The sequence below is a fragment of the Glycine soja genome, chromosome 9 (genome assembly GCF_004193775.1).
Source record: "Glycine soja cultivar W05 chromosome 9, ASM419377v2, whole genome shotgun sequence".
Taxonomy (NCBI): domain Eukaryota; kingdom Viridiplantae; phylum Streptophyta; class Magnoliopsida; order Fabales; family Fabaceae; genus Glycine; species Glycine soja.
The window spans coordinates 17,811,530-17,883,618 of record NC_041010.1 but is presented as its reverse complement, the minus strand read 5'-3'; the positions used below and the strand labels follow the sequence as shown (position 1 = coordinate 17,883,618).

The following is a 72,089-nucleotide window of genomic DNA, read 5'->3' as shown; positions in this document are numbered from 1 at the left end:
CATGTAGCTCTAAATTACGAGGTAGCTTACTGCAGAAGACTTTATCCTTAAACTAGGCATAGAGACAAAACCTTAGTTCTTAGCAGATCGAGACAACAAGACAAGCTGCATTAATAATTTGTTGCAACAAAATATGCTCGATGATATATGATGTTAAAATTCCTAGATAGACAAGCTTTAAGAAACTGCAATTTGTAAGTTACTTCATGTAAAGCATAAATGCTATGAATTTATCTAACGAGTTACTACTGTCTAAGAAAACATAGTCCTTATTACGAGTTAGATTTTTATGTATTTCATATTTCGCTCATTTTTCTTTCATTGAAAACCATGACTTTTTATAACATAGTATTAATTGTTATCTTTTATCTTGAATATATATATATCTTTTTCTATTGTTCCAAAACTACTCTATGATTGAGAGCACACTTGTGAATGTGATTTACACGATTATTTTTATAATAGTATATTTTTTATTTTGTATATTATTTTTACTTTGTAATTAAATTTATTCAGTAATATTCTTATTTTGTGATTTTTATAACATTACTTTTATGATTTATTATTTCAATATTATTTTAAACTTTATTTTAATTATTTATATGATATTTATCTATTATTTTTTATATTACTTTTATTAAGGAATTTTGGGATTTGTTGAAGGTAGATGTCATCCAGTAATTTCATAGGTATGAAGTTCTCCCTAGAGATACTAATTCTTCTTTTATTGCTTTGGTTGCCAAGTGTGAAAACCCTTAAAATCTAGGGCAATTCAAACCTATATCTTTAATGGGTTGTGTTTATAAGATTTTGGCGAAGTTAATTGCAAATAGAATGAGAAAAATGAGAAAAGTGCTAGGGAAAATGATTGATTATTGTCTAAGTGTCTTTACTGGGGGAGGCAACTTCTACATAGCAAAATGGTGGCTAATGAGGATGTTGATGAAGCAAGGAGGAGTAAAAAGGCATGCTTTATATTTAAAGTTGATTTTGAGTAGGTGTATGATTTTGTCTCTTGGAAACTCCTCCTTTACATGTTAAATAGGTTGGGTTTTAATGTTTTATCAGTTAATTGGATCAAAGGATGCCTTGAATCCTCTTAATTGTTAGTGAATGAAAGCCTTACAAAATAGTTCAAATAAGGATTAAGGCAAGGAGATCCTTTCACACCATTTCTATTCCTAGTGGTTATCAAAGGTTTGAGTGGTTTAATACGAGAAGCGAAGAAAAATAACTTATTTAGGGGAAATAAGGCGGGGACATAAAGATTGTGTTATCAGCATATTACAATATGCTAATGATACTATCTTTTTGGTGGATGTTAATGCGAGGAATGCTTTCACTATCAAAATAATATTAAGGATATTTGAATTAGCTTTCAAGTTGAAAGTTAATTTCTTCAATAGTTGATTTGGGACTCTTGGTGTTGGTGGGGAGGTGGTGGAAAGATATGCAAGCATGTTGAATTATAAAGTATTATCTTTTTCTTTTGTGTGCCTTTCTTTACCTATGAGAGGCAATCCTAAGAGGGTGGAGATGTGCCAACTCATGATTAATAAATTTTCTAGGAAATTAGTTCTTTGGAAGCATAAGAATATCTTTTGGGGGTAGGATTTGCTTGGCAAATTTGGTGTTGGTATCTTCTCCTCTTTTATTCTTTTCCTTTTTTAATGTGCCTAAAGAAGTTTGTAACATATCTATGGGTTTCAAAGTAGATTCTTATGGGGAAGGGACGAGGCTAAACAAAAAATAGCTTGGGTGAGTTGAGAAGATGTATGCAAAAGCAAGAAGTTGGGTGGCTTGGGACTAAAGTATTTAAAAGTTTTTAATGAAGCTCTATTGGGGAAATAGAGGTGAAACCTTGTTCAATATCCAAAAGGGTTGTGGATGGAGGAGCTTATTTCAAAATATGAGTGTAGATTAGGTGTTATGAGGGATGTAGAAGCTCCAAGGGAGGTTTTTGTGGTGGAAAGATTAAAGAAAAGTTTGTGGGGGGAGGGAGTGATGATAAATGATGAGGGGATTGAATGGAAAATTGGAGTAGAATATTCCTTTAGGTTTTGGTTGTATGCATGGTCAACATAAAAAGTTTGATGAATTTATTCCCTAGACTATTCCTAAGTTTGGAACAAAAAAGGGAAGTTATATGAAGGATGGGTGCTTGGAGTGATGATAGTTGGAGTTGGGAATTCACATAGAGAAGAACTAATTTTGAGTAGGAAAATGTCCTTATACAAAAATTAATAGATGTTCTTGCCTCAGTATAGGTTAGAAGGGAAGATGATGATTCATGTATACGGAAACGTTGTTCTTCTGGAGTATATTCAACTTCTTCAACTTATAATTATTTAGTCCGAAGGGGGTGATGAAGAGGTGTCCAAAGCCATTTTCCAACTTATTTGGCAAATCAAGATTCCAAATAAGGTGGACTTTCTCTCATGGAGGGCACTAAAGGATTATTTTCCTACAAATGAGAATTTGCAAATGTTGAATATATTGGTGGAAATTCCACAATGTTGCTTTTGTCAGGAATACCATTCGCTATGATATTTTAATTCTTGCTAGTTGAATTACGATATTTAGCGCCAATTATAGTGCGAAGCAAGGAATCACTCAGTGTTTTGATCAAGAAAACAAAAAGATACCAATGAAGGGGCAAAATGGTCTTTTTTGGATTTTTCTAGACCTTAGCTCGCCCAGGCTAGCATCTAGCTTGTCTGGGCCATGAAATAGCTTCATGCTTAAGCAACCAGCTCACTTGAGCGAGCTCCAGCTCTCCTGGGCGAGCTTCCCTGCCCCAAAATGGCTTTTTCATATAAATAAACATGTTGGGGGAGGGGTTTAAGGGTTCAGAAGTTGGGAACAAGAAAGAGAAAGAAGAGGAAGAAGTAAGAAAAGCGAAGCCGATGCACTACCGAATCGCGATCGTGATCATTCCCTACATCGTTCTCTTGTTCTGTGTCCCTCGTACAACAGTCAATTAGTTTTTTCCAATAGTTAAATGTAATTTGTATCCTCAGGGGTTCCCTCTATTATTATATTCATCTTCTCCATTTATCATCGGTGATCTCGTTCTTATTTGTAAAGTTTAATCCTAACCGATCACTAGTGTCGTAAAATTATCTTTAAAAAGATTGAAAGTTAATAAACAAAACCAAAATAAAGAAACCAACTCATAACCAAACTTCTTTTTTTATCAAATATCACTTGAGATCGTTTCAAGGTCCAACGTCTTAACGACTCTTTGTTCGCAAATAAAATAAATCTTTCAAAAAAACAAAATAAATTTAACACACAAACATTCTAACTTAAAGAACTACGTAGGTCTGAATTCCTCATCGCACCTTAGGATACGTTGGAGCAAGGATAACTCCTTGCCGACCCCAATAAGTAAAAGAAATATAAAAGAGAAAATAAATAATTTTGAAGTCACGTTGTGCACACTCGATTAAAGGCTACTGTCCCTCATGACGGGCGCGTGTGGTGTTAATACCTTCTATATGCGTAAACAACTCCCGAACCCTTATTTTAAAAATTTGCAAACCTCTTTTGGTTTTTCTAGCGTTTTCCTTAAATAAACGTTGGTGACGACTCCCACGCATTTTCCTTTTTAGAAGACACACTTTGCTTTTTGCTCCCATGCCTGTCGTAGAGTAGGTTGCGACAATTGTTGATGGTTTATCGTGGCTGTTATGCAGTGGCTGAGGCCAATAAGGAAGATTAATTGTTCCTCTACAATGCTTCTTAGCGACTACCTTGGAAACATGTTCTTTTGCACCCACCACAAAACTATCGCAAACCACAACCACACTAGAGAGTGTTGAAGGGAGATGATATATTCGATGAGAGGGAGCAGGGCTAGAACAAGAGATGATGCAAAAGTGAATGCAAGCAAGACGACAAGGTGGAAAACAAGGGGATTGGACAATGAGAGAAATGATGAGGTGTTAGGGTTTCAAGATAAACTAATATAAATGAAATAAAAAATAAAAAAAATAGATATCAACCATCCATTTAAACAACGATATCTAATGATGAGAAAAATACTTTCTCATGATGAGACACATGTTACGGTCTCTCACCATAATCAAATCAAACTCACAAAAGATTAGTTTGATGTATCCTATCAAGGATATTCCCATGGTTGAAAAGGGAATGGAAGGTAAGGTACATCACCGACCCTATCAAATGGACAAAGCCCATTGGGCCAAAAGGGAGCAAGGTGTTTATTTAACCCAACCCGGCCCATTGCTCCTATGAAATCGTTGAAATTGCAACATCAGCAACGACTACTATACTACCAGAAAAAGAAGAACCCTTCTAAAAACCTGCGGCAAAAAGAAGCAACAATGTCGCCGAGCTTCGTCTTTGACCCTCCTAGCGTTGAAGAAATCGAACACGAAGAACACAAAGAAGAAGAAGAATCAGTAGGAGAACCACAGTCAGAATCAGAGTCAGAGGAACACACTCGCAGGAGCACAACCTCGGTCGACGAGAAAATCTCAAAAGCACTCAAACAACGTTCCACGCCTCTCGTTGCTGAGCTTGACCACAGCTTCGAGTCCGAACCTGATGAACAAGTAATTATTGGGTTTTTGTTTTTTTTTTTCGTGCATTCGTATACCCTTTTGGGTTTTTACTCATACACGATAGAATTTTTTTTATTTGTTGGGATTGTTGGGGAGCGTTATAGTAGAAGTTCTTCTCTTTATTTAGCATAGAGAAAGCGTTTATTTGATTCAAATGTTGTGTTTTTGTTAGTTCTATGTAGTTAGGTTTGTTTAGGGAGATCAGAGAAGGGCTCTTGGGTTTGTTCCAGAGATTTTTTTTTGAGTTAAATAGAAAGTGTTTTTTTTTATTATAAAAGTTTGCATATTTGTTTATTGGGTATGTTTAGGAAGATTATAAGGAGTGCTTATTTGTTTTAGAGGAGTGATAGTAACACACTTTATACATGCCCTTTTTGGTTATTAGATCATGAGTGGGGGGTCATTAAAGGAGTGAGGCGTATTTAATTTTGTGTTTTCCAATAAATTTGAGCTTATAATTGTGTGTTTAAAAGAGTGTGTTGCTAACATTTCGATGTTTCAGGATTTGCATTATGATTCATGATAGGAAATAGTGTTTATTTGTTTCAAAAATTGATTTTGTTCTCTTTTTTAATTGGAGGAAGAAGATGAAGAAGAGGGTAATGATGGTGACAGCAAATCCTTTTTTGCTTCTTCTAATGGAACCTCTTTCCATGTTGATTCCTTCTTGCAGTTCAATTTGTCTCGCCCTTTGCTCCGGGCTTGTGAGGCCTTCGGGTATTCTAAACCAACACCAATTCAGGTTTTTATTTTCATCTTTGTTTATTTTTTATTTTAATTTTAATTCTCAGCATTATTGGTTGTGTAGTTCAATGCTATTTAGGACACATTACCTTCAATAATTGACTTAGCTTTATCTTTTGAATCTTAGCATTACCGAAATTGCTTATGTTATATTATCCCGTGTAGGACACTTTGTCCTGACAATTTTACTTTTTTTTTGGGATTTTGAATTTTGATAACAGGCAGCTTGTATTCCATTGGCATTGAGTGGTCGTGATATATGTGGTAGTGCCATTACCGGGTCAGGGAAGGTAATCTCTTTGTTACTTTCTTTGGGTGTTTGTTAATGTTGAATATCTTTTGGGGTTTCTAAATTAGATTTGTATGCATCATTACTAAATATTTTTTCCTTGTTTTAGAAGTCAGCAGACATAGACTAGACTAGGTTGTCACATAGACTAGGCTAGGCTGTCTTTTCCCCCTTTCTCTCTCTTATGCTTTGTGCTCTATAAATTGTAAGCTGAAACATGAATATCAAGAGTCATGTGAGTGAAATTTCCTTACACTTAAATTCAAGTTGGCATCAGAGCGGGTTCCGGCCATCACCGTCGCCGCCGCCACCGTCCGTTGCCTCCGGCCACCGTCCGCCGCCTCCGGCCGCCGGAATCTCGCCGGATTTTTTTTTTTTGTCAAAATGGCTACTTCTGGTCCTGTTTTTTCATTTTCTGGAACCCCAACCATTGCAACTACCAAGCTCAACTGGAAAAATTATTTGTCGTGGTCTGCTTCAGTTGAGTTGTGGTTTCTTGGTCAAGGGTACCATGACCACCTAGAGAAAAACGTCAATGTTGTTCCAAACGACAAGAAACCTGAATGGGAGAAGGTAGATTATCAACTATGTGTTGTTCTTTGGCAATCGGTCGAGTCAGATGTTTTGGAAATTCTCAGATCTTTTAAAACATGTCATCTTTTTTGGAAGAAGGCCCAAGAGATCTTCGCCAACGATATTCAAAGCCTATTTGATGCGACAGTGAAAGTTACAGCTCTCAAGCAATCTAACCATGACATGATTGCACATACGGGTAAAGCTCGGGCAGCAGTAGAAGAGCTGAGAAGGTTTCTTGTGGCTGATTCGTTGGAAGAGGTGAATAGGAAACTGGACAAGTTCTACATGGTCCTTATCTTGAGGAGTCTACACTTAGATTTTGATCATGTACGTGATCAGGTCCTAGTTGGAGATCAAGTCCCATCGATGGATTCTCTCATTACTAGGCTTCTCCGTGTACCTCATGCGTTGAAGGATGAAAATCTCACTGATGCTGTGGAAACATCAGCCATGGTGGCACCTCGTGGGAGAGGGGGAGGCCGTAACAGTAGAGGATGCCGCAATGGAAGAAGTGGACGTCCGCAATGAACATATTGTAAGAGGATGGGCCACACTCAAGAAAATTGTTACTCTTTGCATGGCTTCCCTGACAAAGTGGCACAGGTATCCAAGTCATAAAAATCTGAGTCTAAGTTTTCTGATGAGGAATACCAAGAGTATTTGAAGCTCAAGTCCGAGAAATCCAGCAATCAAGCATCATCTTCATCAGTACCATGTTTCTCAACAGCATGTGTTTCTCAATCAATCGGAAGTCCTAGCCCTTGGATACTTGACTCAGGTGCCTCTGATCATATCTCTGGTAACAAGTCCTCATTTTCATCTATTTTCTTTCCAAAGATTCCTCACTTTGTTACTGTAGCCAATGGGTCCAAAGTTGCGTCTCAAGGAAGTGGTCAAGTATCATTATCTCCTTCATTGAAATTAAATTCTGTATTATTTGTTCCTCAGTGTCCATATAATCTAATCTCATTAAGTCAATTGACTCGCTCATTAAATTGTTCAGTAACCTTTACCGCTAATTCCTTTGTTATTCAGGAACATGGGACGGGTCGACTGATTGGAGAAGGACGTGAATCACGAGGACTGTATTATTTAGAATCCAACTCTCCGATATCCTGTTTTGCATCCTCAAAACCCAAACTTTTGCATGATCGTCTGGGTCACCCAAGTTTATCCAAGCTAAAAATAATGGTTCCTAGTCTTAAAAACCTTCAAGTCTTAGACTGTGAGTCTTGTCAACTAGGAAAACATGTTAGGTCATCATTTCCTCAAACTGTACAAAGATGTGATTCGGCTTTTTCTACCATTCATTCTGATATTTGGGGACCAAGTCGTGTTACATCTTTTGGTTTTCGATATTTTGTAACCTTCATTGATGAATTCTCCATATGTACTTGGGTTTATTTAATGAAAGATAGATCTGAACTTTTGCCCATATTTAAGTCATTTTGCAATGAGATTGAAAATCAATTTGGAAAAACAATCAAGATTTTCAGAAGTGATAATGCAAAAGAATATTTCTCTCATGATCTTTCCTCTTTTTTATCCTCAAAAGGTATCCTACACCAGTCCACATGTCCTCATACACCTCAACAAAATGGCATAGCTGAAAGGAAAAATCGTCACCTTCTTGAAACTGCTCGTTCCCTAATGTTAAATTCTAATGTTCCTACACATCACTGGGGAGACGCAGTGCTTACTGCGTGCTTCTTAATTAATAAGATGCCTTCTTCTTCTCTTGAAAACCAAATTCCTCACTCAATTATCTTTCCTCATGACCCATTGTTTCATGTCTCTCCTAGAGTGTTTGGTTGTACTTGTTTTGTCCATGATCTTTCCCCTGGTTTAGACAAACTTTCAGCTAAGTCAGTAAAATGTGTCTTTTTGGGTTATTCTTGTCTTCAAAAGGGTTACAAATGCTACTCTCCAATCACAAGACGATATTATATGTCTGCAGATGTAACCTTCTTTGAAGACACACCTTTCTTTTCATCCTCTATAGATCATTCTTCTTCTCTCCAGGAAGTACTGCCAATTCCTTGTCCTCTAGGTAACTCCGACCAAAATGTCAATGAAGTCTCATCTTCTCTACCAAATTCAATTGAAGTTGTCTCTCCACCATTGCTTACATATCATCACAGGACACAGCCAGCTGATTCTACAGTACCTGAAGCCTCCCCTCGTGATTCTCATCCTTCTCCAACTAGTCCTCCAACCATGGATCCTGCTTCCTCACCTGTCTCTCATCACTCTGAGTCAGCCTGGCCCATTGCCATCCGAAAAGGTACTCGATCCACTCGCAACCCTCATCCTATTTATAATTTTTTGAGTTACCATCGCTTGTCTCCTTCATATTCTTCCTTTGTTTTCTCTTTATCCTCACACCATGTTCCTTCTAATGTTCATGAGGCACTTAGTCATCCTGGATGGCGACAGGCTATGATTGATGAAATGCAGGCCCTTGAAAATAATGGTACTTGGGAACTTGTTCCTCTTCCACCTGGCAAGAAGACTGTGAGTTGTAGATGGGTCTATGCAGTTAAAGTTGGGCCTAATGGTGAGGTTGATCGGCTTAAGGCTCGATTGGTAGCTAAAGGCTATACTCAGATTTATGGCCTTGATTATTGTGACACCTTTTCTCCTATGGCTAAAATCACCACTGTTCGTTTGTTTCTTGCTATGGCAGTCATGCGTCATTGGCCTCTTCATCAGCTTGACATTAAGAATGCTTTCCTCCATGGTGATCTTGAGGAGGAGATTTATATGGAGCAACCTCCTGGGTTTGTTGCTCAGGGGGAGTATGGTCTTGTTTGTATGCTGCGTCGATCTCTCTATGGGTTGAAGCAATCCCCTCGGGCTTGGTTTGGTAAATTCAGTCATATTGTTCAACTTTTTGGGTTGAAACGAAGTGAGGCTGATCATTCTGTTTTTTATTGTCATTCATCCCCTGGGAAATGTGTTTATTTGATAGTATACGTTGATGATATAGTGATTACAGGGAATGATGCTACTAAGATTGTTCAGCTAAAGGAGCGCTTATTCAGTCATTTCCAAACCAAAGACCTGGGATATTTGAAGTACTTCCTTGGTATTGAGGTGGCTCAGTCAGGAGATGGTGTTGTGATCTCTCAGAGGAAGTATGCCCTTGACATTTTGGAGGAAACAGGCATGCAGAATTGTAGACCTGTTGATAGCCTTATGGATCCAAATCTGAAGCTCCTGGCAGATCAGAGTGAAATGTATCCTGATCCTGAGAGATATAGAAGACTTGTGGAAAAACTCATTTATCTCACCATTACAAGACCTGATATTTCCTTTGCTGTTGGAGTGGTAAGCCAATTTATGCAAAATCCTCGTGTTGATCATTGGAATGCTGTTATGCGTATTCTTAGATACATTAAGAGAGCTCCAGGACAAGGATTACTTTATGAAGACAAAGGTAATACACAAGTATCTGGGTATTGTGATGCAGATTGGGCTGGTTGTCCTATGGATAGGAGATCCACATCCGGATATTGTGTTTCCATTGGAGGGAATGCTATCTCTTAGAAGAGCAAGAAGCAAACTGTTGTTGCCCGATCCAGTGCAGAGGCTGAATATAGATCTATGGCCATGGCTACATGTGAACTTATGTGGATCAAACAACTACTTCAAGAATTGAGATTCTGTGAAGTTGGGCAGATGAAGTTATATTGTGATAACCAAGCCGCTCTCCATATTGCTTCAAATCCAGTCTTTCATGAGAGAACCAAACACATAGAAATTGATTGTCATTTCATTCGGGAGAAGCTATTGTCCAAAGAAATTATCACTGAGTTCATTAGCTCTAATGATCAGCCAGCAGATATTTTGACTAAGTCATTGCGAGGACCTAGGATTCAGTCTATTTGTTCCAAGCTTGGTGCATATGATCTATATGCTCCAGCTTGAGGGGGAGTGTTGAATATCTTTTGGGGTTTCTAAATTAGATTTGTATGCATCATTACTAAATATTTTTTTCTTGTTTTAGAAGTCAACAGACATAGACTAGACTAGGCTGTCACATAGACTAGGCTAGGCTGTCTTTTCCCCCTTTCTCTCTCTTATGCTTTGTACTCTATAAATTGTAAGCTGAAACATGAATATCAAGAGTCATGTGAGTGAAATTTCCTTACACTTAAATTCAAGTGTTAATTTGTGATGCCTTGCTTCTGTGGTTTGGTGCCTGAGTTTCTGTATGATGGTGTTTCTTTTAATCCCCTTTGTTCATATCCTGCTATTGTGTTTCCATGAAGACAGCTGCATTTGCACTACCTACTTTAGAGAGGTTGTTGTTCCGTCCAAAGCGCATGCGTGCAATAAGGGTCCTCATTCTTACTCCGACCAGAGAGTTGGCAGTCTAGTAAGTATTTTTATAATTGTTCTCATTTTTTCATCTGGATCATATTTATTATGTAAAAATATTGAAAATATTTAGTTGTGCTAGGAGGGCAAGTGGCCCATAGATACTGAAGTGCACTAAGAATGTTCTCTTCTTTTATTCAGCTGAGTATGTTGTGTGTGGTGTGCCTACTAGCATATATGGCTTTGCATCATGGCAATGATTGCATGCATGTTCTTCATTCCCACCTTTGCAAAGGCTTGAACTAATGTGCTTCATTGAGTATACATGGCTCAGTTCATGGTTGTGCATTGGATGCATCTAATTTTGCATTACTCAATACCTTAATTATTTATTTAAAATTATTGAAATAATTTTTTGTTGTAAATATAAGTACAAACTTGTCGATGCTCTAATTCAAATTATGCTTCATTTAAATCAATGCTATATGTATGTATATATAATTGTATTCATGTGAATACAAATTCTATCATACTTCCAGTGAAAGGTTGTAGATGTAAAATTTTGAAAGCACTCTTTCCATGATTCATGTAAATCGCTTTCCAAATACTTATTTCTAATTATTTTTGACAGAGTTCACAGTATGATAGAGAAGCTTGCTCAGTTTACTGATATAAGGTGTTGCCTGGTTGTTGGGGGTCTATCAACAAAGGTTTGATCACTGTTTCAATTTCATGATGACTTGTAATTATAAGATATGCTGATGGTTCAGAATAGAGTTATTTGCTTCTTGTGATGCTCTCAGTATGCAGTCAGCTGTTTGGGTTTTGTTTGTCCATTGGAAATATCCTCTTCCACCTTCCGTCTTTTATACATTTCCATCTACAATTCCAATAAATTTTGGGTCCTGTTACAATACATTTCCTGTCTGTTTGACACAATAATCAATCCTTCAGTTTCAAGAGATGCTTTTTCTTTCCTACTAGTATTAACTTAAATTTGACATATTTGAGCACTGTATATTATCTGATCTCTTTTTGTTGATGATATGTATTGCTGTAACAAAGCTTTTTGTAACAATGACCTTTCCTCATGGCTTATTAGATAGCGAGCCTTTTGAAGAAATATTTCAAAGTTCATTGGTGATTTCATAATATGTGGTTTCTCATTTTGACCAGATGTTATCTTACTGATAATACATATCACATGATTAGGTGGTTTTTTAATGGATGAGAGCATGCAATGTGGCTTTTACAGCTTTAAAAATTCCCACTATTATCTAGTTGATTGGTAACGCAGGTAATGCAGATTGCCTCCTTTAATATTCTTTAAAAATGGTGTTTTCTCATCCTAGGTGCAAGAGGCTGCTTTGAGAACAATGCCAGACATTGTTGTGGCTACTCCAGGACGCATGATAGACCATTTACGCAATGCTATGTCCGTGGATTTGGATGATCTTGCTGTTCTAATCCTTGATGAGGCAGATCGTCTATTGGAGCTTGGATTTAGTGCTGAAATTCAAGAACTTGTAAGCTTTAGTGCAAGAATCATTACAGTTAAATATGCAGTTTTTATAATTTATCCTGATTTTAGTATTTGATGAAAAAAATCTTAAACTGCTTTTTATTTTTTGACAGGTTCGCTTGTGTCCCAAAAAAAGGCAGACTATGTTGTTTTCAGCAACAATGACTGAGGAGGTTGATGAACTTATTAAACTTTCCCTGTCGAAGCCCTTGCGTCTTTCTGCTGACCCATCTACAAAACGGCCAGCAACCTTGACCGAGAATTAATTTCTTTACTATTTCACTTTCCCTTTATATTTTCTAATTTCATCACTCATTTCCATTGATATTAGCTGTATCTCATATGATAGCGATAAAATCACAAGTTGTTCTGAAAGAAAATTAAATAAGTAATGCTTTTTCAATGTTCTCCCTTGTTATGCAAAGCTTTTGAGGGAATGAACATAGAAACCAGAGCGGCTTTTTGAACTCTAAAAACAGATGAACAGATGAAGTGTGTGTTTCAGGTTTGTTTAGAGTATTTTACACATAAAAGATAATTATGCAAAACTATTATGTTACATTTTTTGAAGTTTGCTAGGTTTTAGCATCTAGTAAAATCCTTTGAGCTTTGTTAACACTGTTTTTCTTGTACAATTACTACAAGTCAGAATTTCATAGCAGATGCCTAAATCTACCCACAATTTATAATTAAATTCAAACAAAACCATATTACAATACAATCTACTGAGAAAGCATAGAGGAAAACACAACAACTCTTCAAAATATAGATTGAATTATCGATTCAAAATGCCACAAACCCCTCAACTACTTATAACCAAGGTAAGCCCCAAACTGCAATCATAATTAAAAATACTAAGAATTTAATCAAAACTTTCCTTTTCAAGACAAAAAAAGGGCAAATACAAATTATGGGTTGTTCTGCACTGCCATTTTTCAACTGACCCAAAATCAGCTCATAGTCACCAAACATGAAGCCGAATAAAAAGATAATTACTTTGATAAAAGGTGAGAGAGATATAAACACCCATTTGAACTAAGTTTACCTCGTACAAGTCAAACACGAAGAAATTCCATAAAAATGTACATGGGCTTTTGATCATACCCATCATGAAAATTTGATAATAACATTTAATTTTAATTTTCACGAAGCATGGAACTAACCTGGGGATGGTAGATTGAGAGAGAGAACGAAACAGATCTGAATTTGAACGCTTTGGATCTGAAGCTTGGTTTCGATGGAAGATGATGCTTTAGGTGTTTTGAGGAATTGGTTTGAAGGTTATTGTCTTGCACCACACCAGAGTCACCAACCTCTTGTTAATGTCGTTGATTATCGATTTATTGCCCACTAATTATATATTAATCTTTTTATTTTGGGTTATTTCATATTTGCTTGCCACATAACTAATGCTTTCCACGTTGCTGTGCATCACTATTTTGGGGCCTTTCACATAAGAAAGCCCATTCTTTTTGCACCTCCCCATCCACGTTTCTTTAAAAAAATAATTAAAAAAAACCAAAATATCCTTATCCGTTCTATTCTTTTCTTTCCATTTTGGTTTCCCATTTGCCTCAACCCTCTTTGAACTTTCTTATAACTCATTTTTCTCCATTTTTTTTTTTATAAAATTAGCTTATAAGCTAGCTGAAAACTTAAGAACTATAAACTAGAAGCTAAAAAATTGGAAGTTAGTATAAAGTTGGTTAATAAATGTCAAATGTCATATAAGAACATATTTAATATTTCTAATATTCTAATTTTATTTCTTTTTTTGTTTTTCCACGGTCTTCTCCTTCGGAAGCAATCATGTTCAAGGCACAAACAAATACTAAATATGAATACCTCTTTCAACGGGATTTTGAACCTTGGCTTACCATGTTGTGGGAGACTAAAACATTTCACTAGACCAACCATTTTGTTTCTAATAACTTATCATCTTAAGAAATATGGCATTCTTTACTTTACAAATTGAATCAATAAAATACAAACCATGGAAGGAATTGAATTAGGTCATATAATTTTAAAACATGAAAATTCTTCAATAAATAATTGTAAAGATCATACAATTCAAATAATTTCTAACCTTAAGAAATGGTATAGCGATAACAATTAACCAGTTGACTGGAGCGTGTGTGTAAAAATGTAAAATTAAAGTTTTCCATTTATTTCTCATTGCAAGACTAAACAATATTTTACAATATCATACCTCTTCACATGAATATTAAAATTTATCATGTCCAATCTTTATGAGATCTTGTCAAATGAGAAATTTAAAGTTTTCCATTTATTCCTCATTGCCTTGCATACACAACACGCAAGGAAACGGAAATCAAAATTCAACATATTTGAGGGGAAGCATAGAAAATTGAAAAATATAGTATTTCAATTGAGGAAAAAAACGATTAATCATGTGGAAAATTTGTTTGGTTGACCATAGAAAAAACACTTTGCAAAATTACATGATTAATGGTTTTTTTCCCTCTTTTTGAAAACCGCACTCTCCAGTCTCCCCCTCCCTCAATTTTCTTTGAATTCAAATACTATATTTTTCCCCTCAAATATGTTGAATTTCCCAGGAATCTTATTTTTTTAAAACGGATACCAAATATGGGGATTTGATTCCCAACCCAAGATTCCCGGGAAACTCAAAACTTCCCCCCTACAAAACTTCTGTATGAGTTAAAATGTAAAAGTGTTTTTTAGTTTTTTTTTTTTCCAATTAACTTTGTTGTTTGTATCACTAATGCATAATTTGTGTTTATTTGTTGGATTAAATTACAGGGACTCAATGGGAACCGAATTTGAAACAATAGAGGCAAGAATTACATCTATGCTTCCCCAGCTCCAATCTGAGTGTGGCATCCTACAGAGAATGGTGTACAAGAATAAGAACCAGCACCGGCGCAGCTCCTATTTCCAGCGTCTTTTGAAGGTTCACTATTACATGTTACACATTACAGTTTCACAAATGAATCAATTACAAATTGCTTAATGTTTTCACAAAGTTTTTTTCTTAATGTTTCACAGTTTTTTTTTCCTTTGTAGCATACAAATTTTAGTCGTGATTGCATTTGTGTGGAAAGTTGAATGGAACATGTGCATTTACATTTGAGTTTTCATGTATGTAATGTGTATTTATGTCTCTTTGGGTTTTGGTTGTGTTGTATTGGAATTTGTAGGTTAGGAGGGATTTAAGACTTCTGCAATCGGCAAACATGGAGGAGCTTGTATCATCATGTCTCCTTGTTATCAAAGGAGATAGACCAAAACAGAAGCTTCATCTTTTAGGGAGATAGGTCTATATTATTTCTAACAATTATTTTACTTGATGTTTCCCAATTCATGTACAAAGAATTGAGTCAGCTATAAAATTATGATAGCTCATAGGTAGTATGATTGAATGTTTAAAATATGTTGTGTTTATCGTGCTGATATTTCAAGCAGTTCCTCTCTAACCACATTCAAAATTAGTATGACTGTTCCTTAATGACCAAATACGGAGGGGAAAGGGGCGGGGAGGGGAGGGGGCACTAGTATGCCTCAGGTGCTTAGCACACTGACAGTTTGACATGAGAAATTTTTTTTTCAATATGTTGAATTTTGTTTTCCTTTTCCTTGCATGTTGCAATGAGAAATGAATGGAAAACTTTAAATTTCTCATTTGACAAGATCTCATAAAAATTGGACATGACAAATTTTAATATTCATGTGAAGAGGTATGTTACTGTAAAATATTATTTAGTCCTGCAATTTGTGCATGTATGATTTAAAAAATGTGTGGATATGATAATGGATGTGGCAACATTATTTTTGAAAAAAAATATTACAGTCCTGGAAGTGATGGCTTACTTTCTCTTGCATAACCAAGCATCTCATGGCCATACTTCATTTTTTAATTTCTTTTTGGTTTTTGAAATAATTTCATGATGAAATTTCCCCTTCAGCATATGATGATATCATAATTTATAAGTCCTGTCTTGTCGATGATGATAATGTTTTACATACCGTTTTTTTACAGCTTAAAAAGGAGAAAATGTGATGGTGATAGTGATAAACATAATTTTATGGAGCGTCTGTTAGGAGCTGCACGCTTACTAGCTGAGGTAAAATTGCAGATAAATATTGTTGTTGCTCTAAATTCTAATTGTTTTCCTTACTCTGTACAATAAGATCAGTGTGTTTATACTGTGGTAGCTCATTAGCTGTCCTCTTTCCATGTATACAGTATAACTTAATGGGGATTTCACACAAATTGTTTGACACTAATGGAAATCATTTTTCCTTTTGCATCATAATAGATTTAATTTTGGATTGTTTATTTTTATGGAACCTGTTCTCCTATTTCAATTTATGTTCTGTTTTCTTATGCAGATGGTTGAACCTATACTGAAGGCTGCTTTGTATCCTTCTGCTACTTGTATTGTGTGATTTGTATTTTAATGCTTTGCTCATTTATTCTATATAATCATAGTTTACTTAATTGACCATACTCTGATCATGGCATTATGCTTATAGAATCTTTTTCATTTATTTCATACAATGAATACCAGTTGGTACTTGGTGTTACCAAATAATATAACATGTTCCATAATATGATTGTAGTGTTCCTTTTCATTTGCTTTGCTTTTTTCCCCTGTAACTTCAATGCTATTTGTAAAACATAAGGAGTTTACTTGCATATACTAATTCTATATAATAAAGCATGTCTGTTCACTCTCTTGGTTTGATCTAGATCTTCATTGAAACATGGACTTCTTAGTTCATACTTGCCGATGTTGATGTCATCTTCCCATTCCCTTCATACAACCGTAGATTATGTTGATTTTGAAATTCTACATTTCTGAAAGTTGATTTCCAATTATGATTGGTTATACTTTGGAGAAGTAGAATACACAAACCCTTGAATGTTTGTTATCATCATTAATGCCAGTAGTACTAGTGACCTTTAGTATTTTTCTTGAAGTTTTATGATAATCTGTTAAAATTGCAACTTAAAAGTTTTTTCCTTGACTATTTAATAGTGAGGTATCTGTGTTGTTTGCTCAATCTTTTTTATGGGATTTTCTCTGACAATCATGGCTTTGCTTGCACGTCTTCGAGTTCTGGTTCAACAAGTAAGTTTCCCAAGTTTATGTATTGTATTTAATCTAGGTTTTATCATTTTTTAAGTTGGAATTTATTTAATGTGGATTGTGGAACACTGAGGCAGAGGTTATTTTTAAATTAGCTAGAAAGTAAAAGTGATATTATTAGATTCAAATTAGATAATGTAAAATGAAGATTATTCCTCTATGTGATCATGAATTGATCTGACAGCTCTATTGATTTAGTTAATTTGAACTTTTTTCTTTCTCCTTGTGCAGATACTGCTTGATGTTGTTTCATTGTTCAACATGGTTTCTTCCCTCTCTATAACGAAGCAATCAATAAAAATAACTCATAATGGAATTGAGGTTAGTTTGTACCACCAAATTCTCCAATGTATACATATTTGTGCGTAGACATGGATATGAATCCAAAATGATATTCTGCACCCTAATATATTCTTTCCCTGTTTTTTCTGATATATACTACTGATGTAGGTTTTTAGAGATTTCTACCCTGTTAGTGATGATTTTGTTACATTAGAGTGTGTTTGGAAATCAGACAAGTTCATATTACTTGAGAGGAAGCATAAAATGAATGATGAAAGTCAAGTTGAGGACTCTGGTGGAAATGTTTCTGTCCAAACATCAGATGTTAATTATAATAGTATTGAGTCTTTTCTCGGGGGTAAGAACCATGAATGATGTGTTTTGTTTCTGTTGTTACATATTATCAAGTCTTCTTTATTTTACTATTTGTATTAGTTCAGTTTATGGCAATTTAACTGCCTTATAACAACGTCCTTCTAGTTCTTATGGTGTTTGAAATAATTTTCTTTTTCATATTACTATATTTCTGAACTCAACAATTTTAGATAAGTATTGAACTTGATCACTTGAGGGCGAGCCCTGGTGCAGCGGTAAAGTTGTGCCTTGGTGACTTGTTGGTCATGGGTTCGAATCCGGAAACAGCCTCTTTGCATATGCAAGGGTAAGGCTGCGTACAATATCCCTCCCCCATACCTTCGCATAGCGAAGAGCCTCTGGGCAATGGGGTACGAAGTTTTTATTGAACTTGATCACTTGCTGATATGACTTATATTCAATAGCTTCTCTTGTTCTGTTGAGTGAGTACAATTGGGAGTCGATATTCTGTTCCTTTAGTTATTATTAAGCATTGGTCTTGATTGAATTGATCTTGTCATCCAAGAAAAACAATGGCAGAAATTATTATAAGGGATCTCATGAATCATGATGAATAATATCATTGAGAATTTGGTTTTAACCATACCCAATGGCATTGCATTATCCATGTGACCGACCATACCTGTTGGGATAAGACTAGTGTTGTTGTTGTTTAATTGACTTTGTCATCTTTTGTTTGTTATACTTTGATTTCTAGAGTTCTTTTTAATTAGGCTTAAAAATTGGCATCTCGATGGTTCACAGTTTTTGCAAATGATTTGCATGCATGAAATTGAATACAAACCTAATAAATAAAAGAATTACTTTTCTCTCAACTTTATTGGTGGCATCACCATTGTATATCCAAAGTTAACTTTTATCTTGTTGGTGCCATTAATTTTAACCAAGGCTTGGCAAATTGTGTTGTGTAGATGATCAGCTTGTCCCTGAGAGAGTAGAAGCAGATGTTGCTGCAAAAGAAGATCCTAATCATATTGATGATATGAATACTGATTTGTTGACTGGCTCATCACAAATTGATGACAAGGAAACTAGGTATAGTGATCAAGACACCACAAAAGCCTTCATCAACGAATCTTCACAAGAGGCTGGTTTGCATGCATCATCAAGGTCTTCTGCCAATGATAAACTTCAATCTTGTCCAAAGAAGGTCGCATTTGTCTCAATCAAGAATCTTACATTAATGCGACACTAATCTTAGTCTGTTTGGTTGCTCGTTACTAACACTTGATCCATGTCTTGGCTGAAGCCATAATTTATAGGTTCTGCATATTATTTGGTGATTGATGCGAAAATTTGGCCAAAACTTGAAGTCACAAACGTGTGTTTGAAACACGGTACTAATGTCAAAACATACAACTTCACGGGAAATTGAAGTGGCAAACAAAGGATGACATGGGGGCCAAACAAAGGCTAATTTTAAACATAACTTGGTATACTTATTGTTTTGATTTCTTAGCAAGTCTTTTTAGAATACTCTTTGGTATGTATAAGTCATATTTTATAATTAAAATTAAAAATACAAAACATTTTTCTTAAATTTGGCTCCACTTTTTGGTCATATGTATGCATCTTGATTGTCATTGAAGTCTCATGCCACCAAATCTGTGAACTAACAAGGACTATGGTGGGGACTAAAATAATTGACCGTTTTAGAGATGCATGTTTTTATTAATAAATAAGGTTTTGTTTTTACTTTTGAGGACCAAAATATCCAACCGATGCACATGTAAGGATTATATTAATAATTTCTTCATTTATAACTAATTTTGTTGGTATAACTTTTTAAAATAAATTATTTAAAAGTATTCAATATATTCCTCATCAAATTTATTCGTATATAATACTCCATTTTAAAATAAGTGACATGCTGATACCAAATTAGAATTTCATATTAAATAATGTTAAGGTAATTCAGTTTTCAACAAAACATTATGTTTTTATTTCAAATAAACAGTTAATATCATCTCTCAGGTTTTATCAAATTACATAAATTTCTCCTTTTAAAAAATATATATTAGACCGACACTACTTATACATTATACTAATCCTACTTAATTCTTTAAAAAGTTTTGCCCAGAAGAGAGGTTGTTGTAAATGTTAAAAAGAAGAGAGGCTGTTGTAAATGCTAAAAAGAAAATAAAATTTATGTAATTTTATGAAATTTCATGAATGATTTGTGAAATTTATTAATTTTTTCCAACAATCAACAATTTTTTTAAAAAAATATTGTTTTGCACATTAAATTATTTTTTATTTACATGATTTATTTTAGAATATAAGAATTAAAAAGTTTTACAACTTAATTGTTTCACATGAATAAGTGGTTTTGAATATTAGTATAATATATTATTCTTTTCGTTTTTATCTATAAGACTTAATTATTTAGTGTTATTGAATTCGACTAAGAGCAATCAATCCAATTGATTGACATTTAAACTAGATACTTGATCAGATCAAATTTGTTATTGAATCACAAATGTATTTGAACTGATATGACCCAATTGGATTCTAACAAAACCGGTGACTCACAAGTCAATTGTAGACTAGTGCACACTTTCAAGCAATAAATTAAACACAACCACACATTCATTTAAAATAAATAAAAACAATCACATATCCATTTATAAATTTTAAAATTTATAAACCAATAATATATTTATGACAATGTTTAGGATGAACCAATATCTTAGGTGGTCCACCATTCATCATTTTTAAGAGTCCTTAGATTAATTTAAGACTCACATTCTTATTATATACTTTTCATACCATAATTTATTTTGTTTAGTCTCTCTCCCTCTTGGGCAACTCTTCCATTGTTACCCACCAACCCCCCTTCAGTCCCCTATCTCCTTTCTTCCCCAAATCCCTTCTCCATCTCAACAAATAAGAAATTTAAACATAACAAGAAACCTAGATTTGTATTAACACACAACACATTAAAAACTCATATCTAAAATTCAAGCTCAACACAACATAAATTCAAATCATGGAATTGGTTACGAAAGAAATGACGCACAACATGACAAAAATCCATATCTGAATTAATACACAACAAACAAACACTGATTGAACCAGAAACATTCAAAGTGTTCAAATCTAAATCATACACTTCTAAAAATTGAAATACTCCAAGCGAGGGGGTAGGCAAAGTAGATTCATAGTCGCATGCAAGTTAAAGCACGGCGACAACCTTGTAGATGGCATGCACGATGCCATTGTCTTTGGTTGCAAATCTCACAAATTGCCATGTGATGATGAAATGGTTGTTGTCATTAGGTGGAAGCGGGGGCGGCGCAACAATCTTTTTGGGTCGATGATGAAAAATAAAGCAACAGAAAAGAAAAGAGACATTTACTCATTATGATTGAGGATAACTGATGAATGTAATTATTATCATTATTAAATTGAATAATAATAATAATAATAATAACAATAATAATAATAATAATAATAATATAAGAGTGAATGTTATTGTTGTTTGTGGTTTTAAATTCATTTTTTCTTCATTTACTTATTGATTTTTATTTTTTTAAATGAAAAAAATAGTGACTATTTTTTGTCGCTACTATGTTAACTTAATTATTTTAAAATTTAAAACATTAACATTTCTAACAAAAATTTGAAAAAAGGATCAAAATGGTAAATTTCAAAAACATAAAAGGAAAAGAATGAAACTTTTAATACATAATGTACTAAAACGAAATAACTGTAAAATATAATGGATCAAAAGTAATATTAAACCAATTATATATATTAAATACAACATAATATTAATAAATATAACAATATAATATCATATATAGCTTTTTTAATAATGTCACATTATGTACATAAATATAAATATATTAAAGATAAATAAATTATATATATTATACCAGATCATGGGAGTTAATTAGTAATTTATTAGGTTGATCTTTAATCTAATTGTCCAGTATCCTGATCGAGGTAATAATCGGTCTGAGTTTGATAATTATATAACTACTTAATTCATGAAGATTAAAATAAGTAATTTATTAAGTTGATAACAATAAAATTATCTTAAATTATAATTTTTTTAAAAAGTATTTTTGTCATTAATACTCATTTTTCTTCAACATATTTTCTTTTCTATTAATTTGAGATATTTATTGAATCTTATAAAAAAACAAATAAATCTTATTTCAATATTAATCTTATCAATAAAAGAGAAGAAGTATAATTATATTAAACACTTAAAAAAACTATTAACATATTTGTGGTTATTTTATTTGATTCGAGTATAATTGTCATTCACGAATACATTAATAAATTATTATTTTAATCTCTAAAATTATGAGCACTGTTATTGTAATTTTTGAAATTAGAAAAATATGTCAAATAAATTTCTAAAGTTATAATAAAAAACACTATAATTCCATTAATTACTCCCAAAACAGTCAACACACACCTGAAAATCTTGACAACCAATTTTGTCCCTTCCACCGACTGAATTGTCGAAACCACTTTGTCCAAATTGAATACAAAGTTTTTACTTCAAATAAAAGAAAAGGTGGATGCAAAGCTTTCATTTTATTTTATTTTATTTTTTGTGTGATACAAAAGCTCAAAATCTATAAAAACATTAGTTATGTGGCAAGCAAATATGAAATAATCCAAAATAAAAAGATTAATATATAATTAGTGGGCAATAAATCGATAATCATCAAGAGGTTGGTGACTCTGGTGTGGTGAAGACAATAACCTTCAAACCAATTCCTCAAAACGCCTAAAGCATCTTCTTCCATCAAAACCAAGCTTCAGATCCAAAGCGTTCAAATTCAGATCTGTTTCGTTCTCTCTCTCTCAATCAATCATCCCCAGGTTAGTTCCATGCTTCGTGAAAATTAAAATTAAATGTTATTATCAAATTTTCATGATGGGTATGATCAAAAGCCCGTGTTTGATCTCAAAGGTTCCATTTTTATGGAGTTTCTTCGTGTTTGACTTGTACGAGGTAAATTTAGCTCAAATGGGTGTTTATATCTCTCACCTTTTATCAAAGTAATGATCTTTTTATTCAGCTTCATGTTTGGTGACTATGAACTGATTTTGGGTCGGTTGAAAAATGGCAGTGCAGAACAACCCACAATTTGTATTTGCCCTTTTTTTGTCTTGAAAAGGAAAGTTTTGATTAAATTCTTAGTATTTTTAATTATGATTGCAGTTTGGGGCTTACCTTGGTTATAAGTAGTTGAGGGGTTTGTAGCATTTTGAGTCAATTTCAAATTCAATCTAAATTTTGAAGAGTTGTGTTTTTCTCTATGCTTTCTCAGTAGTTTGTATTGTAATATGGTTTTGTTTGAATTTAATTATGAATTATGGGTAGATTTAGGCATCTGCTATGAAATTCTGACTTGTAGTAAGTGTACAGGTGAAGTTCTAGTCTTCAGTTCAATCCAAGCCTAACTATAGAGTAGCTATCTAAGAGCTTTGGAGCTGGTTCTTCTTTTGGACTGAAATAAAGATTACCTGTTTTTGTATACTGAGTATTGGTTGGTCCGCACGTGATGATTCAATTATAGAAGCAGGTCCTGTGCCTGATCAGTGGTCAATGTACTAGCTGTGTTATGCACTGAAGTGTACTTATGTTGTTGGATTTGGTGACAAGTGATGATATTAAACATAAGTTGGATGGAAGAGTATATACATGGATATAGCTTGATATACAATAGGAGATGGTACAGAGTGAATTGGATTCAGAGAATATTGATTTCACAGTGATTGATGATGTTGGTAGTGAAAGCCTAGGTCCTGGCATTCGTAGAGAACTTTCATTTTCACGTTGGTGTGATGATGATGGAAGGATTCATTTAGATCAGCAATTAGGTAATGAAGATGTTAGTGTAGAAGACGACTCTGATTTTGAGTTACCGTTTCCTGAAAAGAATGAGCCGCAGGGCAGATCTTTAGATAGAGAGAGATTCTTTCACCAAAAGTTTCAGCATAGGAGTATGCAAATGAATGGTATTGGTACCATGGATGATGATTCTGTTCATCGGAGAGGTAATGGATCTGAAAAGTATGTGTCTTTTGACATTGAGGACAAGTCTGAAAGAGGAACGAACAGTCTTGATTCCTACATTTCTGTGGGTGGTGATGGGTCATTGGGAAAAATCTCCCAGAATCCTATTCATGCAGCAAATATATTGAAGACATTGATTTTGATACTTATGTGGTACACTTCCAGTCTATTTTTGACCCTGTAAGTTCCTTGTTTTACCCTGTTTGTCATTGCTGGTGTATTTATCCTGTTTAGTGTTTGTGATGCAAATCCTTTTTTCCTTTATTTCTTATTCTGAACTGTTTTGAACAGGTATAATAAAAGTCTATTGGGAGATCATATGGGAAAGTTCCCAGCTCCCTTTTTAATGAATACTATCCACTTTACAATGCAAGCTGTTTTATCAAAATTTATCACCTGGTTTTGGTCTCACAAGTTTGAGGCTAATGTTGTCATTTCATGGAGGGATTACTTTTTGAGAGGTAAATTTTCAATTCCTCAATCTCATTCTTGCTATCATAGGTTTTAAATCTGCCCACCACTTTATTATGTGGATTAGATGTGCAATGCTGTAATTTCTTAATGCATTTTGGGTAATAATTTTTCTTATAACTTAATGACTGTTATCCATGCAGAATGGCATCAGTTGTATTTGCACTCTGCTAGTTCTGATTTAAAATAATTTGTAATTCTTTGTGGTGGTAATTCTTCTGAAAATAAGAATTGTTTTTTCTACTCAAATATCAAGATACTAATAGTACTGTTGGCCAAACATGTAACATTTATGTGGCTTGGAATGCCGATAAAAATTTTTTTGGCTTGGAATAAAGACTGAGTCAAGCATACTCGGCTCTCATGTATGTAGGTTTAGTGACTGCTTATGTGGTGAGACAAATTAGCTCAACTTATCACACCATTTGCTTGGTTGATTACATGATGAGAGTAGAAAAATATTGAAATTTGGCAAATCAATCCTTTCTTTTTATTAGTTTCATTTAGAAGACTGGAACATATATAGCACTATTGTTATTTATATTGCTAAGTATCTTTTGCAATAATCTTATCTCTACCTCATTCTTTATGAAAAACATCTTTTCCCAAATTATGCATCACTACAAGAAGAAATCTGAATGATGCTGTCCCATTCCATGAGATGGGGAATACCTATGTTTGTCAGGAAAACTGGGAATGCAGAATGGAGATTGCATATCATGCCTCATTCCTTAGAACCAGCAATGGGGAATAAAACCCATTCCTCCCTAGCGAGGTGGGATTGGGATTCTATTCCTCATAAAATAAAATTTGATTTTTCTGTTCCCTACATATCTTCAATTGATTTTACAAAATGATAACTATTACCTGTTATATTTAACCCACTTAAATCCATGATAAATATAGTGTGCTATCACTAAAATATTTAAAAAGAAGAGGCAATATGATAAATTTTAATGTCTTTATTTTACCTATATTTCAAATGAAAATTTACACATTTTAATTTTTTTTCTCTTCCCTATATTTTTTGTTATCGGGTTATATAAAAATCTAAACTTGAACATTAATCAAAAAAATATTCATTCATGTTATACTTATAAGATTCAAGGGAGTGTTGGAAAAGCCTCCTAAACTGTGGTTATCCCTAGATAGAGGGGGTATGTTGAAAGTTCCATGTGCTGGGTAGCTATGGGCAAAAAGGGACATGTTGAAGTCCCACATCAACTAAAGATACAACAACAACAACGCCTTATCCCACTAGGTGGGGTCGGCTACATGGATCAACTTCCGCCATAATGTTCTATCAAGTACCATACTTCTATCCAAATCATTAAGTTCGAGATCCTTTTTGATAACCTCTCTTATAGTCTTTTTGGGTCTTCCTCTGCCTCGAATTGTTTGCCTTCTCTCCATCTGGTCTACTCTCCTCACTACAGAGTCTACCGGTCTTCTCTCTACATGCCCAAACCACCTAAGTCTATTTTCCACCATCTTCTCTACAATAGACGCTACTCCAACCCTCTCTCTAATAGCTTCGTTTCTAATTTTATCCTGTTGAGTCTTACCACACATCTACCGCAACATCCTCATCTCCGCTACACCTACTTTATTCTCATGTTGGCTCTTGACCGCCCAACATTCTGTTCCGTACAAAATCGTCGGTCTTACCGCAGTCCGATAAAACTTTCCCTTTAGCTTGATCGGTACCTTTGCATCACATAACACCCCCGATGCTTTTCTCCATTTCATCCATCCTGCTTGAATGCGATGATTCACATCCCCTTCAATTTCTCCATCATCCTGTATTACAGACCCAAGATATTTAAACCGTGTGACTTGAGGGATAATATGGTCTCCTATTTTCACCTCTGAGTTAGAAACCCTCCTTCTTTTGTTGAACTTACATTCCATATACTCCGATTTGCTTCTGCTTAGGCGAAAACCATGTGTTTCTAGAGCTCATCTCCAAGTTTCCAACCTCTCATTCAACTCCTCCCTCGACTCTCCAAGGAGGACTATGTCATCTGCAAAAAGCATGCATCTCGGCGCTATCTCTTGGATTTGTTCCGTGAGGACATCCAAAATTAAGGTAAAAAGGTAGGGGCTAAGGGTTGACCCTTGATGCAAACCAATTGTGATGGGAAAATCGTCTGACTCTCCACCCTGTGTCCTAACACTAGTCGATACCCTATCATACATATCTTGGATAGCTCGAATATATGCAACCCTAACCCCTTTCTTCTCTAGAGCTTTCCACAAAATCTCTCTAGGCACTCTATCATACGCTTTCTCCAAGTCAATAAAAATCAAGTGCAAGTCTTGTTGGTCCATGCGACATTGCTCCATCACCCGCCGTAATAAATAGATCGTTTCCATGGTCGACCTTCCCGGCATGAAACCAAATTGATTCTCAGTAACTTGAGTCTCCTTTCTTAATCTCCGTTCGATCACTCTTTCCCATAATTTCATGGTATGACTCATGAGCTTGATTCCCCTATAATTTGCACAATTTTGTATATCCCCCTTGTTCTTATAGATTGGCACTAACGTGCTTCTCCTCCATTCCTCCGGCATGCGTTTTGACCTCATAATTTCATTAAAGAGTTTGGTGAGCCACTCAAGACCTCTATCTCCAAGAGTTTTCCACACTTCAATAGGTATGTTGTCTGGCCCCACCGCCTTACCGTTACTCATTCTTTTCAACGCTTCCTTTACTTCCTGTTTCTGAATCCGACGATAGTACTTATAGTTCCGGTCCTCTTCTCTTGTGTCTAGACTGCTAGAGTCATATCCATATCCATCATTAAATAAGTTGTGGAAATACGCCTTCCACCTTTCCTTGATATCTTTTTCATGCACTAAGACTTTGCCTTCTTCATCCTTAACACACTTTACTTGATCCAAATCTCTAGTCTTCCTCTCTCTACCCTTAGCAAGCCTATATATAGATCTTTCTCCGTCCCTGGTTCCTAGAGCTTGGTATAGTCCGTCAAAAGCTTGGGCTCTTGCTTCACTCACCGCCTTTTTGGTTTCATTTCTAGCTATCTTATAGTTATCCCAAGTTTCAGAATTTCTACACCTAGACCACTCCTTGAAACACTCCTTTTTTACTCTAACTTTGCTCTGAACACTTTCATTCCACCACCACGATTCTTTACCCCTAGGTCCAAAACTTCTAGATTCACCCAACGTCTCTTTAGCCACTTTAATAATCTCTTGGGACATCTTGTTCCACATATCATTTGCACTTCCTTGTGATTGTCCACACCATCCCTCCCATATCTTTTGTTGGAAAATTCCTTGTTTCTCACCCTTCAAGTGCCACCATTTGATCCTTGGTGCTACCATAGGACTTCTTCTCTTTGCCCTATCTCTAATTCTTAAATCCATGACCAAAACTCTATGTTGGGTAGCCAAGCTCTCTCCCGGGATAACTTTACAGTTCAAGCAATACTTCCTATCAGACTTCCTGATAAGGAAGAAATCTATCTGAGAACATGTCCCTCCACTTTTGTAAGTGATAAGATGTTCCGCTCTTTTCTTAAACCATGTATTGGCTATAGAAAGATCCAAAGCCTCCGAAAACTCCAAGATGGATTTACCCTCCCCATTCATCTCCCCTAGGCCAAAACCCCCATGCACCCCCTCAAAACCTCTAGCCACGCTACCTACATGTCCATTGAGATCCCCTCCTAGGAAAACTTTCTCTCCTTGGGGTATATCCTGAAGTACCCCTTCTAGATCCTCCCAAAATTTTACCTTAAAGTGTTCTGCTAACCCAACCTGAGGTGCGTACCCACTAATAACATTAAAGGTGTCCTGTCCCACTACCAATTTTAAGGCTATGATACGATCTCCTACTCTTCTTACATCCACGACATCCTTCTTCCACTCCTTGTCCACAATAATCCCTACCCCATTTCTTAATCTGATTTTTCCCGTATACCACAGCTTAAATCCCGAGTTGTCTAATTCTTTCGCTTTTTCACCTGTCCACTTAGTTTCTTGTAGGCACATAAAATTGATCTTCCTCCTCACCATAACATCCACTATTTCCATAGATTTTCCAGTAAATGTGCCTATATTCCATGTACCAAAGCGAATTCTCCTGTCATGAACTAGCTTCTTTACCCACACCCGTTCACGAAAATGTGGGAACCCTTGCTTACTTTTCACTACATCCAGGCGGCGATGCAGCGGCCCTTGCTCTTTTGACACTGTACTCGAGCCATACAGCGCGTTGCTTTCGGGCAACGGCCTAGCATTCACATTATTACGTAATTGATCCATGTCATAGAGATTCGACAAAGTTTTACGTTGGCCGTCGAAAGCCTAACACAACCCTCTCCTTTTATCCGGGCTTGGGACCGGCTAAGAATAGCAAAGCTAACCTAGGCAGGATTACATCAACTAAAGATAGTGTCGAGATAAATTATATTAGTGGGGAGTAATCCGTACCTTATAAGTCAGTTTTGTAGGGTTGAGTTAAACTCATAACTCACTTTTTGACAGGGAGAAAGTGAACGTTTTTTTTTTTAATTTTGTTATGAGAGACATTTTTGTGATTTAGTTGAACTTTAATTTTATGCCACATTAATTCCCTCAACCAAGCAAAAAAATCTCCAAACTGGAGAATGGAGATTAGCAATTGATCATTTCATTCCATTCCATCGTTATTCCATTCTCATCTATCTAGTGCATGTTTGGATTTAAGTTTGCAAAAGTATCCCAATTCTTGATTCTCCAAAACTGAGCTTGCAGGAAAAATTTTACTCTCATACATACTTTTGAGGAGTAACCAAACATGGTCTTATTGACATCTCCAACACCTTTTAATACAATAGTCTTGATGTCTGACAGAAAAATAGTCTTAATACAATAGTCTCCAACACCTTTGTGGAACTATTCCATACTTCTTTTTATCAATATGGAAGCTCACCTATGTTCCAGCAAGAAACAACAATAACCTTCACATTTGGCTTGGCTAAAATCCAAATTCTGAGGGATATTATTCAACATGAGGTCTTTTTAAGTAATTTCCTAGTGGAAACTCACCTATGTTCCAGTTTTGAATAATTGCCTAATCATCAATTCTTGTTATTTGCTGATTTTAGTATCTGCTTTTTTCATCGAAATGCACAAATTTGCTAGCGATATGAAATGATTTAACAACTCCCAGGATGATTGAATGTTCCATTTTTTCTGTTATTCTTTATTCTACAACAACCTTCACATTTGGCTTGACTAAAAACCAAATTCTGAGGGATATTATTCACCATGTGATCTTTTTTAGTAATTTCCTAGTGGAAACTCACCTATGTTCCAGTTTTGAATGATTGCCTAATCATCAATTCTTGTTATTTTTTAGTATCTGTTTTTTCATTGGAATGCACAAATTTGCTAGCAATATGAAATGATTTAACAACTCCCAGGATGATTGGATGTTCCATTTTTTCTGTTATTCTTTCCTTGAAGCACAGTTTCTTTTGCAGATTTTTCACCACTTATTACATTAACTTCTATATCAACTAATGCCACAGATGGACTTTGCCTTTAACAGTTGTACCAACTGCTTTTGGAACTGCAATGGATGTTAACTTGAGCAATGTATCTCTAGTTTTCATCTCTGTCACATTTGCTACAATGGTTTGTGATTGCTCCTCTTTTCATGTAGAATGAGTGATATATTAATTTAATTATATTTTCTTTTGTATTGTTTGTTAGATTCGGATTCTACATTTTCCCTTGTTTTAGTGGAAGTAACTATTCCTCTTCTTATTTACCTTTCCTTTTCTCTTGCAGTGTAAATCTGCTGCTCCAATTTTTCTCCTTCTGTTTGCTTTTGCTTTCAGGTGCGTTCCCATTTTGTCTTTGTAACCACTCTGGTTATGGAGATAAATGTTAAACTTAATTTAAGCAGCTAAATCAATAACATACTTTGTAGGTGCTTTGCTTTAATGAAAGCACTCTTTTAATTTTGAAGTCTTGCATAACCTGGAATGCGTTAGGAATTGTAATCACTAATCATTATATTCAGCAATAGTTATTCGTTCTGTAAGCAGGTAGAATTCTTTTGGAATTGTCATGCTAACAATTATTTCAATTAAGATTTCTGTATTTTCTAATTTCCTTTATATTTTTTCGTGCTGCTGTCTCTTTTTTTTCCCCTCAAATGATTGCGTGTATGGTTATGCATCCTGTAGATTAAGATAAATTTTGTGCTCATATATATCCATTTCTACCTGTTTTCTGACATTTGATTGTAAATTTGGTTGGAAGGTTGGAGACACCAAGTGTTAAACTATTAGGCATCATCTTAATCATCTCTGTTGGCATATTATTAACAGGTATTATATCTTCCTTCACTTCTAATGTAGTAATATGAAAAATATCCCCCTATTATTAAAGTTTTAAGAGATAAAGGGAAGGATATTGGGTTAAAAGCCCAAGAGAGCCAGAACAAACTGGGAAAGGATATTAGGAAGGAGGGGTGGCTCCAAAGTAACTGCCTGTACACATGGAGTAGGGAGGTTGGATTTAGATTTAGAATACATTCTGTCGTGGGAGGTGGGAGGAAGGTACACAAAAGAAACGATGAGATGATTGAGAGGTTAAGAAAGAATTTAGTGGTAAGATTTGGGAGGAAAGAGATCCATTGAAGAACCTGTCTGTGTTTTCTTTCTTACATTTCTGGTATCATATATGCTATTTTAATATTCATTGATTTTCACTTAAGAATTCAGAGAACCTGAGCCACTTTGGTTTTCCTACAAGCTCAATGATTAAGTATAGAGCAGGGGCACCTTCCAAGAATAAGCAGGATCACTATCATGGATGTTTCCATCTTTGCTTGTCTCATTGAATATATTTCTGATTTTTTTGGTGTGAAAGATTTTACTTCAAGTCCAAAATGAAGTAGCATCCAGACAGAAGTTAGGAAAAATATTTTAGTCTAACAAGTTAGTTTGGAGTGTTTTTTTTTTGGTGTATTAATTTGAAGGTTAATTAACTAAAATGTTGCCAGAATTTTAAACAGCCAATAGGTTCTTCATATTTTTGTTGGAATTCTCTATCACTTAAAAGTATTGCTTTTTTCCATTATTGTTTTGGAACAGTGATAAAAAAATTTATGAGTTGAAAGATTCTCAATTTATATTGTTTGTTACTGTTAGCATCCCCCCGGTCTCCTCCAAATGAATCTTTTTTTTATGAACCTCCAAATGAATATTGATGTTTAATCTTCTACCGAAACTTATCAAACTGCATTTTGCAAGATTTAGAAATTTATACCACATTTAGAATTCAAACCTTCCAGTTTTAATTTTATTTGGTGTACTGCAGTTGCAAAAGAGACAGAGTTTGACTTTTGGGGATTTGTACTTGTTATGCTTGCTGCTGTTATGTCTGGGTTTCGTTGGTGTATGACTCAGATCCTTTTGCAGGTATTGTATTTTCATTTTCATTTCTGTGTATATTTGATATCTACATGTCTCTGAGTCTATGTACACAACACAGACACACACAAACACATTCATGCTCTTATTTTTACTGCTTTTGTTGACCATACATTCTGATACATTGCTTCATTTTGTTGGGTTTTGGAACCTGATTTGCATTCTCGCCATTTGTGTTGAACTGAAAACCAAATTGAAAGAAAGAAGCCTATGGTATGTGCCCTGCATAACTTCATGTCAATAATTTGTTGAAAATATTAATCTTGTTAAATTATATGATATTTTGGGGGTGAACGATTCCACCTGTTTATCAATTTTTTATCGGCTATGTATTCTTTCTGCCCTTTCTGAACACTTATTCATTTCTATGACCAAATAGTATAGAATAGCAGGTTCAGAAAATGGCACATTATGCCTAGTATTTGTTTTTTCTTTGCCTAGAGATGTCACTTATAAGTTTTGCAAATATATTTTAAAGCTACTGCCGTTTAGACCAGATCGATTGACTTACCTTAATAAACTTGAAAGCTGAATTACATTGCAATCAGTACGTTTTTCCATTCTGGAAACTTACATTTAAGCACAGGGTTATTGATTATGAAGCTCCAGGAGAAATTAATACATGCAGTTAATAAATAGAAAATAACATATGGAATTGTTGATTTAACTAATCAAGAAATTGATCTATTTCCTTTGATAAAAGAATTTAATAAAAGGGAAGACCGATACAGGAGGATCAGGAATCCTCCTTACACAGCCCCCAAATCAAGGATAAAAGGAAAAGACCAGAATCAGCTCAAGAGAGCACAGAGCACTCATAGCACTTGATGTGGGCCATGAAATTCTAAAATTATAGTGTGTGATTATTTATTTGAAGACTTAGTGAGGCTAACATTTTATATTGACATATTCCAGTCCAGTGTTTCCCGCTTTCTAAATTCTCACTCCATCTAGCATTGAATCTTTTTCTTTTTTGGCCCAAGTTTACTTTCCAGTCAGAAATTTGTAAGTGCTGTTATATTTTAGTAAAAAAATTATATGCTTTTTCAAATGATTTCAGGTCTGAAAAATCCACTTGTCCTGATGAGTTATGTAACTCCAGTAATGGCAGCAGCAACTGCCCTTCTTTCTCTTGCATTAGATCCATGGGATGAATTCCGAGAAAACAAGTACTTTGATAATTCATTGCATATTACTCGAAGTTGCTTGCTGATGCTTCTTGGTGGCACACTTGCCTTTTTTATGGTAAGACTGTAGATTCCCTTTAGATTTATGCATACTCTTTTATCTCTCTTTCCATGCCTCCCAACACTCAAGGAGGAGTTTAACGTTTTTCTACTTGTTAGTTATTGTTTGACTTGTCGTGAACAGGCTTTTGTTTACAGTCATATTAGTTAACTTAAATCTTTCTTTGTACCAACATTTGGATCTTTATCTTCTTGCAGGTACTAACAGAGTATGTTCTGGTCTCAGTAACTAGTGCTGTCACAGTCACAATAGCTGGGGTCGTTAAGGAGGCTGTCACCATATTGGTATCAATTATGTTTTGGGATGATTTTCGTTTGTTGATATGGTTATCAAGAGCTTCTCCTTATTATTCGTTGAAGTATTTCTAGATTACGTAGTTCCCCTTCTGCGGTGTAATTGTATCAGGATTACATTCCTGCAGCCTATAGTTTCATTTACCAAGCTGACCTCACCTAGTCGTATAAGGCTTTTGTTGTTGTATGCTTTCATTTGCCAATAATATTTTCTTTACTATGATCCTTACTAAGCAAAACATTAACATTCATTTTATGAAAAAGGAGAAAAAAGGTATTAGCATTCATGGAACTGGTAGTTATTAGTTATAGGAAAAACAATTATACAAATTTGTCTCTTTTATAGTTTTATTGATATACTTGCTTCATGTAATGTCCATATAAAGAAACCTTAAAACAAAGAAATTTCATATTTTGGTTTGATCCTGATGTTAGGGTCCAGCTGTGATATTTCAGAATTAATTAGAGGTGTTAATTTTTTACACTTTAGTTGGTTGTTGTATTTAACTATCTTTAGTATTGAGATAGGATAATTTGCCAATTCTGTATTCCAGCAGAGTTTGACATGTTATTTAAACTTGAGCAATAACCAATTCTTGAGTTTCAGCATCAGCTCATATAATGAAACAGATATGTACTATTCTACATATATAATGCATTTTATTGAATAAATATATATATATATATATATATATATATATATATATATATATATATATATATATATATTAAAATTTTCTCACATCTGGGTTTGCTGGTTGTACATCTATTTGAATTTAATATATTCTTGGTTTATGTTGTTTATGTGTAGGTTGCAGTATTGTACTTTCATGATCAATTCACTTGGTTGAAAGGATGTGGCCTATTAACTATTATGGTTGGTGTCAGTTTGTTTAATTGGTACAAGTAAGTCATCAGAGGACATATATTTCAAGCAACAATATCTATTTTGTCACCATTCTTTTCTCTACTTTTAATTTATTCTCTAATAAACAAAATTTTTGTGCTATTTTTTTAGCTGCTCTCATGGGATTTTCTGGCTTTTAAACTTTCAGCCACTCTGAGGGGGGATAATTGAATAATCATTATATTCTATATTCCTAATTCCAAAACCCCTTCAGATGCTATCTTCTGCGGTGTATATAACTAGATACTGAGGCTTAGGGCTTAAGGAAGGGAAATTTTTATTGCCTGCTATCTGTACTTGATTTGCTTGTACTTGCACATATAAGAAGTTCAATGCCACTTCATATGCTGAGCACTAGAGTTGTCATTTATGTCTTTGCATGCTAATGGCTATTATTGAATCTTACTCTGCAGTTTCTTTTTATTTCATATGCCAAATATTTTAATTAATATTTCAACTTTAATTGAAAAAATAAATAAAATGGTTTCTCTTATTTATTACTTTTTGTTTCTTCATTAAAAGAACTCGTGTCATTCGTCATACTCTAATATATTTCTTTATCAGAAAAACATAAGAAAAATAATTAAACCACTTTTTTATATGCCCAAGTTTAAAACAAGTAAAACAATGGAATTACAAGTTTTTCAATCTAATAATATAGCATACTAGCTCAAATTACATGCTACTATGTAATCCTATACGCATACTATCTAGTTTACCAAAGCCAAACTGGTGTTTCTCTCAGACCTAGTAATATTTCCTATCAGTTTAATGCTAGTCATTGAATGTGTTTGTTATTTTTTTGAAAAACATTCAGATACCTTAAGCTTCAGAAGGGACATGCTGGTGGCAGTGATGTGGAAGAGCATTCAAGAGATTCTGCAGCTAAATATGTAATTCTTGAGGAGATGGATGAACAAGAAGATGGCATCTGAAACCATTATGCACCAAATAGTTCAAAGCCAAAGTAAGCCTTTTCTCAGATGCCAGTTAAATGTCACAAATCATTGTCTAATCTTTTATACATTCACAAATGCGTGTATTGTCGCTCCCATACTATAGTATTCAACTATTCATCCTGAAGCACCAGATGCTACATGTTATCATGGATGAAAATGATGTCTGGAATCATGCAAATTGAACTTTCAATCATAACAAATTTCCTATTTTTGCATTTATAAGGAATTTGGAAATGCATCATTTACTTATGAAGCATAAATTCTATTTTGTGGCTGAAATGTTAATATATGTAAAGTCTTTATGAGTACATTCCAGATGCTGCATTGTTGTCCTTAATTGGATTACAATTCTCAGTTAATTCACTGAAGCCTGCTTTCTTGAATTATATGCATATTGAAGCAATGATCTCTAAAGACCTCTGGGAACAAAATAATCTTCCAGCAACATGCAGTTGGCCTTCGCCATCTCATCTTTTTGAGAAACACCTGTTTATGTACCCTGTTGGAATTGTGGTGTCAAAGTTCTTTTGAAGTTTCTTAGAGTGAACAAATTTTTGAGATATAATGCACTCCTGCGATCAACATCACTTATATTCTGTAAAATTATGTACTCAAACAGTTAAGAGATTTTGGCATTTTTTGGAGTTGACAAGTATATGTTGCAGATCACTACAGGTTGTAATAGATAATTTTTTCTCATTTTTGCTTTTCTTTATCATATTTCCAGTATTTTTCTAGTATATACCAAATGCAGTTCCTAATTTCTTACCAAAACAAATTGGTAGTGGCTATTCAACAATCTTTTCTGGAATTTGAATTTCATTTTTATGATGGAAAAGCAACTTTTAACACCAACCAGACTTCTATATCTATGACCGCATCTACATGTAGTTTGCTTATAGGCTGTCAATAACCTATAGAACCTCTAGAAATACAAGTTGAAAGTAAAAGAAGAGGCATTAATTAGCATTGTTGAAAGTATGGCAAGAAGGAAGCTTACTTGTTCTGGGATCATTGATTCATTGTGCACCAGCTGATTCAAATTATGCTAAAGAAACCAATTGGCCACTAATAATCAATCTTTAGATGTCACAGGGTGGTAGCCCAATCCCCACAACTCCTAAAACTGCACAATAATTTTGTCCTAAAGTGGCCTTCCAGGAATAAGATCTAGGCCGAAAATTAGAGGCCGAAGATTCCTTTGTCAATTATCACCTCAAATACTAAGCAGAAAGAAAAATAAAAATGACAGTTCTTGCTTGTATGCAGGATTCTCACTAGGTGATATACATTATTATTAGGATTCTCACATCAAGTTGTGGGGGTCTTCCCGTCGTTCGTTATCTTCTTCATTTGATGTTTTTGGTTTTGATTTTCATAAATTTAAAGTCTTAAAATTATTTATATTATTATTTGGTATTATGATGACATGCTTCAGATGTCAAATTGGCGACCACGGGCATATAATTAGCAAACCACAGTTTTAGTCCAAAGTGTATAGCAGCACTATCACAAGTATAATGTAGACTTGTTGACAAGAGTGGTATTAAAAAAAACTATTTACCAAAAAAGAGTAGTATGAAAACTGTTTAAACTGCAGGAGTTAATTGTCACGTAGGTTGTGACAACTCCTCTGTCTATCATTTAGCATGAAGTGTTGCTTTGGTTGTCTTCTTTTTAGGTTTTAGCGTCGAGCAAAAGCTGACTCTAATAAAGAAAAGCTGACTCCAACTTTTATCCGGCTGCGCATTGTCTATTTACTTATATATATTTTTTCATATTTTTCTTGAGAGATTATTGATAAATGTCAAATTTATTGAATTTTTATATGTATTTTGTGACGTTTATTTGACATTTTAGTTAATTTTAAATATTGTTTTGAATTAAATTAGTTTTAAATTCAGTTTTTACTTTATTTTTAATGTATTATAGATAGTTTTTCAGCAAAGATAGGTCATTCTAGCAGCTCTAGAGATCCAAAATCAACAGAAAGTTTTAGATGAAGAATTGCGAAAATTGAAGATAAAAGTTAAAAAAATTAAGAGTAATATATTGTTCAAGAATAAATTAACTAAAGAAGACAATTACTTGAATTAATTAGAGATATTATCTGTTTGTAATTTCTTGTGACTATCTCCTTAATTAAATAACTACAATTCTATAAATAGGAGGTTAGACATTTAGTGTAACGAGTAAAAGTTCCGAGCAATCCTTAAAATTATATTTTAAATTTTCACCTATTAGACATCTCCATTATTCCATTAGACACTTTAGGTCATTGTATTATTTTTATAAGTGCAATTCCTTCCACCTAGGAAAGAAAATGATGAATCTTGTTTTGCTTTAATTCTATTAATTCAATACTTCATCTTGAGTTTTTTTATTTGTTTTCGTACTTAGTGTTTTTATTTAATTGGTCATCTTATAGATAATTTAAGAATTGACTTGTACTTTGACGAGCCTTACTGAAACCTTAACATGAATCAACTATTTAATTGAGATTATCTTTAGGGATAAAATAATCTTGGTTTAGCCTCGCTAATTCTCAATCATTAATGTGATTGCTTGTGTTGGTATGTTCAAAGGATTGGGTATCGAACAAGTAGTCATCTATGATCATGCGGAAGTTGGGATAAAATACATTAGAGTGTGTTTGGATGGAGAAATTTAAAATTCTGAGAAACTTTAAATTCTAAGAATTTCAAATACTTCAATTGAAATTTTTTTATTTTCAAAATTTTGTGTTTGGATAAAAAAAATTAAAATTATGAGATGAAAAAAATGAATGAAAAAAAAGAAGATATGGTTAGTGTGCTAGTTATACGTGTTCCTCTATGTTCACATCCGATCGATATTTTAGAAGCTCAGAAGGTGTTTCTTGAAAAAGACCGTAAGATAATTTCAATTTTTCACCTTTTAGAAGAAAATTGAAATTCCAGATTTTTAGTTGTTTAAAATTCTGTTTTAAAATTCCAAAATTTTAAATTCTTCATAAAAAGCATCCAAACAATGAATTCTAAATTACAGAAATTCAAATTCTCTAATAAATTACTTTCCTCAGTTAAAATTCTCTATCCAAACGCTCTATTAGTGAATTAGTGACAAACAATAGAGATGAGTAAAGAGTTGTGAAGTTATAGTGGATCAAACAAATTTTAAGTCCAAACCTAGACATTCAATCATCAAGATCAACCTCACCGTCCAAGTCTAGTATTTCAATTTTACTTAATTATTTTATTTATTTAATTTTTATTGTAATTTATTTTATGTTATTTATTTCCTGACAATCACAAAACAAAAATACAAAAAAAAAAAATCTAGTTCTTAATTAAATAATTACATGAAATTTCCCTTTATTCCTTTGGGAAGGCAAGACCTGGACGATGATTTAGTTACTAAATCATGATTGTGTTACACTTGACTTATAAGTTGAATCTAACGTGAAATAAAACCTAACAAATTTTTGGCGTTGTTGCTGGGAATAAATGAATTTATTTTTATTTGATTAAGAACTTGTAAATAAACTAGTAAATAATTGTAAATAGTTATATATTTGATTAGGTGTAGATAGCTTAGTAGATAATAATTAAAGTAATTAGAGTAGGGGTGTATATCATTTAGATTGGTAGTTAGTTATAGATTAGATTAGATGGTAAATATCTATTATCTTTTGAATTTGAAAATTCAAATAATATCTATCATATCTTTTAAGATTTGATTGATATTGATCTCTCACTTTAACATCTTGAAACACAATTGTCAAAAACTTGACTCCTTTACTTGCATGCCCACCACTCTTGTTAAAGCGGCTCTACCTGATCTTGGATTGCCTTCAATAACGTATTTAAATAATAAAAGGAATAAGAAATCAAAATTAATTAAAAGTTTTTAAAACATATTTAAATAAAAGCATTTCAAAAGGGTAAAAGGCTCACGTTCACTTAACTATTACCAAATAAAACTTGTCAAAAACATTTTTGGCTCAAAACATCATGTAATTAAACAAAATTCATGCCCCAATGTCGTATTCTGTCAGAGCATTGTGTCATGACATCCTTCAACACAAAGTTCCTTAAAGCAATTCACCTAGTCATCTGCTCCCACGAACACAAAGTTTGAGATCATCACAAGATCCTAGCACAAACAACACATAGAGAACGAGTTATCACATTCCAAACTAATAGAGAAAAACAAGACAACATATAAATATACATATCATATAAACGAAATACAACTTACTTAAACATAGCTCACGTCATTCCACCACTTTGTCGTGTAACATCACATCACAACACAACATGTCTCATTCATTTTTACATCATTCACGTACTCAAGGATCAAACACAATATCACTTAACCAATCAATACACAAGCGTTATGCAATAGATATACTAAGACTCAATCTTATATACAATGTGGTACGATGTTAGTGAAAAACCTCGTCGGGAGCCCACCAGTATGTGACAAAACAAACTACACACTAGTAAGTCAGGTCACTCTTACTAGGTAAAATCATAGGAAAACTAGTCAGGGTCACTCTGTTTTGTGAGAACACTCCAACAGTATGGGATCAACATAGGCTTTAAGGAACATTCAAACTGAGTGTATTTACCCTCTAAGGCCTAGACTCCGAAAAGTCCATCAGGGCCCCTCCCTTCTGATTCACGGCCCACCCAGAAAACATTTTAGCACGTAGACTCTATCTTATGAACTGTACAAAACACACGAGTCCTCAATTGTTCTCAAAATAATTTTATCTCGTCGCGCTTGTGATTAAATTCGTTGGGTCCCCACAGTGGTTCCCATCACAATACTTGTTGCGCATTAACTTGTCGTCCTTAAAAGGTCTTATAGTCGCGTGATTGTACTATTCATAGCTCACAGCTCAATGCACATAACATCTCAATACACATATATATTACAAGTCAATACATACTTAGTTGATCACACACACCCATTCTCAACCACAATGGTATAATCCCAAAGTAACGTGTTATCACACCCCATGAATCATATATACTTTACCTATGAGCTATGCAATACACACAACTACTCAATTGTTTTCAAAATCATTTTAACTCGTCGTGCCTCAAAGTGATTCAACTCGTCGGGTTCCCACAGTGGATCCCATCACAATACTCATTGCACAAAAACTCGTCGCCTTTAAAGAGTCTTATAATTGTGTGATTGCACAATTCATAACTCATAACTCATAACTCAATACATACAACATCTCAATACACATGTATCTCACCATTCATCACAAGTTCAATTTGTCACTTACTCACAATTTGAATCACCATTTCATAATCTCAATATAACAATTTATACAAAATGTTTCTCACAACATGGGGAGTAAAATTCCTTAAACAATTCCACACAATCATATTAAAATCAATGAATCAAAATCATAAGTCAAAAACACAAAAACACCAAGAGCACTCAAGTTTATCAACCAATTCGCATCAGAACATCAATTGGTTTGTCAAATACAACAATATCATATTTATAATCATAAAGGAAAATTATAATTCAATAAACAACCCAAAATAAACCCCAATTTAATTCTCTAAGGATCTCTACACATGTTCATTTTAACCCCAATTGCGATAAACTCATCCTTTACCTCTAAGCGGGCTCACATGTGTATTCTGGCAGCGATAACAACATCTCTAGTGGTTTCTTGAGATTTCTCATGCTTTTCCTCTAGTTGCTCTGCTAGTGTTTCCAAGCATTAGAGAGAAAGAGAAGGGATTGAAGCTTTCACTCTATTGTTTGCGTGCGATGAGTATTTCTCCCTCCATAAACATTAATTTGAAAATCCCAACGGTGTAGATGTACGTAAATGAATATGGAACCTGGTGTCCAAATTTCACAACGATCCAATGATTAACAAGTTTGTGATCGTAGTTTTATTGGGATATGTTTGGGTGTATGTGGGAAAAGACAAAGTTCAGTGCGAGAGACATTTCTTCCACCACAGACATTATCTCAAAAATTCCAACGATGGGTGTGTACGAAAATAAGTTATGAGCCTCATGTTCATAATGATCCAATGGTTAACGAGTCCAGGTCATCATTTTATTAGGTATGGGTGAAGATTCTTGGTTGTTGGTGCGCAACGAATTGATTAAAGAACTTGGCAAATGGTCGCATGACTACATCAACCTCTTCAGTGGCACAAAGAGATTTAAAGAATTAAGGTTGTCCCTACTTGTTGATGGGTTTTTCAAGGTATGTTGTTCAGGTTATTTTTTTTAAGAATAAACTTTAAATAACTTACATGTGTATATTTGTTTGATTCAAGTTTGTGTTGACAAGTGAATAGATATAACAGAGATGAGATATGTCATTGCATCAAGGTATAATGTAATCCTTGTATCGTTGTCTCGACAACAAAGCATGACATTTTTTCCTCTAAGAAATCAACCACCACCAGATTCTTCTGTGCACTGCATGATATGTGTCGGTCACGTGTTTGGAAATCATTTTGTTCAGGTACATTGGATATAGTTAGTCTCATTTTTAGATTTATGCAATAATTTCTGTTCATTTGAGTTAATAATGTTTGTTCACGTACAACATATTTATTTGAAAGACTGTTGTCCTTTACCGCCCCTCCCATTATTGTGGTTTAGGAATTGTCAGCCTCAAGCAAATCAGTGGCCAACTCCATATATTAGTAGGATGCAGCAGTACAATATCTTAAAGGTGTTGAAACGAGACTATGTCGACCTAAATGAAGACTGAACATGCATCGTTGTTATGGACTGTGACACTTGTTTATCTAATTTTATTCATTATGCGATATAATTTGTTGTCAGATGTTTATCCTTAATTATTAAGTAATTGTTGCGTTAAGAAATAAATTAGTTGGTGCAACTAAAATCAATTACGCATGTATGATACATCGTTGTCAGAATTGACAACATATAGTCAAGCGCATGCGTATTAAAGTTTGAGCGTGACACGACATTGATTGACTTGACAACACATTGAAAGCTTAACATGACACCACATTGGTTTAGTTGGAAACACAAACACGAAACATCTGCACACGTCTTTATTTTTTTAAAAAAAACTGAAGCAATGTTAGTGAAAACCATCTATATATATGAGACACGACAACACGCTAAAAAATCAAACGTTCTTTCCTAATCCTTACAACAAAGTATGACATTCTTAGGAGAAACTAGCAGTCAGACGATTGTGAACTCAAGTTTGGGTTTCATTTTTCCAAATGGATCGATGATTCACAACGATAGTGGTGTTTACTTTCAAACTTCCACTCCAGTAGCCATTCGAGTACCAAACACTTGTGATTTTCAACCCTAAAAACCAAAATACACAATACCCTTCAACTAACTGACAAACAATTTTTGGATGAAATTTACTACCGGCAGCCATTCACAGATATAGGTAACCAAATTCGCTTTCAATGTATGCAATTGAAAAATGATAACGATGTCAACACAATGTTAATGTGTAATCATCAATTTTCGTGTGTTGGTCTGATTGAGTTATTATGCACCATTGGTAGAACACTGGATGAAATATTAAACTTACTTGAAGGCACTATGACCCCTACTCATGATGCGCTTCTATATTACAATGGGAGGTGGAACATGCCACACCAAAACAACTTTGTAGGTTATTCGTTCATAGGAAAAAATCCAAAAAAATTTGACATTCCTTCAGGATGTACCATCGATGAACTGAAGGATTTGATAAAGCAAGTTGCACCTCAAGGGATTCCCCCTCATACATATGCACCAATGCGGCAGCTCCCTAGGCATACCTCCCACTCTCACCCAGGTCTCGAAAAGCCTCCAGATGCACTACATGGACATGTGTTGCACTCTTGTTAGCGAAAAGAGTGCAACCAACCAAGTGGAGGAGATAAGCACGAGCTACTACAATCCACCGTCGGGCCTCACATCTACTCAAATATATATCCCATACCCATGACAGGCGTACATATGTCCCACGCGCCTGTGCAGTCTCAGCTCTAGCCTCCTGACCCAAGACCTCGAGCAACTCCATCAACAAGATGATCACCTCCTCCACCTCCTCCACATCATCTAGTGTGATCGTCAGCTCTCCCACGGGAAGGTGGAAGTTGTTGGTCTCCCCGTGCCACCTCTCCACAAGCGCATATATAAGTCTCGGATCGTCGGTGACTACTGAGCACCCGATCAAAGGGCTTAATCTTGTGGCAGCAACTAGCCCTTCGAAGTGAGGACGTATGTACGCCTGGGAGGCCAACTTCAAGTGAGGACGTTCATAAATTGAAGAACACATCATTCCAAAATAACATTATATCAAAAATTTATTATCACAAACAACTCAACAATAACAAATAATTAACAATTAACTTTACTTAAAAATTATAATACCTCTCTAGTCCATATGTTGTGTGCAACATGATCAGGAAAGGAAGTCAGCATTGATGGGTCACGTGGCCCACCAGGGAATCCCACAACAGCATCATCAACAACTGATCCCGTAGCAACATCATTAGCAACTAAGCCCTCTACACCAGCTGCAGGTACGTCCGTAGTCATCGGAGGAACATTCTCAGTCATATCAACAACCTCCTCAGCAACACGTACCTGTTGCCTATGGACGGATGCAGTAGGCCTACTCCGCCGGGGAACATCATCTGGATGATGCTCATCCTGTCCACCTCGGCCTCTGCCTATACCCCTACCTAATGAACGAGGTAAACCTCTCGTTCTAACCATGATCTACAAATCATGATAATCATGTTTTTTTTTGTCAAATTCAATATTCATATATTTATAAACCTACATAACCCTAAGTCATCAGCCCTACATTATAAACCCTAATCACACTACCCTAAACACCCCATTAAAAAAATGTTGAGGTTGAAAAACACCCAAATTAAATTGAATGACTTATTTTTTTTCTTTCCTTATCATATACCCATAATAAGTACGTCTAAACCGTAAACACTACCGCTTATGCACTATATAAGCTAAATCCTAAAAACTAAACCCTACGCTAAATCCTAATCAGTAAACTAACCCCTAACCTAAATCCTAATCAGTACACTAACCCTAAGCTCAACCCTATCAACTAAAAAATTCCCAACCAACTAAACTAAACCCAAGCCTCTGCCCTAACCCAAGACTCATTAAACATACCACCATATGTATATATTACAACCTAACCCTACACCTAAACCACAACCTAAACCCTAACAAATAAAATATTAAACCCTAACGACAAACCCTAAACCACTAAAATAAACCTTAACCCAAACCCCAAACTCCTCTACCCCCTAAGCCCTAACCACAAAGTCAGTCCTACGCCCTTAACTAAACCCTAGGCACTAACCCTAATTTATGTTTTGATGCAAATATTTTAAACATCTAAAACATAAATGTTACTAATATATACTATTTTCATGCAAATAATTAAACATCAAAATTTATTTCATACACCATGTAATGATACATATTTTTTTCATTAAATAACAAAACATACATATTTTTAATACAAAACAAACAAATACAATTAATTTTTTAAAAAAATAACTAAATTATTAAAAAAAAGTCAAATGTACATACAAAAGAGGTTGTTCCGTAAGACAAACTTCTTCCGTAAACTCCATGGAAGCACCTTAATGCCATTCCATGGAAGCACCTAAGCTCTAAGTCCTCTACCCTACAACCATAATCAATGGAAAAAGCCATTAAAGGAAAAGGAAACGAAATTAACCTCGACGTCGGAGAAGAACGAACGAAACACAGGTGGAAATGGCTGCAGAAGAAGACGAACAGGCACAGTGGCGCTGAAGATGAACACGAGGCACCTTGCGGAAGAGAAGAGGAATGCCAAGCACCTTGAGGAAGAAGATGAATGCGAAGAACTTGCGGAAGAAGAAGATGAACAAAAGAAGTTGCGGAAGAAGAAGATGAATAGAAGAAGTTGCGGAAGAAGAAGATGAACGGAAGAAGAGTGACACTTTTTTTATTTAAAATTAATGAAGGACAATTTTATCCATTCACTAAAAGTGCTAGGTCCACCAACAATGTTGCTGGGTGCACCTAGCAACACCCATCCGTATGAGATTATATAGAAGGATATTTTTGGTTTTCTCCTCTCACTGTTGGTTGGGTGTATTGAAAAAAAATGATGGGTCTAGTCTAGTTGTACTTGTCCAATAGGATTGATATAAGCTTCTTAACAATAAAATATTATGGTCTAAATGGTAAAAATAATGTGGTTTTTCACTTTGCTATTACAGTTCTATAAAATTCAGTTTATTCACGCTATAAGTGAAATGATCACAATTTGTTGCCCAACGAACCTAAGTTTCATAAACCTTGGTGAGCTGAGGCAGAAGCGCAGAAGCGCAGAAGCTATATAATATGCTACCACAATCAATAAATCTTGTCAAGAGTAAACTGTGAAGTGTTTTATATTTGGTAAAAGAAAAATAGAGTTGAAGTGTTTGATATGATACTATGTAAAGAGAGATTAGACAAAATGATCCTTTGATTTTTTCATGACAAATGAGTCTTGTTGAGTTAACATCTCATTTGACAATCTTTTGTAATAACAAATTGATCATCATATGTCACATCGATATGGAGATTAAATATGACATATCAAACTAACATGTGATCAACTCAAAAATAATTTTGTATCTTTCAAGGACTTAGATATCAACAAATTATACTTTTAAAAACCAAATTAAATATTTATCCATAAATATTTTATAACTTTGAGGATTAAAAAATAATTTTTTGTTTCAGAAAATAGAAAATAACATATATTAAAGAGACTTAAAACATATTTAAGTTCATATATTTTAATATATAACAAAAATATATATTTACATATAATTATTTTTTTATATTTACATAATAATAAATATTTATGTATGTCAAGTTACTAGTTAATTAATCAATTTTTATATAAAAATAGTATTGCAGCAAGTATTGAAAAAAGAAAGAAAAAAGAATGAAAATTTACCGAAATTAAACCAAAAGAAAAGGAAAAATTAGTCCTCGCATCGTTTGGACTGAGATTGATAAACCCTAAACCACGAAATTTTGAACTCACCACACAATAGAGAATCTGAATCAATCGCGATCACAGAGCGTGTAAGCAATAAGCAAATAACAATGTTCAACGCTTGACATTGTGGTGTTAGTAACTTAACCACCGTTCTGGAACTTGGGATTATTCTGATACAGCACCTCCACCGTTACTACTATGGGCCGTCACTCTTCCAGCAACCACTCTCCCTCCTCCTCACGCCGCCACCGGAGCCACCGCAGCAGCGTCTCTCCGCCTCTACGAGACAAGCACGAGCATTCCGGCTGCAGTACGGCCAAACCGGTTCGGTACGGTTCGCCGGATTCTCCACTTCGCTCGCCCTCTCCGTCTCTGCGGACGAAGCGGCTGAAGAAAGGTCAATCCGAACGCGAGCGGGAGCCTCGAGAGAACGAGAGGAACCATGGCGATGGTAGCAGAGGGAGAGGCTCCGAGAGGGAAGCCGGTGAGCGGAGGGAGAAGAAGAGAACGGAGAACGATGAGAGTAACGGAAGGAGTAACAAATCGGAGAAGAGAACAGAGTACGAAGACGGTGGCGGAAGGAGTAGCAAATCGGATAAGAAAATGGAGTACGAAGACGGTGGGGGAAGGAGTAGCAAATCGGAGAAGAGAATGGAGAACGATGACGGTGGCGGAAGGAGTAACAAGTCGTTGCGGTCGAGGCACGAGAGGTCGCCGGAGCGTGACCGCAATGGGAGGAGCCGGCATAGGTCTCAGTCTCCGCCACGTCACCATGCTTCCGCCGCGGATGCAAAACCACGTGATGAGGTGTCCGGTGATATCCAACCCTAGTTCTTGTCAATTCTTCAAGTTTTATTTTAAAAAAAAAACCGGTTGTTTTTGTTTTTTTTTTGTTTGGTATGTGTGTCACTGTGTGTTGTTTTGCTGAACTGGGGAAAATGAAGCATTTTTTTTAATGCTGGTGTTGGAATTGAAAGGATGAGGATGTGGTTTGGGAGATGGTTGGAAGGTTGAATGTTGATACTTGGTTGCTAGAAAGGGGTGTTATTGCATGAGTTGGGTGGGAATTTAGGTATTACTAGATGTTGATTGAATTTGTGGGATGTAGAGTTTTGGAGGTAATTTAACTATTTAAGAAAATAGGAAGCTTCTTCTGATGTATGAGTGTTTGGCAAACGAAGTATTTATGTGATTGGAGACTTTAAGAATGAGGTTGGAATTTTACTTAAGGTGGCTTTGAGGATCTTAGAAAGTATCTGATGATTTTTTGAGTGTGGATTTGTCTAATATTGGTACTACAGAAATGTCTTAAACAGAAAAAGAAAAAAAAATGAATAACAGGTGATTCTTATTGTAATGATGGTTTGTACCCTAGTTATGTGATTAAGGTAACTGTTGAAGTTGTGAAGAGCTCTGGTTCTGTTAGCTTGTGTTTTGACAAACTATTAATAGTCAGTTTGCATTTGAATTGCATTGTTTTGCCTTACAATTTACATCAAGGAGATAGATAGTGGTGACAGATATTATGCTGGTACTTTGCATTGTTGTTTACTTCAATAAAAGAAAATTGCCTTATCCAGTGTTGGTTTTTCTTCTTGAGTACATATTTATTTCATGTCGCGTATGAACACTGGTGATGATAAGCATGGCAAATTATTAGTGAAGCATCAATTTAACAGGGATAATTGGAAATGAACTGTGAGGAACGATGATCATGGCATATGGGATCATGAGAGTATGTACACACACTAGTGGTTGTTTTTCAAATGATCAAAGACTTAAAATATTTGTGTTTTTGCACCACCTTTTTCTCTATAATAGTGTTCATACCATGCTTTTCAAGGATTGAGGGAAAGAGGATTTAATAAAGTCAAGCATCCCCTTTCTTGCTTTCTTTTGTTTTCCTTTTCTTGGTTGTAGTGAGGGTGTGCTGAGAGGAATCAAGTCAAATCAATGCAGCTTATTAGAGTTGAGATTTAGACTTCAATGGGGAACAATTTGTATATGTTATTTTACATGTCTCCTGTTGCTGAAATTGTAATGGAAGAAACACTTCCCAATTCTTATACCTTACTCTTCTTTCATTGCAGATTGATTCTGTCCTGCCCCTCTTGGTTCCCAAAATGTTGATTAGTTTTTTATTCCATATTTTTGGCATTTAATTTTTCATGTCACTTGTTTTCTGCCATCTTTATGGTCTCTTTACTCCAGTATTTAACTTTCTTTGAATTTAAGGTTTCACTATTTTCTAGAATTGATGCTTATCTGGATTGCTGTTTAACTTTTGCAGATGACAAACGCAAGAGAAGCTGAACAAATGTAAGCTGTTGTTTCATCTCTGAATTGCATATTCTAGTATTGCTTTGCTGGTTGATGTTGATCATGATGTTTGATTGTTGATTTTGGTTTGATTTGAGCCAAATCTATTCATACTTTCATAGGAGTGCTGCATTTTGGAATAATTTTTTGTCCTTCAATCTGCTGTAAATTTAGTTATTTCAAATTAATTTTAAAAAAAGCACCTTTTTTGTTTATACACAGTACCAAATTTGATAAAAGGGGAAGGTTACTTTAAGAATGGCAGCTATTTTGTGACCCTATCAAGTCATTGAACATGCATCTAAATCCAAAATTGTAAGTTATGATCCATAGGGTGTTTCCTTGTAGTGATGAGTTCCTATGTGTGATCTCAATTGGGATAAGCTTTGAGAACATGAGAGCAATAAATTATGTGTTTGTCAAATAATAGTTTTAAGCAGCCTTGAGCGGAAACATGTTATAGAAAACCTTTATTTTTTGCAGAACACCAGGTTGAGTATTCAACCATGGAATATCAGGCAGAGCTCAATATTAATGTAGTAGGTTCCAAACGGTTTTATTTCATGTTTATGGAATACAAGGATCTCAGAGCCTCATTTTTAATAAAGTTGAAATTTTCTAAATAGCGGTAAAATGGTAATGAAACTGAAATGACATTTGTTTGTTACTTGGCTTGAGGTCATTTCTTGTATTTCTGCTTCTATCTTCTTAGAAGTTTAGGACTTTGGAAGCTATGTTTTCATTTTTTGTATTAATAAAATTAGTTGTTATAGCTTTTGATGATGACAGTCTGATTGCTGCTTCGGCAGGGATGATGAGGATGATTCTATTAGGAAGATGAAGGCTGCTGAGGAGGCTTTGGAAGAAAAACAGAAGGTAATAATGTGCTTTTTGTTAGGATTGTGTCTGTATATTATGTAGTTCTCCATGTCCTTTTGTGTTGGTGAGGTAGGATTTGAGATCCCTTTTAGATAATTAACTGTGCATTTGTTTTTTAGGAAGTATGGCTTGTTAAGTACCCTATACTTTATTCCTAAGCTTCATAGTGTTGCATGTTGCTTTAATCATTTGGAGGCTTATATTGCTAATAGGTTGGATTGGATGCTGCACATGTGAAGGAAATGTTTAATGTTTAATTGCCCCCTTGTGTTGGTCATTAGATGTTTGTGAAATAATAACATCTGACCAGGGTTACTACCACACTATGGCATAGAGATTCTTCTTCTCAATGAATACAAACAAAGTTGGTGTATGAAGTATTTGCTACAGTTTACTTTACTTGTTACAATTATATGCAATTGGGTGTCCTTTTTCTTTATGGGGGTCAGAGTGAGGCATCCCAGTGAGACCATTCAAAAAGGAAAATTGAAAGACATGTGATTTTAGAATGACAACACTTATTATGTTTATGTTGATTGAATTCAGAGTTAGTTGTGTTCCCATTACTTAATTTATCTTTATTAACTTGAGTTGCATTGCAATCCAAGGAAAATAGTGAAACATAATATATTTAACAAATTAAAAGCTACTATTATTTATTTATAATTAAGGATGCAGATTTTCTGAGTGTTTTACTCCTTTTTTTTTTCAGCAAAAATAATATATTATATATATGAAATAGAGTACCAGTGGTACTATATTACAACCAAGAGAACCTTACTCCTGTTGGCTTTTCTGAAATCCTTGTCATTTGCACTTTTGCAGCAAAAACCTTCATTTGAGCTATCTGGAAAGCTTGCGGGTGAAACAAATCGAGTTAGAGGTGACACTAACTATTGTTTAACATATAGAATTATCTATCTGACTTTTTAAGGAGTTTATCTTTCATTTTTGATTGTATGCTGAACAGTATTTCTTTTTCAGGTGTTACTTTGTTATTCAATGAACCACCAGAGGCTCGCAAACCAGATATTAAATGGAGGCTTTATGTTTTCAAGGCTGGTGAAGTGCTAAATGGTTAGTGTTTATGGCTTCTGCTTATAATGTATGTTATTGATAAAACTGTCCAATTTGTATGCCACATGCCAATATTTTGTGAGAGCATCTCCCTCACAAGTGCTATTGACAATCTTGCAGACCTGTAGTTTTTTGTTCCGTTTTCAGGTGTTTTCAATTATAAACTGTTTTGTCCTTTTTCCGTGCATTTTGCCCAGGAACTTCTCTAGTTTATATTGTTCACATTTTTTTTTGTTTCTTATGTTATAATCATCGCCCTGAGCCCCGGACACTTTTGCTTGTTGTGTAAGCAGAATTGCAGAAATATGCTTAACTGATAAGAATAAGCTCTGGTTGCTTGGTCCTCACCATTTGGTTTTGCTCTATTTTATCATGAATACCATAGATTTTTCTTATGCATTAGGATGAGCTTTGCATAATTTAGATGAACCCTTTCTGAATCCTTTTCTACTTCTACATTTTATTGTATTCCTGTTTAATGTTATGCTTTTGTGTCTACAATTTCCTTCCTTTTCTCATAAATTTTCAGCAGTTAAATTTAATCATTTTTTCAAGTTCTTCATGCAGTTAAATTATCAAATTAAAAATCTTCTACAACTTGGATTTCCCTAAATGGAATTACAATTTTCTTGTCTTCCAAAGAACAATTTTTTTTTTTTGCTTGATACCTACTTTTGCTATAAAAAAATTGTATGTGATTGATTTACAGAGCCCCTTTATATACATCGCCAAAGTTGTTATCTTTTTGGAAGGGAAAGAAGGGTTGCTGATATCCCTACAGATCATCCCTCTTGCAGCAAGCAACATGCTGTTATTCAATTCCGGTATTTCATCAATTTAAGCAACCCTATGTGGGTTCCTTGGTTACCAGTGTTTTAATGGTGATTGAATTTCCTGAATTTTTAAAAATTTATTCTTATTAGGCAAGTTGAAAAGGAGCAACCTGATGGTACATTATTAAAGCAAGTAAGGTAATGCCTGATTCTTACTTTTCTTGACCCCTCGTGAACAGCTAAAAGTTCCTCAATGCGCAAACCCTAATATGCATATGATCTGTGCCAGGCCTTACGTTATGGACCTTGGAAGCACAAACAAAACTTTCATAAATGTTAGTGGTCATTGAATGCCTTTGATAGTTTGATTGGTTTTTCTTTGTCTATTTGTTCTGGTGGCAATGAATGAGCTGAAGTTGATGTCTAATGAATCTGCCTGATGCTTTCTGCTTTTGCAGGATAGTCCCATTGAACCTCAACGATATTACGAACTTAAGGAAAAGGACACCATTAAATTTGGTAACAGTAGGTAAGTGAGATGTAGATATTAATTGTTCTTCATGTTCAAAGTACATTTTCTTTTGTTTGAGTAGAAACTTATTATTAGGCAAAGTTGTATTAGTAACTGTCTCACTTTCCGATGATAAACGATATTATATTTTTTGCCTTTGTTAATATGAAATATTTATCATTCATTATTTGAACCCTAGTTATTTTGATAATTAGGTTTACATAGAAGAAAATAATTTCTGTAACCATGTGTTTGGATGGGGGATTTAAAAATTTCTAGGAAATTCAAATACACATCATTTTAATTGCCTTAATTTAAATCCCTTTCATTTTGTAAATATTTTGTTTGGATGAGGCAATTCAATTTTTTGTATTTTAATTTCCTTATTTAGATAAAGTAATTCAATTTCAATGAAATTTAAATTTTTAATTCAATTTCAATGAAATTTAAATTTTTATTTTTAAATATTTATTTAAAAATTAAAATTTCAATATTGAATGAAAATAAATACCCAGAGTATAGTGAACAGGGTTTGTTAAAAAAAATATATTTAGGACTCCAAAACCAACCAATTAAGAAACACGTATCCATCATCATCTTCCCCGAATGCCATTAGAACTTGTAAGCAATGAACCATCGGGCACCACCATCGACAAAACCACAGTGCCCTCTATGAACCACGATAAATTTCAAAGAACCCAAACAACTCAGTTAGACAAGGAACAGAAAGGTCATAGCTGGCGACGATGGGCTCTGGTGATTGCAGCGAGACAATGATGAGTGCAGAGACAGAGCCGCGATGTGGGTGCGTCGATGGCGGCACAGGGAGTCTTGAGTCTTGAGAGTTGAGAGAATGAGCAGAGAGAGAGAGGGAGGTGGTAACTGAGAGAGAGAGAGCTATGGAGAGTATTGTGCCGAGAGTGAGGAGAGAGAGTGCTACGGGGAGTGAGAAATTTTAATTTCTTTATTTTCAGTGAGAATTTGAAATTCTCTCAAATTAGTATATTAAAATGCTTTACAAAAATGATAACATTTTAATTACTTTTAAAATATCCTATTCAAACAGATTAGATTATTGGAAGGCATTTTAATATCCCTGTTGAAATACTTTACCTGGTTAAATTTTCCCATCCAAACACAGGGTAAAGGAAAACGATTCCATAAAGTGATTAGATGAAAATTTGGATCATTGGGTGGAAAGGAAGGACAAAATTTGAAGTAGCCCAATTTGAATATATGGAATTATATCTTCTTGATTGACCTTCACTTGAGCTAGGAGGTATTTGGAAATTGTTGGTTAATGGTTAGTAAGTGCCAAGTTCAGGTATTTCTGTTGAAGCCTATTTACATGAACCTGAAAAACAATTAGTTTACTTCTCATAAAGATTAAAATCTTCATGATATTGGGACATCTTTGTCTGGATGATTTAAAGACAATATATGCAATGATTTTTCTTGCTTTTTCTTTTTTGGTGGAACAAAAAGAATACATATATAATGCGTATGCCCTATTTGCCTCTTGATTTTTCAGTATGCCCAATGCAGTAATGGATTTTGTACGCTGCCAATACTACTTGTTCTATATAAACGCATACTATTAACAAGATTTTTTGTTTTCTATTGCAGTCGAGAATATGTATTACTACATGAGAATTCTATTGGGCAATAGACACTAATGTCTCCAATTTCGCTCTATCTGCTCATCAGAACTGATTAAAGCAGCATTTGACCTGCAGTTTTTGGTAATTAATGTCCAACTTCTGTGTATTCCCTCCTTTCAGAAGTTTCTAGATCAGTCTGTCTACAAGTTTCTTGTTATTATTATATATGCAAGATACATTAGATAATTTATTTTGAAGTTGTATAATACAATCTTGAGCCGCCCACTTAACCAAAGTTAACTCTTGTAAGCTGATAAATTTGCCCTGTGAATTTAACTTGCTTGGTTGGAACATTTGCATGTTAGTTTCGGACAGGGTTCAACATTTTCATATAGCATTGTGTTATCTTTCTCCTTCCCCTCCTTGGGTCACCTGGTAGAGAAATTATTTGGTTGTTCTGCTGTCTATGGTCTTGATCAATATTTACAAGACATGTATTTAAGTTTTTAAATTTAATTTAAGATCATTAATAACACTTGATTATGTGTCATATAGAGATTGGTATATAGAAATTGGTAGGGATCACAAATCAAGTGGTAGCCCAAGATTACCTAATAACTTGGTGAGAATCTCACAATTGCAACTCAAAATTTTAGTTTTATTACATGAAGTACATGACATTAATGGTATTATTTTATTTCTAGAGGAAATTTTGGTGAGAGCATGTCAACGTATTAAGTTTAAGTTTAATGCTCATCTATGTAAAAAAACTGTCATTATTGAATAAGTTTAAGAGAAAAAATATCTCTAGATTTTTCAATATGAATCGAATTTAGGTATCAAGGGTCTATAGTATCTATGTAGATTTTTCAATAAACTAAGTTAGACTTTCTTTGATACTTAGATATAAGATTTGAATATTGATGAAAAAATATTATGTTAATGTATTTAATAAAATTAATGAAATATTTGTCAAAAGAATTTCAGAAAAAGTCAAATTATTTGCACGCCAATTAGTTGTCATAAAATTTAACAATTTAAACGGTATATGACAAGGGAAAAGAAAAGTTTCAGAAAGAACTTATTAATGTGCATCATTTTAACTTTTGTTAATACTTTTATTTTAATTAGTAAAGTGAGGTGATAATAGTTATTGTATTCAATTATTGTAATTTTATTAAATGTAATATATATTTTTACAAGATTAAATATCTAATAGTATGATTAAGAAATTTGGCTATTTATCAACTGTGATGAATTTTATATATAAATTAAACTCTAAGTCAAACAAATCACATTAGTTTTCTAAAAAAAAAAATCACATCAGTTTTCTAAAAAAAAATAATAATCACATTAGTTGATAATGGATTTGAAAGGGATTTCAATTTCGTCACGTGTTGTGTATAAACTATAAAGGGCACGGATAGTGACAATACGTTACAGTTGCGTTGAAAGCAACATGGGTATAAAATAAATAATCTAATTACTACCTATGTCCCATAATAACTGTCATTTAATAAAAAAATATTTATCTTAAAATAATTATTTTAATTTTTAATATGATATTAGTCAATAACCCTTGATTAATCAAACTTCAAAGGTTGATGTTTATGTGAATTTAAAACCGTGCATAGGTATAGGTCACATGATTAAGGAAACTTTAAATGTTGATGTTTATGCGAATTTAAAACTTGTGCATACACACGGATCACTTGATTAAGGAAATTTCAAAGGTTGATGTTCATGTAAAACAATTATTTCAGATCATAAAATTAACAAACTATATTAAGATGAATCTCATGAGACTCAAATATAATAAAGAAAATAAATATTTAAAACTAAAATGGTTAAAAAGTAAAAAGAAAGTGTAATTAAATTGAGAATTGAAATTTCAAATAAGTCAAATAGTTTTATTTTAATAAACATATGACAACATGTCAATCATAATACAAATTAGTCCATGTTTATATTTGTCAACTCACATAAGAATAAGTTGATTGCTAATTTATACTTAAACACTTCAATTTCAAGCACCTCAACAATGACCACAATATTTCCTCTAATTACATGCAATAAGAGGGAAAAATTATCAATTTCAAATCTATGTTCATGTTCTATTAGCTGCAATATCTTACTAATTTAAATTTAAAAGACAATGCAATTCAAATCTCGTGGTTGTTGTGACCCACTCATGGTGGAGAGAAGGGATCACAGAAGCGAACGAAGAAATATGATAATAGCATGACTACAATTATAAAGAAGAAAATGAAACACAAATTAATAAGAATGAACAAAGAAGATATAAATCCATAGCACAATAGCATGAAATTTGAAGTTGAAGTACCTCAAATAGCTTCAACCTTCCATAATAATAATAATAATAATAATAATAATAATAATAATAATAATAATAAAAACCATGCATAAAACAAAGCACAAAGAAAGAACCTTGCAAGCAGGAAAATCAGAAAGGGAAAAAAATAAAAAAAAATCATTAAAAAAGAAAAAACATGAAACAAACAACAATAACTAAATAATAATAATAATAATAATAATAATAATAATAATAATAATAATGATAATAATAATAATAATATATTTTGCTGATATTGCGCCTGCAGTTGCACATTCACTCAACAACAAAACAACAATTTATTTTTTTTCCTAATCTTTTTTATTTTTTTATTAAAAAACAAACTAAGAAATGATAGAAGAACAAAAACTACATAATAATAATAATAATAATAATAATAATAATAATAATAATAATAATAATAATAATAATAATAATAATAATAATAATAATAATATAAATGTTTTTTTAGCATAGCTTGTTATCTTCTCTTCCAATCTCTTTTTCTTGGCTTTTTATCTCTAGGAATTGTCGCAACCTCTTGCAAAACCAAATAATTGAACAAATAATAAAAATAATTTTAACATTTATAATATAAATGTTTACAACAAACAAAAATCAGACAATTGCAGATAGATCTGGCTTAATAATAATTAGATTCTAATCCAACTAAAGATAAAAGTTAAGAAAGGAAAAAACAAAAATCAATTACCTTCTTCCTAGATTTTATATAGGTATTCAGCATTTAACTCGGTCAAATTTTTGTACTCAAGCAAAAAGGAAGTAGAGAATTATGTGTCACAACCAATTGTAAAGAAAAAATTTCAAATGACCATCGAATGAAGGGCGGGGAATAAAAAGGGAATAACAATGATTTAAAATTTCAAGTTAGATGTTACAACTTCACACCATCTTGCAATGAAGATGAAATATGTGTAATCAAAATTTACATAACTATCAAACAGCCATTAGAGGGATAATCTAATAAAAAAAAATCATGGACCTACAGAGAATATGCAAAATCATGAAAGCCTATGTAGATAGCAAGGAATAGTAGATAACCATCAAAGTAGTGATAGTCACCTATTTTATACACGGCAAGCCCATGAACTTAAAATTCAAACCTAAAATAATTTTGGATAGATAAAAAAAAAATATAAAAATCATATCATAGCCTATCTTCTAGAATAAACCACATAATCAGAATGTTATTTATATAGCATAAATGTCATATCATAGCACAAACACTTAATTTTCAATCCTTCCATAACATATAATCACATTGATTTCAGTTTCATATCCACTATAGCAGCCCAATGATTTAAAGATAATAATATTTTTAGTCCTTTTAAAATAGACTATCTCTTGGTGGGATAAGACTGTTATTGTTAGATTACCTCAAACAACTTCACTACACTAAGGTTGACTTATATGTGGGTATTCTGGAGGGGTACATTAATACGCCTAGGGGATGCATAAGACATCTAATCTTATTAAAAATATATAGGAAGATTCAAAATTATAGACAACATGAGTTTTCAAAATCCTCCAGTTGCCGACCAAAGCATTAGGGATATACTATTCATTTGTAAACAATTGAAACAAACTCATTGTCATATAGGTAACTCGATCTTAACTTATGTCTCTTTTATAATTATTTTTAAAATTTAATTTGTTTTTTTTTTATTTTATATTTTAGTTATTTTAATTATTTATCTTATAAAGATTTACTTTTGTTGTTTATTTTTCATTCAATTTAATCTTCTGATTCATTCTAATCATTTAAGAATTAATTTTTTTTATAGAAATAAAGTCAAAAGGAAGGGAAAAAATTGAATAATTTTTTTAAATGGTAGTCCCAATTGTTAGATCGAGTGACCTCAGAATAATTAAGAAGGGGGAGTTGAATTAATTATTTCTAAACCTTTACTAATTAAAAAATTACTCTTTTAAGGCTTTTACTTTTTTTGTTAAGAGAATATGGAGTAGAAGAGAAACTTAACAGAAAGTAAAAGCGAAAATTAAATGAACAGCGGAAAGTAAAAGAGTAGGGAAGAAGAAAACAAACACACAAGTTTTCAAGGTTTGAAAAACCAGAAAACTTCAGAAAGCTTTTGGTACAAAGAAGAAGAAGAAGTTCAAAGAGATTCAAGGCTTGTATGGAAAAGTAAAGTGTTCAAGATACTTGAAATGCAAAACAAAGCCTTGCTTTTATAGACTCTCAATGTCTGGTCAAGAAGACCATTCAGAAGAGTTATAACTTTTAGAAAAACTTAAAACCAATTTGAAAAAGTCAAAAACCTTTTTGAAGAGTTACATCTTTTGATTTATCAGAAACAATCACTGGTAATCGATTACCAAATTAGTGTAATCGATTACACAAAGCTTTTAAGTGAAAGGATGTGACTCTTCACTTTTGAATTTGAATTTCAACGTTCAAGGGCATTGGTAATCGATTACCAAAACATTGTAATCGATTACAGCCTTTTGAAAATAATTGGAACGTTATAAATTCAGTTTGAAAACTTTTTCAAACTCATTTTTCTACTGGTAATCGATTACAACAATATGGTAATCGATTACCAGATAGTAAAAACTCTTTGGTAAAGGTTTTGTTAAAAACTCATGTGCTATTCAAAGTTTTGAAAAAACTTTTTAATACTTATCTTGATTGAGTCTTTTCTTCATTCTTGAATCTCGAGTCTTGAATCTTGATCTTGATTCTTGAGATCTTGAATCTTGAATCTTGAATCTTGATTCTTGATTCTAGGCTTTCTTCTTGAGTTTTGAACTCTTGACTTGTTCTTGATTCACTTGAGATGTTCTTTGATTCACTTGAGTTGTTCTTTGATCTTTGAGCTTTTTGTTCATCACCTTTGTCATCATCTTTTGTTGTCATTATTGTTATCATCAAAACACCTTTGAATCACATTCACCATGAAGCCTTGCTTCTACACCAATAAATGATACTTGTTAATCACCCACGTACCATTATAAAAGATTATAAAAGTAAATTTATTGTCAGTAAAGTACATTGCAGTACAGCCAAATTCATGATATTGAAGGATGTTTACTGAATTACAATATTCTCTCTCACTGAATTATAGTATTCTTTCTCCACCTGCAAGAACTGCTTTCCTCATTCACAGGAAGTCTTTATATATGAACTTTAAGAACAGGGGTGCGTAAGTCTCAAGGAAATGAGTGAATTCTTGCTCTCTTGGAAATATCAGTCGGGTACCTAACCGAATGAATGGAACAGGAAGTGTTAAAAGGCAAGCAACATAAGTGTATGCCAAGACCAAATAAGGGATCGATATCTTGTAAGTTTAGGAACATAAACATTACTTATCTATGTTTCATCATTTAAATAACCACTATATTAAGATGAATCTCATGGGATGATTCACAATTGCACATATAAAATATAAAAATAACATGAGTAGCCAAAGCCAAAGAACTTCACAATTGCACAACCCAAGACCCTCTCTGGACATGCAAATATCTTGATTGGACAAAGAAGGATCGCAATTAAATTTGTAAAAAAGGAGAATACTAACTAACCAATGGTCTGCAATGGCTGGAAATGCAGAAGCAAGATATATGAGAATAGCACGACTGAAATTGTAAAGAAGAAAATGAAGTCAAGAAATTTCAAAGGATAAATTCTTTATTTTCTATCGTACGCCGTCTTTGCTGGGCTGGGCCATATAGCTAATAGAATACTTATTTAGTTGTACAAATGAAACAATGTGAATGATATTAACAAAAAGAAAGATAAAGGAAAGATAATAATGCCCGATAATATATAGCAGTTGAATTGGAATTTTCCTGGACATGTGCTTTGCGTCTCATTTGAACTAAAGAATTTTCCCTTGTCAATATATTTATACCTACCCAACGGATTGGATAATTATTCTTAAAGAAAGAAATGAAAGAAAAGAAGCACTGCTAATTAATGAAATAAGACAAAATAAAGGTTGTTAGAGAAAATAATATATATAGACAACAATAGGATATTGTAAAGTGGCTAGAAAAACGGTCAATTCTTATTCTCTGACATTAAGCCAAATAGATATTAAATAATGCATTGTGAATGTGAAATGCAGGAAAAATAGCATGTCTGATAAAATTCTTACTTTCTTCCCCACCCATTATTTTTTATTGATCAAACTATAAACTAGTTGTGTTTCAAGCTGTTTTTTTTATTATCTTGTTAGAAAATTAGACTAAGGTTTCAAATCAATCGAACTATGACTAATTTTTTTTATTAATGCAATCTGTTTTCAAAATATTACATGAGACATTTATATTGAAGCTAGAGAAATTAAATGATTGCTATGATTCTATTCCTCCATTCTCTTGTTCTCCAAAAGAGGGACAACGGGCGAGTATGATTCCGAGTCATCATAGACTTCACACTCTTCCTTTGCTTGCTCTTGGCTTTTCCCCCAAATAACAACATAAAAACCAATAACCGTTATGGCTACTCCAAGCACACTGTACATAAACAAAACCATACTTACATAATTGTATTCCTTCTAAGATTAAAGTATTTTTAAGTTGCATTCACACACACGCAAAAAAAAGGTCCCCCTTTCATAATTGTAGTCCTTAGATTAAAGTATTTTTAAATTGCATTCATTCACACGAAAACAAAATGCTCCCATTAATAAAATCATAAGTCCATAAGTGGACACACCTCCAATTTTTCTTATGATTGAGACATGAAAGAAACATATACCTTCCAAGATAGATAGAGTCACCAAGAAAGGCAATTCCCATGATGACCGCAAAGATGATTCCAATTGGCTTAAACATTGCAACATAGAGAGGGCCCTTCTTTCTCATGACCCATATATGAACAATACTTCGAAGGGATACACCAAAAATTGCCTACATTCAGAAGCAGATCAAGTTAATCGAAATTCAGAGCAAGAAATAAAAGACTCATGCTGATATAGGAAATAGTATCACCATTTATTCTTACTTGCAATGCAATAGCTATCAAATTCACATCAAATCCTAATCTCAAAGCTTTTGGATCCGTTACCGAAATCAGTCAAGGTGGGATAGATAGCATAGCAACTAATGTACCGCGAGTGAGCACTATCACAAGCTCTGCAGGGTAATTTCAGATTATCCATGTCTACAAACATCAAAGAAAGTAAAAGTGTTTTTGTTATGAGGGAAACAAAATGATGGATGAGGCAGTGTTTTTGTTATGGTCTTTTGCTGAAATATTTAGAGAAGGATTTTACCACTCACTATAATCAGTGGTATTCAAATCTTAGGTCTGGATTTCACATTAGTAGCAGATAGCACTGTAGGTCAAATATATGTACAGTTTTTTGTGTGGTTACATTCTGCTCTGGATCAACAATTGGCTGATTTGTATGTAGCAGAAATGTAATCTGAAGCCTGTACCTATTAGTACCCCTGGTATATTGCAAATTAAAAAAAAAACTTGTGAAATGGCTTAAGAAACGACCCGTGCGTCCATGCTTTGCTATCACTTGGCCACCTCGTACCATTTTGCTTCCTTTTGTTTTAAACATAACTGACAGAATGTCACTTGCTTCACTAACCTAAAGCCAAGCTGAATTATGGAGAAGGGAGGAAAAATAATCACTCAAAATGTTTCAGAAAAACAATGACCAACATGGAACATTCATGAAATGAATGCTAGTGAAAGAGATGTCATATAACTCAACAATAGAGAAAGTGAAGTTACCAGAAAAGGTGTATAGCATTCCTTTCTTAAGTTGGACCTTCTGAGAGAAACTATCCAATGGATGTGTTCTGTTGTGAGCAAAATGAATCTACTGCCTGCATTCGATATTCGCTCCTTGATTGCTCCTTTTCCAAATACTGTCCAACCCTCTATGTTGTGATCAAATCCTAGATGGTTCTGCCAAACACTGGTTGTTTTCAAAGCAATGGCAACACCAGTAAGTTTGTGTATTAACTGCTGACAGAAACTACCACATACAAATAAACTATCAAAATAACATGAGTAGCCAAAGTCAAAGAACTTCACAATTGCACAACCCAAGACTCTCTCTGTACATTCAAATATCTTGATTCCACAAAGAAAGATTGCAATTAAATTTTTAAAAAGGGAGAATACTAACTAACCAATGGCCTGCATTAAATTTCAAACATAAGTAATAATATTTTTTTCAGCCAATTTTGCATAACGGCAAGTTTGATTTGTGATTTTAACGGGCTGGCCCGTAGAACACTATAATTTGAAAGAAAAATGGGAATTGAGAATTAACTGATGAATAAGCATTTAAAATTTATACTTGAAAGTTAAGACATTATATAAGACTTTCATATTTAGTCACTGTATTTAGTTGAGAATGTTTTTGGTAGTATTTTGGTGAGACTTTTAACATTAAAATCACCAAAATGGCCCCCAAAATAAATCTTAAACAATGCAGTGTTGTGGGAGTAAACAGGGGTTTTCAATCACTAATCAAAGTTGTGTCCGCTGATACCACAAAGCAAATAGCCGTGAATGTGGCTGCAATCCACAGTGCCCCAAGCAATGGAGGGGCCCATAGCCGCAACACAACGGTGTAGCACCACTATAGATAGCTCTGCTTATAATCCATGCCACAAACTTGGCAATTAACCTTAACAGACATCAGAAAAATAACAATAGCAAAATCATCAATTTTGTGCACAACTAAGATGCACACTTGAATTTAGACCCTAAATATAGCTTCAAATAAAAGAATTAAGGCAACAAATCAAATATAATGGAAACAAAATTCTGACCTACACAACACTCAATCAATAGATCTTGGGCATCTCTTGCAACATGTACATCTCGAGGTAACATCTCTTTAACAATTTTTTACATTGTTGTTGCCAAAAAATCAGAGATTCTGTAAGCAATAGAACAATGATGCATTACCAAGAAAGAGAGAACATTGAGATTGACTACCAAGTACAATAAGAATTAAAGTAACCAAACATCGCAATGCATAATTAATTAGGAGCATTATATCAATTAAACCTATTAAAAAAAACATCAATCGGTCTTCTAATGATTAATGTTAAGAAGAAATTGTTTTGATATGACCACAATTCACTTTAAAGCTTTATAAATTGATAACAAAATAAGCACATGCAATTGTCCATACAGCTAAGGCACGGATCAAACCAAGATGTGTGCATGATTTAGGAAAAAAAAAAGGCAAAATAAAGCAAGTCAAAGAAATTTATTTTTGGGTTGTGCCTCATCATGAGTTGTTCCTTTTGGGGCTGTGCCTCGTCATGAGTTATCTCACTGTGTTTTCTCTTCTTCCCCATTTTTTGCTAGAAAATCTGCCATACCCAAGAACCAAAATCATATAACAAAAATGGTACTGAAATTATATGCATAATAAACTTACGTTTGCACTTCAGCAATTTAAGTTTCAATGTCTTCTTCAATTGAATTTTTCTCTGATGATCTACTGGTATCTTCGGCATCCTCTCCTCTATAATAACTGCTTGTTATAGTCCTGAATCGCTCCTGTCCAGCTCCATCCCACTAAACAAAACACAACAAATGACTCCAAGCTTGGCATGCATGTGGCCATAATCATGAATATGATCAAGTGAAATGATGATTTCGCTTTGATTCTCATTATCCAACACCGACAGAGGCGAATGCAGAAATTATGGTAAATTACACCAAACAAACTAAAAACACAATAATATAGATCGGAGGCATTATAAATGAAGTAGTCGGTAAAAGACATTGATTCGTGTCAGTGAAGTGTGAATACTCACAATCTGCAGCTTGACGATTTTCCCTTCCAGCTCCACGGTTCTGATTTTCTGAAAATAAAATAAAAATGAGTGTTGGGCCATAAATAAAAATAACAAAAAAGAAGAAGAGTGATAATTACGAAATCAACTCCAATGGTACTTATGTAGTTGTCGACCTAGGAGTCATCCTGAAATGAAATGATGAAACAAAGGAAGTGAACAAAAAGAGAGATTAGGAGAAGCAAATAAAGTGATGACTCACAGCGAATCTGAGAAGCAAGCAGGATTTTCCAACAGAAGAGTCGCCGATTAGGAGAAGCTTGAACAGATAATCGCTGAAACCAAACCAAACCCCAAATTAAACTCAGAGGCTAAATTTTATAGTTTAAAGCCAAGCCCAGAAAGGGAAACTCGGTTAAGTGCAGGAATGACGACGAGATAAAGCATGGCTACCCAACCCATCCTTAAAGCCAAACCAAAATCGTAAAAATAAAAAATAGAATGAAAATGAGAAGAGAAGCAAAAACAGAAAATGCTCAGGCTTTGTGTAAAGAAGAGATGAAGAGAGAGGAAACATCTCAACGTGGCAGAAAAAAGGCAACACAACACGTAGGTGGCACAAAACAAAGCAACAGGTGGCACAAAACCAAGGTAAAGCTGGAGGGCTATAAAATGATAAAAAAACTAAGAAAATGGACAAATGTCAACACCTCAGCCATGGGCATTTTAGTATCTTCATCATACTTCAGTTTTAGTATATAGATATTGATTAATGATTTTTTTAATATTACTAATGATAATGTTAATTTTATAAAATTATTATTATTTTATTTATTTATTGATTTGTCTTACTCTATGTAAAATGATAATTATAATAGTAAGAAAGGAATATTGATAAATCGAAGGAAAAACATAAGCAAACTGAGGTTTGTGGTGTTGAATTCCGCATGTAATGATGATTTGTGGTGTTGAATTCCACTTTATAATGTAGGATTACTATAGGAGAAATTTTTTTTTTCAAATATCTAACTTATCTTCATAAGTCTCAAACTACATGTTGTATGTTGGTTCATTAACAACCATTAGTTAGTTCTCTTACTCTTTATCAACTTAGTATTTTCATGTTTTCTATTATTCTGTTATAACATGTAACAGTTAATTAGTTTTAAGTTGGTTGGGTTAGTTAGGATTGAAATAGTGCTTCTATTTCTTCTCCTGCATAGCCTAGATCATAAGAGAGTTTTCTGTAACCAGAGAAATTATGTAGAGATTGAATAAAGTGGCTGTTGTGAGCACAGTGCAGTGTTCGTTCATTTTTTTTTCTTTTCTGCATTTTGCTTATTCTTGTTCATACAAGAAACTCATTCTTTTGTGAAGTAAAATTTGATCTTGGTACAACAAATTGGTGTGGTGAGCGTGGAGCGATTTTTTGAGTTCGATTCAAGAAATGGGCTCGCCCAAGTACGAGGTTGAAAAATTCACAGGGCAAAATGATTTCGGGCTATGGCAATTGAAGATGAGAGCTCTTCTTGTCCAACAGGGCCTGGTGGAAGCACTAGATGGAGAAGCCAAACTTGAAAAGATGATGGCTGATGGGGATAAGAAAACACTACTGCAGAAGGCACACAATGCAATTATCCTCAGTCTCAGAGACAAGGTGTCGAGGCAAGTCTCTAAGGAAACAACTGCTGCTGGGGGTTTGGTCAAAGCTTGAAGGTTTGTACATGACCAAATTTTTAGTTAATCGTCTTTACCTAAAGAAATCTTTGTATTCGTTTAAAATGCATGAAGATAGATCAATAGGAGAACAATTGGATTTGTTCAATAAACTGATTCTAGATCTTGAAAATATCGATGCCACCATTGATGATGAGGATCAAGCTTTGTTATTGCTGTGCTCTTTGCCTAAGAGTTACTCTCATTTCAAAGAGAATTTATTGTTTGGAAGAGACTCTGTTTCTCTTGATGAAGTGCAGGCTACTCTGAATTCAAAGGAATTGAATGAAAGAAAGGAAAAAAAGTTCTCTACAAGTGGTGAAGGGCTGACAGCAAGAGGCAAGACCTTCAAGAAAGATAGTAAATTTGATAAGAAGAAGCAAAAGCCAGAAAATAAGAAGAATGGTGAAGGAAACATCTTCAAAATCAGATGTTATCACTGTAAAAAGGAGGGTCATACAAGGAATGTTTGTCCTGAAAGGCAGAAAAATGGTGGCAGTAACAATAGGAAGAAGGACTCAAGAAATGCTGCAATTGTTCAAGATGATGGCTATGAATCTGTAAAGGCATTGATGGTGTCTGAAAAGAATCCAGAAACTAAATGGATAATGGATTCAGGGTGTTCATGGCATATGATACCAAACAAATCATGGTTTGAACAATTTTCTGATCAAGCAGATGGGTTAGTACTCCTTGGAGATAACAAGCCTTGCAAAATTGAAGGAATTGGGTCTATAAGGTTCAAGTTTCATAATGGGGCTGAAAGAATTCTCATAGAGGTCAGATATGTACCTGAGTTGAAGAGAAATTTAATCTCTCTTGGTGAATTTGATAAAAGAGGGTATGTGTTCAAGGGTGAAAAAGGAATATTGAATGTAGTTAAAGACTCCATGGTTGTCATGAGGGGAATTATGGAGAATGGCCTTTATTCTGTAGATGGTGAAGTTGTAATTGGCTCTGCAGCCACTGCAATCGGAAGAGTTTTTTTTTTTTTATTTTTTTATCAAAAACTGAGTTATGGCACATGAGGTTGGGCCATGTAAGTGAGAAAAGGTTGATTGAATTGGCAAAACAGGAGCTGCTATGTGGGGACAGAATGGAAAGATTAAAGTTCCGTGAACATTGTGTCTATGGCAAAGCCAAATTCAATGCTGGACATCAGAGAACAAAAGGTACCATTGATTATGTTCATGCTGATCTTTGGGGTCCAACCAAGACTCCCTCTCATTCTGGAGCAAGGTATTTCTTGAGCATTGTGGATGACTACTCAAGGAAGTTGTGGATCTACATTTAGAAAACAAAAGATGAGGCTTTTGACAACTTCAAAAGCTGGAAAATACTTGTGGAAAACCAAACAGGCAGAAAGATCAAGAGGCTCCGTACTGATAATGGTCTTGAGTTATGTTCTGAACCTTTCAATGATTTCTGTAAAGAGAATGGCATTGCAAGGCATAGGACAGTTGCGGGCACCCCTCAACAAAATGGTTTAGCTGAAAGATTCAAGAGGACCATTTTGGAGAGAGTGAGATGTATGTTGCTGAGTGCAGGATTACCCAAGATTTTTTGGGCTGAAGCAGCAATGACTGCTGTATATCTCATCAACAAGTGTCCTTCAACAACTTTGAATTTCAAAACCCCTGAGGAGATTTGGTCTGGCCATCCACCGAGTCTAAAATAGCTAAAGGTATTTGGCTATGTTGCGTATGCTCACATCAAGCAAGACAAATTGGAACCTAGAGCTGACTAGTGCATTTTTCTAGGATATCCTGAGGGAGTGAAAGGGTATAAGCTGTGGTGTTTGGAGGCTGGTTTTAAGAGGTGTTTAGTGAGTTGTGATGTTGTCTTCAATGAAGCTGAAATGGCCTACAAGGCTAAGCCCAACATGGTTCAGTCCAACACTGATCAAAGTAAGGAAACTGATTCTGAAAAATTGAATTTTGAGGTGGAGACTGAGGATAAACATGCTGAAACACAAGCTGTTAATTGGCCTCTTGATGAAGGAAAATATGAAGAAGAGGAACAAGAAGAAGTTGACTATGTGCTGGCTCAAGATAGAATCAGAAGGGAAATCAAACAACCTAAGAGGTATGGATATGCTGATCTAATAGCATTTGCTCTAGTAGCTGCTAGTGAAGTTTTGGAGGAAGATCCAAAAGTTGTTAAAGCTGTCTTAGCTAGAAAGGAGAAAGAAAAATGGCTAAGTGCCATGAATGAAGAGATTAAGTCTCTCCATGACAACCATACATGAGAATTGATTAAAAAAACCCCTGGTTCTAGAGTGGTCAGCTGCAAATGGATCTTCAAGAAGAAAGAAGGCATCCAAGGAGTTGAACCAGATAGATTTAAAGCTAGACTTGTTGCTCGAGGATTCACTCAAAAGGAGGGAATTGACTTCAATGAAGTTTTCTCTCTTGTAGTGAAACACAGGTCAATCAGAATTCTTATGGCTATGGTGGCAAAATTTGATCTTGTGTTAGAACAAATGGATGTGAAGACAACATTTTTGTATGGAAAGCTTGATGAGGTGATATTGATGAAACAACCCGAGGGGTTTGAAATCAAAGGTAAAGAGGATTATGTTTGCAAATTAAACAAATCCCTGTATGGTCTAAAGCAATCCCCCAGGCAGTGGAATAGGAGATTTGATGAATTTATGGCTCGCATACAGTTTCATAGAAGTCATTATGATAACTGTGTTTACTTCAAATTTCCTTTTAAAGTTGAGTTTGTGATATTACTATTATATGTTGATGATATTTTGATAGCAAGTAATAGCAAGAGTGAGGTTGAAAAATTGAAATCTGAGATGAGCAGGGAATTTGAAATGAAAGATTTAGGAGCAGCCAAGAGAATATTAGGAATATAAATCAGACGGGATAGAAAAAGGAAATTGTTGTATCTGTCCTAGGAGTTACATCTTAGAAAAGTTCTTGAAAGGTTTGGAATGTCAAATCCCAAACCTGTAACTACTCCTATGTCACAACAGTTTAAGCTCAGTACAACTCAAGCACCTAAGACACATGATGATATAATTTACATGGAAGGTATTTCATATGCTAATGCTGTAGGGTCACTGATGTATGCTATGGTATGTACTCGCCCTGACATTGCTCATGTAGTGAGCCTAATAAGTAGGTTCATGGCAAATCCAGGCAAAGCACATTGACAAGCCCTGAAATGGATACTCAGATATATCAGAGGATCACTTGGAAGAGTTCTGGTTTATGGTGGAGCTAGGAATAACAGAAGAACAACTGCTATTGAAGGTTTTGTAGATTTTGATTATGTTGGCTGTTTAGATTCAAGGAAATCCCTCACAGGATTTGTGTTCATTGCTTTTGGCACTGCAATTAGTTGGAAAGCTAGCCTTCAAAAGGTAGTGGCTTTATCAACCACTAAAGCTGAATATATTGCTCTTACAGAAGCTGTAAAAGAATCTCTGTGACTTGAAGGCATTGCAAATGAGCTGAAGATACAAAATAAAGTGATCACAAAGTGCCATTGATTTATCCAGAAATTTTGTGCATCATGAGAGGACAAAGCACATTGATATTAAGATGCATTTTGTCATAGAAGTTATTGGTCAAGGATCAGTTATAGTCAAGAAGATTTCAACTGATCACAATCCTTCTGATATGATCACAAAGGCTCTTCCAAGCAGCAAGTTTTTCCATTGTTTGAACTTAATTCAGCTGATGGATGATTAAATCCTGTTTCTGCAGCAACCACTATTTTTGTTAATGTTTTGTTATTGAACCAAGGTGGAGAATTGTTGTATGTTGGTTCATTAACAACCATTAGTTAGTTCTCTTACTCTTCACCAACTTAGTATTTTTCTGTTTTCTGTTATTCTGTTATTACATGTAACAGTTAATTAGTTTTAAGTTGGTTGGGTTAGTTAGGCTTGAAATAATGCATCTATTTCTTCTCCTGCATAGCTAGATCATAAGAGAGTTTTCTGTAACCAGAGAAATTCTGTAGAGATTGAATAAAGTGGCTGCTGTGAGCACAGTGCAGTGTTCGTTCATTTTTTTTTCTTTTCTGCATTTTGCTTATTCTTGTTCATATAAGAAACTCATTCTTTTGTGAAGTAAAATCTGATCTTGGCACAACACTACGAATGTGAGATTTTGATATAATTAATAATTTAGTTATAATTAAAAAAAAGACTTTGTATCAATAGGTATGATAATCTTACATGTTCACACAAAGTCTTCTTCATTTTTTTTACAAGAAATACACATTTGAATGTGAGAGTTTAATTTTGATATAGTCTTAAATATATTTTAGGTATTTGATAAATAATTATTTTTTGTTTTGGATCTCAAATAAATTTTTCTATTATATTATATTCCAGATATATTAAAATTTTATTTTGATTTAATCTTAAAAAACAAATTTTTTCGATATATATATATATATATATATATATATATATATATATATTCTTAAAATAGTATTAGGTTATTACTTAAATAACATGGATACTCAAAATAAAAATTTTAATTTATGAGAGATCCAATATCAAATATTTATTATGGATTCAAAACAAAAATCAGTCATTTATAAAAGACCTAAACTAAAAATCAATCATTTGATTAGTATTATTGTTTCTAATTTAGACACATATTTTTTCTTATATGCTTGAATGTATTACCCAAAACTAGCAAGATAGTATAGCAATTCAAATTCAAATGTAATAAAATGACATATATTCATGTAGCAATTTAAATTTAACAACAAGGTCACATGTGACAATAGGTGTGAATTTGAATAAGTGAATATTATATGCAAGTGTACTATAATTTTTTTAAAATAAGATAAGTAATCCAAATCAGTAACCAATTTTTTTTATCGTATTTATCCTCTATCTTCTTTTTCCTTCCCCTAATTACAAAAGTTTTGCATCAATTGTTTTCACATCTATAATAAAGGGGGTCTTTGTTCTAACTAATATGACACATGCATGATATTTGTTTTCTTTTTTTTTAATCTACAAAAGGAAACCAAAGTATTAAAAAAACTACAAATAACCTTTTTTAAAAAATACAAACTAAGTAAACCAACTAAAAAAAAGAAATTAAAACAATCCCTAATAAATGTTACTAATCAAACACTAATATGAGAAGTTTTCAAGTAAGCATGTATAAAATCAAGACCAGGTTTAAAACTAACAAATATCCACACTCTTAATGGATTTGGTTGGATATTGGATTGTTTTCTTTCCGTTTTTTTCTCTTACCCAATTTCCCATGGATATGGTAGATTTAAGGCAAATTTACTGTAGGGGGATACTTTTAAAAATTAATTACGAAAGAGAGTTTGTTTTTAAACTTTTTACGAGGGGGGTCTGTTCCTCCATGGATGCCGCCAGAAGAACTGGCGACAAAGGTGTTCCGTCATTGCAGATGGCGAGAAGCATGATGAGCTGGAGGGTGCCGCCAGTGACACAAGCGAGACATGCTGACGTGAAGCATGCCACCAATAAGAATAGCGGGACAAAGGTGACTGGGAAGGAAAATAATGTAAGTGTGTATATCTAGATTAATTGATTAAATAATTTTATATAAAATAACATATAATTAAAATTATCAACAAAATAATTTTGCTAGGTAACTGCTGTCATTACAAATAAACATAAGACAAAATATTATAAGGATGTACGGTCAATTTATTATTAATAATGATTGTTCTTTTGAAAAAATGAAAATGAAAATGATACATACTATAGTTAATATAATTTTTTTAAATACCACCCAACTATATTTTTTAATTGATATATTTTGATTTCTTAATCACTGATATGCAGGTTAAAAGATCATACTGAAGCCATGTCGCATTAACAAACATGAAAATGAAATGCCTACCACGTGCACCATGTTCGAATTGAAACAAAGAATTTGAAGGATAAATACACAATAAAAAAATAATGAGAATCTCTAATTTGCTTCTTTTAGAGGAGGTTCACTAGAGTTATAATCCTTTTTCTTTTTCTTATATATTAATCATATTTAAATAATTTACTATTTAAATAGACATTTAGTCAATAAATTAATTATTTAAACGATGGTCCCACTTGTCCTGAGCTTTTGTTATGGTCAGTCACAAGAAGCCAAGCATAATCATATGCTAAACTTTTATTAAAAGATAAGCTAAGGATCACCATTCACCAGTGGATTTTTCTTTTTTAACATTTGCTTGATAATTTTGTTTTCGGGTGATGAAAACAAAGTGGCCATGCTGTATATACAGTATATACTATTGGTGATTGAAGGCCCTAGTAATTAAATGAAGTACTTTGCATATTGGGTACTGTAAGTAAAAGTCTTAAGGCTCTAGTAATTAAATGAAGTACTTTGCATATTGGGTACTTTGCATAATTAAATGCATACTGGCATGTCTCGCCATTCTTATTGGCGGTATGCTTCATGTTTGCATACTAGCATGTCCCACCATTCTTATTGGCGGCATGCTTCATGCCCCGCTATTTTCAATGGTGGTATAGGTTTTATGGGTGTGTCTCGCCGAAGGAAGTGCACGTCAGCATGTCTCACCTGTGCCACTGGCGGCACCCTCCAGCTCAGCATGTTTCTCGCCATCTGCAATGGTGGAACACCTATGTCGCCAGTTCTTCTGGCGGCATCCATGGAGGAACAGACCCCCTCGTAAAAAGTTTAAAAACAGTCCCTCTTTGGTAATTAGTTTTTAAAAGTACCCCTACAGTAAATTTGCCTTAAATCTACCATATCCATGGGAAATTGGGTAAGAGAAAAAAACGGAAAGAAAACAATCCAATATCCAACCAAATCCATTAAGGGTGTAGTAGTCATCATA

General features: G+C 33.9%; 4 protein-coding genes and 1 pseudogene across 7 annotated transcripts; 4 read left to right on the top strand and 1 right to left on the bottom strand.

Moving 5' to 3' along the window:
- The first annotated feature begins 11,858 nt into the window (after positions 1–11,858).
- LOC114368230 (DEAD-box ATP-dependent RNA helicase 28-like) lies at positions 11,859–12,309 on the top strand. The gene is made up of 2 exons (XM_028325556.1): positions 11,859–12,047; positions 12,157–12,309. The coding sequence occupies exons 1-2, from the start codon at positions 11,898–11,900 to the stop codon at positions 12,307–12,309; spliced, it is 303 nt and encodes a 100-aa protein (XP_028181357.1). The 5' UTR covers positions 11,859–11,897.
- A 2,134-nt stretch (positions 12,310–14,443) lies between these two features.
- LOC114367239 lies at positions 14,444–19,375 on the top strand (annotated as a pseudogene).
- A 3,087-nt stretch (positions 19,376–22,462) lies between these two features.
- LOC114367884 (probable sugar phosphate/phosphate translocator At1g06470) lies at positions 22,463–35,930 on the top strand. 3 transcript variants are annotated; one of them, XM_028325124.1, is made up of 13 exons: positions 22,463–22,677; positions 23,228–24,058; positions 24,170–24,339; positions 29,910–29,995; positions 30,152–30,201; positions 30,629–30,696; positions 31,691–31,791; positions 32,004–32,016; positions 32,864–33,048; positions 33,249–33,335; positions 34,156–34,250; positions 35,069–35,218; positions 35,604–35,930. In XM_028325124.1, exons 2-12 carry the CDS (start codon positions 23,532–23,534, stop codon positions 35,184–35,186), a joined length of 1,500 nt encoding a protein of 499 aa, XP_028180925.1. In that variant the 5' UTR covers positions 22,463–22,677; positions 23,228–23,531; the 3' UTR covers positions 35,187–35,218; positions 35,604–35,930. The 3 variants fall into 3 exon arrangements, with proteins under 3 accessions (XP_028180925.1, XP_028180924.1, XP_028180923.1); XM_028325123.1 differs by having other exon boundaries at positions 35,527–35,930; XM_028325122.1 differs by having other exon boundaries at positions 22,465–22,677; positions 35,611–35,930.
- A 10,310-nt stretch (positions 35,931–46,240) lies between these two features.
- On the top strand, positions 46,241–53,884 carry LOC114368079 (FHA domain-containing protein DDL-like). Of its 2 annotated transcripts, XM_028325431.1 has the most exons (10): positions 46,241–47,066; positions 48,550–48,578; positions 49,388–49,454; positions 50,283–50,340; positions 50,442–50,534; positions 51,244–51,358; positions 51,458–51,505; positions 51,597–51,642; positions 51,766–51,836; positions 53,445–53,884. In XM_028325431.1, the coding sequence occupies exons 1-10, from the start codon at positions 46,458–46,460 to the stop codon at positions 53,485–53,487; spliced, it is 1,179 nt and encodes a 392-aa protein (XP_028181232.1). In that variant the 5' UTR covers positions 46,241–46,457; the 3' UTR covers positions 53,488–53,884. The 2 variants fall into 2 exon arrangements, with proteins under 2 accessions (XP_028181232.1, XP_028181233.1); XM_028325432.1 differs by lacking the exon at positions 51,597–51,642.
- Positions 53,885–59,020: 5,136 nt separating this feature from the next.
- LOC114368229 lies at positions 59,021–62,424 on the bottom strand (the record flags this gene model as incomplete). The annotated part of the gene is made up of 4 exons (XM_028325555.1): positions 59,021–59,390; positions 60,517–60,668; positions 61,507–61,693; positions 62,276–62,424. Coding segments are annotated over 4 exons (729 nt in total), but the record flags the coding sequence as incomplete, so codon positions are not given.
- Between the last annotated feature and the right edge of the window lie 9,665 nt (positions 62,425–72,089).

Excerpts from the sequence above, each read along its gene's own strand:
- LOC114368230 (XM_028325556.1), top strand. The coding sequence starts at position 11,898 with ATGCCAGACATTGTTGTGGCTACTCCAGGACGCATGATAGACCATTTA. Across the intron at positions 12,048-12,156 it reads GTGCTGAAATTCAAGAACTT|GTTCGCTTGTGTCCCAAAAA; the intron begins GTAAGCTTTAGT and ends ATTTTTTGACAG.
- LOC114367884 (XM_028325124.1), top strand. The coding sequence starts at position 23,532 with ATGGTACAGAGTGAATTGGATTCAGAGAATATTGATTTCACAGTGATT. Across the intron at positions 24,340-29,909 it reads GAGGGATTACTTTTTGAGAG|TTGTACCAACTGCTTTTGGA; the intron begins GTAAATTTTCAA and ends TGCCTTTAACAG. Across the intron at positions 30,697-31,690 it reads TGTTGGCATATTATTAACAG|TTGCAAAAGAGACAGAGTTT; the intron begins GTATTATATCTT and ends GGTGTACTGCAG.
- LOC114368079 (XM_028325431.1), top strand. The coding sequence starts at position 46,458 with ATGGGCCGTCACTCTTCCAGCAACCACTCTCCCTCCTCCTCACGCCGC. Across the intron at positions 49,455-50,282 it reads CTTTGGAAGAAAAACAGAAG|CAAAAACCTTCATTTGAGCT; the intron begins GTAATAATGTGC and ends GCACTTTTGCAG. Across the intron at positions 50,341-50,441 it reads TGAAACAAATCGAGTTAGAG|GTGTTACTTTGTTATTCAAT; the intron begins GTGACACTAACT and ends TTTCTTTTTCAG.